The 70,280-nt window shown below is 40.9% G+C and overlaps 3 protein-coding genes across 8 annotated transcripts in view; 2 read left to right on the forward strand and 1 right to left on the reverse strand.

The window, feature by feature from the left end:
- Positions 1-13,160, reverse strand: part of LOC109462629 (centrosomal protein of 131 kDa-like) — a 16,080-nt gene extending 2,920 nt beyond the window's left edge. The window contains exons 1-19 of the mRNA XM_019759191.1: positions 12,912-13,160; positions 12,258-12,451; positions 11,734-11,851; positions 11,039-11,246; positions 10,242-10,449; positions 9,246-9,447; positions 8,619-8,897; positions 8,039-8,213; positions 7,545-7,665; positions 7,021-7,117; positions 6,327-6,524; positions 5,263-5,388; positions 4,773-4,879; positions 4,157-4,253; positions 3,520-3,737; positions 2,970-3,023; positions 2,345-2,516; positions 875-1,035; positions 446-508 (exon numbers count right to left, since the gene is read on the reverse strand). Of these exons, the coding sequence (XP_019614750.1) occupies positions 446-508; positions 875-1,035; positions 2,345-2,516; positions 2,970-3,023; positions 3,520-3,737; positions 4,157-4,253; positions 4,773-4,879; positions 5,263-5,388; positions 6,327-6,524; positions 7,021-7,117; positions 7,545-7,665; positions 8,039-8,213; positions 8,619-8,897; positions 9,246-9,447; positions 10,242-10,449; positions 11,039-11,246; positions 11,734-11,851; positions 12,258-12,451; positions 12,912-13,160 (3,047 nt within the window). The remainder of the gene's footprint in view (positions 1-445; positions 509-874; positions 1,036-2,344; positions 2,517-2,969; positions 3,024-3,519; positions 3,738-4,156; positions 4,254-4,772; positions 4,880-5,262; positions 5,389-6,326; positions 6,525-7,020; positions 7,118-7,544; positions 7,666-8,038; positions 8,214-8,618; positions 8,898-9,245; positions 9,448-10,241; positions 10,450-11,038; positions 11,247-11,733; positions 11,852-12,257; positions 12,452-12,911) is intronic.
- A 2,564-nt stretch (positions 13,161-15,724) lies between these two features.
- On the forward strand, positions 15,725-52,761 carry LOC109462742 (CCR4-NOT transcription complex subunit 3-like). 6 transcript variants are annotated; one of them, XM_019759309.1, is made up of 23 exons: positions 15,725-15,847; positions 16,054-16,127; positions 21,691-21,758; positions 27,767-27,841; positions 29,141-29,230; positions 31,607-31,735; positions 32,135-32,230; positions 32,706-32,867; positions 33,547-33,634; positions 35,080-35,174; positions 35,561-35,665; positions 36,031-36,128; positions 36,627-36,715; positions 40,863-40,934; positions 42,205-42,291; positions 42,952-43,096; positions 44,193-44,331; positions 45,773-45,932; positions 47,631-47,696; positions 48,214-48,424; positions 50,448-50,616; positions 51,114-51,239; positions 52,182-52,761. In XM_019759309.1, exons 2-23 carry the CDS (start codon positions 16,103-16,105, stop codon positions 52,278-52,280), a joined length of 2,394 nt encoding a protein of 797 aa, XP_019614868.1. In that variant the 5' UTR covers positions 15,725-15,847; positions 16,054-16,102; the 3' UTR covers positions 52,281-52,761. The 6 variants fall into 6 exon arrangements, with proteins under 6 accessions (XP_019614868.1, XP_019614871.1, XP_019614872.1 ...); XM_019759312.1 differs by having other exon boundaries at positions 50,484-50,616; XM_019759313.1 differs by having other exon boundaries at positions 45,815-45,932.
- Positions 52,762-53,775: 1,014 nt separating this feature from the next.
- Positions 53,776-59,868, forward strand: LOC109462751. The gene is made up of 6 exons (XM_019759327.1): positions 53,776-53,988; positions 55,208-55,327; positions 55,868-55,934; positions 57,406-57,550; positions 58,822-58,868; positions 59,262-59,868. The coding sequence occupies exons 1-6, from the start codon at positions 53,776-53,778 to the stop codon at positions 59,402-59,404; spliced, it is 735 nt and encodes a 244-aa protein (XP_019614886.1). The 3' UTR covers positions 59,405-59,868.
- The last annotated feature ends 10,412 nt before the right edge of the window (positions 59,869-70,280 follow it).

Below are 70,280 nucleotides of genomic sequence, written 5' to 3' on the forward strand. Positions count from 1 at the left end.
GTTAAACTTGTCCATCGCCGTCCGCTCTGAATGCTCTAACACTCTCATACGCTTGTAAGTACAAACAAACAAACAAACAAAGAAACACACATGTCAACAACATCACTGGGCCAAACAGACCTTTGGGGTGATTAAGCACAATCTGTGGGTATGGCCAATCATGTAGGGTAAAATCACTTGCATACATGTCAATTGTAAGAGCAAATTTAGAATATGCCATGACAGTATGGGATCCATATACAAAGAAAGACAAAGATAAACTGGAAAGGGTACAGAATCAAACTGCAAGATTCTGCACATGACAGACGAAAAAATGTCCCAACTATGCATGTATGATGTACAAAATGACTAATAAACTGGTAGAAGTACCAACCACTAAGTACCTGATACCAGCCCAGTAGGGAAGGTGAACATAACAAACAAACAAAAAAACAAGCGTCCTTACTTCATCCTGTTCTCTGCAGCTCTCTCCACCTCCTCCCTCTGTGACGAAGCGTCCTCGTCTAACCTGAAATGTGAGAAATACCTTGCTTGGTTGCCATCACAAAGAGGGGGTGTCCACAATAGAACACTCAGGAACAGCACGAAATTGACACAGTTTAAGTGCCGGACACAGCTATGCTAAACATTACCTTACTGTGTCCCCCTGCCGAAAGACAGTTAATGTTAGTCAATGTTATAACAGAATTTTAAGTCATGTTTAACTTAGTAGTGATTATCTAGGATTTGTGACTAGTTTTAATCCTTTTTTGTCATGTATAATGCTGATAAGTCTAAGATTTTGAATTACATGTACAGAAACCGCAATTCAGCACTCTATTCATGCTGCAATAGTTTTTTTATTGAATAACCCCCCCCCCTCTCTCTCTCTCACCTCTGTATGACCAGCTCAATCTCCTTGTCCCTGTCCCTCTTCACGGTCTCCTTCAGTTCTCTCTCCTTCTGTAGCAGCCATGTGTCCTGTTTCTTCATGTAGTTCTCTTCCCAGGCCTCCTTCTCAACCTTCAGCCTATCCTGTAGCTGCTTCACTTCAGCCTGGAGGAACAACAGGTCATTAACATGTAATAACCGACCACTTCTTCATATAGTTCTCTTCCCAGGCCTCCTTCTCAACCTTCAGTCTGTCCTGTAGCTGCTTCACTTCAGCCTGGAGGAACAACAGGTCATTAACATGTAATAACCGACCACTTCTTCATATAGTTCTCTTCCCAGGCCTCCTTCTCCACCTTCAGTCTGTCCTGTAGCTGCTTTACTTCAGCCTGGGGGAACAACAGGTCATTAACGTATAATAATTGACAACTTTCTAATCTAACGCTAACTCTCTCCTTCTGTAGAAGCCACGTGTCCTGTTTCTTCATGTAGTTCTCTTCCCAGGCCTCCTTCTCCACCTTCAGTCTGTCCTGTAGCTGCTTTACTTCAGCCTGGAGGAACAACAGGTCATTAACATGTAATAACCGACCACGTTATAACCCTAACTCAGCCATGTGTCCTGTTTCTTCATATAGTTCTCTTCCCAGGCTTCCTTTTCAACCTTCAGTCTGTCCTGTAGCTGCTTTACTTCAGCCTGGAGGAACAACAGGTCATTAACATGTAATAACCGACCACGTTATAACCCTAACTCAGCCATGTGTCCTGTTTCTTCATATAGTTCTCTTCCCAGGCTTCCTTTTCAACCTTCAGTCTGTCCTGTAGCTGCTTTACTTCAGCCTGGAGGAACAACAGGTCATTAACATGTAATAACCGACCACTTCTTCATATAGTTCTCTTCCCAGGCTTCCTTCTCCACCTTCAGTCTATCCTGTAGCTGCTTTACTTCAGCCTAGAGGAACAACAGGTCATTAACATGTAATAACCGACCACGTTCTAACCCTAACTCTCCCAGGCCTCCTTCTCAACCTTCAGTCTATCCTGTAGCTGCTTTACTTCAGCCTGAAGGAACAAAAGTCATGTACATGTAATTACAACGTTCTAACTCTAACTCTAACCCTAACCCCAACCCCAACCCCAACCTCAACCCTAACCGTAATCCTAACCAAAGCCCTACTCCTCTCATGCTTCCTTCTCCACCTTCAGTCAATCTGGTCTTCCTCAGTAGACTGACCCAGTGAGACTTGTCACGTGGCTTCTTTTAAGTGTGACGTCAACACTGGGTCATTCACTCTGGTCTTCTTCAGTTCCTCAGTAGACTGACCCAGTGTTGACGTCACACTTCAAAGAAGCCACGTGACAAGTCTCACTGGGTCAGTCTACTGAGGAAGACCAGAGTGACTGGTCGAAAGCTCTAGGTGAGAGAATTTTTTGTGTTGGATCTAAAGTTTGTAAATTAGTAAAATTTTAAACATACAGCATGTCTCCTCTCCTGTTCGTCCCGAGCCTTCTCGTACTCCCTCCTCATCGTCTCCACGGCCTTGGAGCTGGTGTCCTCCAGCTGTTCTTTCATTCTGTCGATCTCTCCGCGCTGTTTTGCCGCCTGCGTCGCGATTCTCTCCTTCTCCTCCTGAACTTCTGCGTACAATCTGGGAGGGTGACAAAGGAAACAAACAGCTGATCTTACTGTTAAATTGAATTCACAACAAGGCATTTTTCTTCTTGTAAATATTACAGCAATCAAACGCAAGCTGAGATGGTTTGGTCATGTCGCAAGATCATCAGAGCTTGCAAAACTGTACTACAAGGGACAGTGCCAGGGAGACAAAAAAGGGGGTAAGCAGAGAAAGAGGCGGGAAGACAACATGAAAGAGTGGACTGGGCTGAGCATAGCTGAAGCCATGAGAGCGGTGAAGGACAGCGTTAAATGGACGAGAACAGTTGACCAAGTCACGGTGCCACAACGACACTCAACGGGGTCAAGGGATACATTGTAGGAGAGGTGAAGTGAAACATTGCAACCAGAACATTGTATAAACACATACCAACAGCATGTAACTGAATAAGAGATTTATTCAACATATGAAGTAAAAATTAATCACCTTCTTCTCTGTTGCTGTAGCCCTTGCTCTTCCTGTTCAGCCTGTTTCTCATATCTGAAAAGGACATTTTAAAATGACATTGAATCAGCTGCTCCCCCTAGTGTCCAATACCAGTACTGCAAGGCTGAAGATGACACAGCATACATGTAGTCTTGGGCTGCACTAAAACATTACAAAGGCTTTTTCCCTGCCATTTCTTTGCCACAGAAAATACTTGGAAATATCATCATCTGGGCATATCTATCTAGGGCTCGAAATTCATTTTTTGGGAATAGGTGCACTGGAACGTTTTTTTGGGTGCACCATATAAGATGAAATACATGTACATGTGAGTAGAATGTCAGCAAAAGCTTATTATGTTTCATTTCTAAAGAAATGATTTTATTATTTTTCTAACACTTAGATGTTAAGAATATGCTGTATACTATTATACATTTAACATCTTTACATACGTAACCCTACGAAAACATTTGGGTGCACAGCTCCAAATTTGGGTGCACTAAGGTGCACATGCACCCAGTATTTCCAGCCCTGTTGTCTCAGGCCTCACCTCTGTTTAGCCAGTTCCCTCTCCCTGTTACACGCCGACTCAATCTCTCTGCCCATCTGTTCCTTTATCTCCTCTGTCTGGTGGATAAACCGACGACTGGCCCGCTCGTCTGCCTCTAACAGCTCAGCCTCGTGGATAGCCTTGATCTTCTTTACCTCCTGCTTGTGTTTGGCGATCAGTCTCTGGATTTCTGGCTCCAGGCCTTTTACTGTCATCTCCTGTAAGTTTAAAAAACAACAACAAATAAGTTACAAAACCTACAGAACTATGGTACTCTTGTCATCTATCCCTCAGCTTGTGTTTGGCGATCAGTCTCTGGATTTCTGGCTCCAGACCTTTAACTGTCATCTCCTGTATTTTGAAAACAATCACACGTGACTAACACATGACAGAATGCCCAGGTGGACGTTGAACACAATTATAATAAAATAAAGCATTACAAGGTACATGTATAGCTTACCCCAATAGTGGATGTTTCATTCTGACTTTTATTGTGTATGAAAAATTAGACAGAAATCTGATAACTAAAAGGTCACAAGAACAGAGGAAAAAAATTAGATAATTCTGACTAATTTAAGTAATTATCTTTTATCAAGCTACATTAATTTTGTGTATCAACTACTTTTCAGACTTTTACCTTGATCTTTTTTGTCTTTTCGTCTATCCACTTTTCCCTCCTGAGTTTCTCGGCGGCTGCATGCATGTCTTTGATTTTCTGTGTCTCTTCATTATGTCTGGAAGGAATAAGAAGGTTATAGTCACAATACCAATCTCACAATTTCTTGATAACACATTATAATGCTCAATGGTCATATCTATAAAGAGACTGAATATTGTTTGACACAGTGGTGTAAAAATACTTCAAACAGTAGACATTACAGTTACAATTACAAAACAAAACCTATTTTAAAGAGATCTGCCAGATAACTAGCGGCCCTGTGTATGAGAGAGCTCAAGGCATCAAAGCTCTGCACATAAAAAGAACCCAACACACTTACTGAGTTGTACAGTCGAAAATTTGGGTGAGTCCATTTTCTTGTGTTGGATATTACAGTTCAAACTTGTTTCATAATGACTTCTACCAACACAGATGAACTTTCAAGATGACACTTGTTTGTGTACTTGATTGAATATGCAAGCTGTGGTCAAGTTGCCTTGCACTACTAGCTACTTGAAAAAGCATCATGAGTTGAGGATGACAAAAGAAGAATGCAGGCAGACGAAAGATGTTACAGTACAGTAGCACTACCCACTTGTCTGACATGTCCTTGATCCTCTTGCTGTACTTGGCATCCATGTCCTTCAGTTCCTTCACCACACGCTCACACTTTTCTCCCAGGGCCTTCTTATCATCTATTAACTGGTGAAAATAAAAACAGATATCACAGACCATACGCCAGTAAAGGTTAGATACCAGATTTGCCAAAAACAGTTACTCAAGCAATATTATGATTTTGGAAATGGTCAGACATTTCAGATGGTATCCACTACCTTTCGTCAGTGACACTAGAGACACTCTAGAGACACTGACGAAAGGCAGTGGATGCTACCTGAAATGTCCAAAATCATATTCAGTGGATATGGTACCATTGATCATTTGTCTGATGGGTCCGGACCTTTTGGATTAGTCGTTAGTGCGCTGGTGTCGTGAGCTGGCTGCCCGGGTTCGATTCCTGGTGTCCCGGGATTCAGGGGTTTTCCTGTTTCTACATGTACTTGCTCCTGTTAGTTTCAAAGTCTTACCTGGTCGATGAAGCCCAGGTGTCTCTTGATGGTTGCTTCGTACTCCTCCTTCTGCACCTGGAGTCTGTGTTTCATCTCCTTCTCCCCCTCACGCGCATGCCGGATTGTCAGCTCTCTCTGCTGGTTCTGGGGAGATAGAAAAAACATAAATGAACTGGAAAGGTAACATTTGCAAAGCAAAGCCATAATGTTTACCTTCACCCATGGTCTCCCCTAACTACTGTTTTGTTTTCTCTGAGTCATCATCATCCATTGTATTCTGCATCTGTAGTCATGAGAAAACGTTCTTTGTCAAGACAATTAATGTCCCTTGTCAAGACATTAGTGTGGTAACCGTCAGCAGCCTCCAACTCTGTCCTGCCACTTGCTACATAATGTAACCAAACACCTCAGGGTATCGTCCTCAGCACCTGTTAACATGACTATGGATCAGCATCTTGCCCTAGTGTTCAGTATCGGTACTGCATATCAGCACCTCCCCCTAGTGTTCAGCATCAGTACTGCATGTACAACTCACCAGTTCCTTCTGCAGCATGGCTATGGATCAGCACCTCTCCCTAGTGTTCAGTATCAGTACTGCATGTATCTGCATCTGTATCTGTATCTGTATAGCCGGTATAACCGTTCTTCGGCGTAACACACCAGCTTTGCAGGCACGCGGCAAGGCGGCAGCTAGCTACCCCGAACGACTTGTTACACCTAACCCTTGAACATCAAACTCTAGACATTGTTTAAAGCTAGCTAATGATGATGCCCCTACTGTACTTGGTGACAGAGAGTTTCACTCTGCGATAGTTCTAGGAAAGAATGTAAAACTCACCAGTGCCTTCTGCAGCATGGCCACGGATCGTTGTTTCTCCTCCAGCTCGATTCGTTGTTTGAGCATCTCCCCCTAGAGTTCACTATCAGTACTGCATGTTTATGTTTATGTTTGTGTAGAGCTCACCAGTGCCTTCTGCAGCATGGCTATGGATCAGCACCTCCCCCTAGTGTTCACTATCAGTACTGCATGTAGAAACAAGGCTCTACTATTTCACAGTATTTTCTGGAGAACAATAACTTACCAGTGCCTTCTGCAGCATGGCCACGGACCGTTGTTTCTCCTCCAGCTCCAGTCGTTGTTTGAGCATCTCGCTGGCGACCTCGGATGCGGTTGCCGAGGCCTGCTCCATCTGGGCGATCTCCTCGGCCGAGGGGACCAGGAGGACCGGGGGCGGCGCGGCCGCTGATGCTGGGTCCTCACGGGGGGTGCTTTCCACGGACTGGGGAGGGGGAGATATACATGAAGGAACCTTTATTGCTGGACAATCATACATGGTAGAATGTGTGGCAGTAAGACCATCAATATATAATAGATTATATGAATTACAATATGGTCATGTATTGATGGTTTGGTCTTGCTTATGGAACTGTGTGCCAGATAGGGTGAACTTTGTCTTGGTAGTAATAGTCTGTAACAGTATGAATGGTTTATTTCAACAATGTCGCAAACATACCAGCCAGAATGGCTGAACAGTGTTCTGATAAGACAACAATTTGGGTAGAGACACATCCACATGCATGTATCGTAACATACTAAATAAGAGTAAAAACAATCTGTACAACATTTGCTGGGTTATCAGATACTAGTAAGAAGTAGAACAAGTTTAAAAAAACCTAATCAGCCCAACTGTCGGACATATGAGAAGAAAAAGAAGTACATATAGCCTAAAATTGAATGGAACTTTGGAAGAAAGTACTTTTATAAAACAATCTGACCTTAGTGACCTGGCTGGTGACCTGACTGATGACCTCATCATCTGCCTTCTCCACCTCATCCAGGAAAGACATGATGGACCTGTGGACAGGATTATTTCTTTAGAAGATAAAGAGTGTAAGTGCCAGATTTCAGGAAGACATGTCCATGAAAAACAAGACTAAGAAAGGTAAGAAAGAAAGGTAACATTTACAAAGAAAATGTATAATGTGTACCTTCACAATTGGTCTAGCCTAAGAAGCTACTGTTCTGTTTCTTCTCATTCAAACACATTCCTTTTATATGGTGACCAGCCCCTCCAGCTCTGTCCTACTACATAATGTAACCCAACACCACAGGGTATTGCTACCACACTGTACCATGGTGACAGACGTCTGGTTCAGGTCATTGAATTTATTTGTTTGGAGAAGAAGAAAAAGAAGAGGCACCAACAGAGAAAAAACAATACGCTTTCCTTCTGTGAACTTCAAGGTAAACATATTGTTCTGTGAAGGTAAACATAAACAGAACAACGAGCAGTTCTCACCTGAGTTTGTCCTCAGTGAGCATGACACCAGGTAACCCCCCTGCCGAGGTCCTGGGCGGATGGTTCAGCTTCTCAAGTTTCTCTGACGACAGGTAGCCATTGTCCTTCTCTTCATCACTACCTGCATGATGGTTTATATGGTTACAACAGTTGTTATATTGATACAACGATTTCTACATTGTTCAGTCTTGTGGTAAAATACTTCACACATAGCTGCAAGTCTTTACTTTGGACTCCACACACAAAGAGAAACACCAATCCACAGTTCTTAAAGGGCTGACTCACAACACTAAAGGAACTCATGGAGACAGAAACTGATTTAGGGCATGATTCTCTCAGCAAGGAAAGATGAACAGTTCTGGAAACTAAACTAAAGTTTGTTTGATAGGACAAATTATGATGATGATGGAATACAAGATACAACAGAAACTTTGCAAGTTGTGGTGTTAAAGCTTAGAAGTGATAGTAACATTAGTAACATCAGCCCTTCTCACCCCAGGCTCGACTCTTTCTTGGCGTGGGGAACTTCTCGGGCTCCTCCTCCAACATCTTAATGGTGTCCAGAAGGTCGTTCAAGGTCGTCTTGGTCTTGCTGTCCGTGAGGGTGGTGAGGTCATCCCGGTCAGTCTCAGCCTGGGTGTCGGGGGCTGCGGTTGCACCCTGGGGCTCCTAGGATTAGCAATCCATATATTAATCAACCAATCAATATATCAATCAATATATCAATCAATATATCAATCAATCTATCAAACATGTAAGTGTCATAACACATCCACATAGAGTCACATTTTGTTTCACTGGACACTGTAAGGATATTGGACAATGAACAAGACTATTTCCTGAGAGGGATGAAAGAGGCTATATACATCAGGGCTCATCACCCTTCACTTAACCGCGACGGGGGCCAACATCTTCTACCAGATACCTTTGACCCAGTGTTGACATCACACTTCAAAGAAGCCACGTGACAAGCCTCACTGGGTCAGTCTACTGAGGAAGACCAGAGTGACTGGTCCAAAGCTCTAGGTGAGAGAATTTTTTGTGTTGGATATAAATTTTGAACTTTAAACTTACATCAAACATCTCGTCCACCTTGCGTACGGTACTGGCCGTGCCGGGTCTCTGCTGCGGCGACCTCTGACCTCCCACCTCTGACTCCGTCATCTCGCTGTCGCTCTCTGACCCCGCCCTCTTCACAGGCGACGACCTTTTCTTGGTCCTGACCTTGGGTTTCGCTGAAGCAGGTCTGGAGACTTTCTTGGTGACTTTCCCGCTGGGCTGGAGAAAGGAGATCTCTCCTTCCGACTTCTGTTTGGGTTCTGCTCTCTTTTCTTCCCTTTTTCTTTGCAGCTCCTGAAGAATTTAAGTTAGGATCATAGAATCTCAAGAAGGGTTGAAAAGAGAGAGGTGATAGCATAAGGTGCTACTGCCATGTCCATTTGTCAAATATTTAACGTTTTCCAAAATCATATCCAGTAAACTGTTGCTTGAGTAACTGCTTTTAGGCATATCTTATTACCTGGATGTCTAACCTTCGCCGATGTATAAAATTATGATTATACTTCATTTTGCTGCATTTTGGATTGCATAGTTTTACACTAAACTGTGAGTTTAGTGCCAAGGGATATGGCAAAAATGTTAGGCAGCCAAATATACAACAAAGACTTTTTAATGCCATACTGGTTAGAGAACTTGTCAAACCTGTATGGCTGCTTGTCGAGCTTGTCTCTCCTTCTCCTCCCTCCTCCTTCTCTTCTCTTCCTCCTGTTTCCTTCTGTCCTCCATCTCTGCCATTCTCCTGTTCTGTTCTTTCCTCATCATGTCCTCTCTCTCCTCTCTCTTCTGTGCCAGCAGTCGTTTTACTGTCTCCTCACTCTCTCTCTGCTCCTTCTCTTTGCACGCTCTAAAAAGATACAGTACACACTTTAGAATGCTGAAGTATAGGCAGATAGGCACTCAAAGCCCTGTAAACAGGCATATATCTGTAGCATTTTTGTTAATATAAAGCCTTAAGTGGTAAAGCTCCATACAAAAACAAAATGATGCCATTATTGACTTGTTCTACTGTTTTGACAAGAGTCAGGTGGGAAGATAGGTAAAAGAATGTTGTTCAAGAAGTAAGGACACTAAGGCCATGTTGATTTGATTATATGGATGACATCCTCCGGGAGCCCCAAAACTGATGCGCGCGTGAGAATAAAAAAAAAGTTTTGCAAAAAATAAAAAGTTGTTTTCATTATGAAATCTACGTGGTCATGAGGGTTGAACAAATGGGACAGAATATGGTTTGGCGAATAATCTAATCTTCAAGTTCATTTCCTTACAATTTCGTCTTTTTTCATTTGATTTTGGCATTCTACGACATTGGTATAGTTTTTACTTATTTTTTTGTAACTTACGGTATATTTTTGCTCATTTTGCAACTGTTTTGTACGATTTACAGTATGGTTGAAAACTTTTTTTTTTTGGAAACGGCCGAAAATTCATGTGCGCGCGGATGTCATCCATATAATCAAATCAACATGGCCTAAGTTATATTATGTAGAAGAAGTTTTAATGATCAGTTAGTTGGACAACCCTCCAGCTGCAGTGTCACTGACAAAAGCTAGTGGATGCTACCTGAAACGTCTGACCGTTTTCAAAATCATATCCAGTTGCTTGAGTAATGTTTTTGATGTAGTCTTCAGACTTCCCCACCTGTACCATCTCTGTATCCTAGTCGCTGCCTTGTTGACCCTGTTGATGTACAGCTCTGCCTCGGCCTTGCTGATCGTCTTGGGAACGCCGCGCCGGCCTGGCGGACTACCCTGCTTTGGGCGCGGCAACGACAAGTCCTGATTGGCTGATGGGCTGGTCGGACTTGCCCCCGACGATGCACCGATGTTTCTCAACACATGGGCTTCAGCTGGGTCAAAAATGATAAAATATCAACACAGGATGCTCTGCTGCAGTATAAAAGAAAGCTGCTAGGAGGCACATAATTGAACTTGAACTGGCAACCACCCAGATACCAAATAGCAATCTACATTAAGATCCAACTACATTACACATCTTGACATGTTATGCTGTTTTTCCGTCATTTGGCCTGTGCATATAGGCAGGCAGGCAGGATAGAATTTTGCTGCTCACGACAGACAACAATTGGCATGTAAAGAGATGGCATTTCAGAGGTTTATAATTTTGAAATTTTCCTGGGCGCAGGCTCCTTGTGCCATCGGCATGATGTTACTCACATGTGCATCAAACAAAATTGAGTTGATGGAAAAAAATTTAGACTGGCTAGAACACTGGTAAAGTACAGACAACAAGCTCACCAGATAAAAATGCAGGAAAATAATGTTTTAGATCAAGATTTCAAAATTTTCATGGGGTAGCATGTCCCTAGATTGTTGCTGGCACTCGAAATGATGTTATGTAAAACAAAATTGAGATGACAGAAAATTTCAGGCTGGACAGAACACTGGTACAGTAGAGACTACTACAGACAAGCTCACCTGGTGCTCCCCTTGTAACAGTAGCATTGTTGGGCAGGTTCAGCTGCTTAGCTGGAGGGGACCGTTCACTGTTCAGCAGGTTGGGAGGAGGGGACCGCTCACTGTTGAGAACGTTTGCAGGGGGGGACCGTTCACTGTTGAGGGGGGAGGAGGGCATAGTGCTGTCTGTTCTGTCTGTCAGGGGGATCTTGAACGGGCTGCCTTCAGGCTGGAAAAGAGAGGAAAGAACTTTTTTCTATAATGTGCTAACACAATAGCTTGGATTGTAACATAACAATGACACTCCTGGCTTATCAACTGTTTTACAGAAACTGCAAGGTTCTAGCTACATGTAGGAGTCCTGATGAACTTCTTTCAAAAGATGACAGAGACATTAAAAGATTGTACATTCAGGTTTAGAAAACCGCAAATTCAGACTTTTCTTTCTCCAACAGAACAGCAGGGCTAACCATTTATGGCAAGTAATTTATTCTTGACCCTGTGCCATTTTACTTTTAGCTTGCAAAACTGCAAATTGTTCATACTTCTTTCTGGAATTGTGTCTGCAAATTGTAGGTGTTTTTTTAAATCAAAAGTACAAGTAAGTAAATATTTTAAACCCTGCCCTGAAAAAGACACTGTTTAAACAGAAGTAACACATATAAGCATTACTCTATCTACAGATTAGATGATTGTACATGTATGCCGGTACTCACCATGCCAGGCGGCAGAACTCTGACTGCCCCCACTGATGGAGGTCTGTCCCTGTTCAGTTGTTTCTTGACTTTGGGAGTGTCAAACAACGACAGGAAGTCATCACCTGCTTCGTTGGTCCTGGAAAAAACAGTAAGGCAAAGAAAATTACTGTAGATTCATTTTTTTTGTGGAAGGAGCGCAGCAGTGGTCTTTGCTGTGTTTTAACAGTTGAAACAATTCCAAAGTACAGTAGAAATATAAAAGACATATTTGCAGTGTTATGGTTTCACATTAAGACTGAGTTAGATTAGAAGCAACCGTAAATATGTACCACAAACATTTTAACACTAGTCATGTGTTACGTGTCTTCGTCTTTCTGCATTGCAGTTTCTGTATGTCCTGCAAGAGGGGTGAAGTCTGCTATCTCTGTGTGCCTTGTTGATACAAGTCTGACTCTGACCATGACAAATTACTCTTTGCAGCAGTTTGTAAACATGTGTGATGATGACAAATTACTATGTTAGCAGTTAGTCCATGTCCTCACCTAGGGTTGGAATGTGTGAGTTTGCTGGCTGAAGCTGGTCGCCGGAGGTTTTGTGCCCCCCTCCCCACAGGCGTGAGTCCTGTGCTGCCACTACTCTCGCTGGTGTTGCTCCTCTGTGTGTCTGCTGGGTTGTGACTTCCCGCTCTCCTGTGCTTCCTCTGGGCACCGCTGGAGTAGCCGTTCACGGTCTGACTCTGGAATAAATTTCACAAGAAAAATGACATAATATAGTTCTAATTAAGGATCAACATTCAGTTGCTGCTCTCGCTGGTGTTACTCCTCTGTGTGTCTGCTGGGTTGTGACTTCCCGCTCTCCTGTGTTCCCACTCTCCTGTGTTCCCATCCAGTTGGGGTTTACTGTACAATGAAACAGTAATTATACATTTCTCAACAATAAAGGCCACATGCGTTTGTTTTCTTTTGAACTTCATGAATCTGTCATGAATTTATCATTATCACTAAATGTTTATGTATTTGTAAGAACTTCAATCATGACATGAAAAACTCTATCACATGGGTAACACTCTTAACAGTTGAGTTGGTAAAATACATAGAGAGAATTAAACTGTTCTCCAACACAGGAAAATTCCTGGTGAGTCATTTTTCTTTGAGTTGGAGAGCAGTTTAATTCTTTATAAGAAAATTGTGTTTTACCAACGTCCCCCTGCCCCTCCTGGAGTCTGCAGTAGAAGGTCTGCCAGCGGACCCAGGTCTGTGAGCCGAGGCCGACCCTGGCCGCTGGGACGCCGACCCGGGGCGCTGGGACGCTGACCCGGGCCTCTGGGTCGCTGATGACCCCACACGTTTGTTCCCCGACACCATGGACAGCTGTGACCCAGTCAGGCTCAGGTCAAGGTCGCTCCCTCGCGGAGTCTCCGCGTTCGCCTTCTTTGGAGTCGGCATCTCCGAGAACTGTGGGAGAAAATACAGTAGGGGCGTTATCATTAGATAGCTTTAAACAATGTCTAGAGTTAGATGTTCAAGGGTTAGGTGTAACAAGTTGATCGGTGTAATGTAGCCAGCTGCCGCCATGCCGCGTGCCTGCAAAGCTGGTGTGTTACGCCGAAAGGGAGTTATACCGGCTATACAGATACAGAAGCTGGTGTGTTACGCCGAAAGGGAGTTATACCGGCTATACAGATACAGAAGCTGGTGTGTTACGCCGAAAGGGAGTTATACTGGCTATACAGATACAGAAGCTGGTGTGTTACGCCGAAAGGGAGTTATACTGGCTATACAGATACAGAAGCTGGTGTGTTACGCCGAAAGGGCGGTTATACTGGCTATACAGATACAGAAGCTGGTGTGTTACGCCAAAGGGTGGTTATACCGGCTATACAGATACAGAAGCTGGTGTGTTACGCCGAAGGGCGGTTATACTGGCTATACAGATACAGAAAATCAAGACACTACTAGTCTGGTAAATACGGGCGATTTTGTTTACATCATAGGTCATATACTAGTACATGCAAATTATTTGAAGACGTATGCAAATTATTGGTAGGCAAGTCAGCCAACCGTTACCCACTTTTTGCCTATGTCATGGTGATCGCTCGTATGTGTGTATTACATGGTGCAAATTATTTATACACAAATCATTTATGACGTGAACTCATTGTGATCAAAGGCAGTTAGTTCACCTGGTACACAATATTATTTACTCACTGTAACACACTGCATATGGGTGTGGTAGAATTTTGTTGTTGTTGTCCTTGTTTAACGTCTAATATATCGCTAGACGTGGTCTCTTGGTGCTGGTTTACGCTAGAATTTCAGATTTCAAAATCCGATGTTGACAGGTGTTCGTTAGCTGTCATATTTTTTTACTCCAAACGTCCGTGCAAAAATATTATACACACGCCTGTACAAATCTCATTAACTCTTGGCTTGAAGCTTCTGGTATTTTGTAGCCTGTGCTGGTCAGTATAGCTGTTTAGAACAAACTCTACGCCCTGTTGAAGCGTTAGAATCTTTAGTTTGCGTATCGAACCTGGAAACCCAAGTGCCCCCCTCCCCACCATAACACACACTCGGCTCACAACAAAAACACTGACCGTTTCTATCGTTTCCAGTATCGACAGTGCCCTTAAATGACTCCCCTACACACACAAACACACGCCTTACCTTTCTGTACAGCCGTTTTACCGCAGAACCCTTATTTGGTAGAAGAAAACTGAAATCATCAACAAATTTACTGAACAAAACGCGCGACAAACAAATTTTGTGTACAGTATCCCGGGCCTGCGCACTGCCGCGTTACCCATCATGCACCTGACGTAAGGCGATACTCTGTCAATTTCCTGTTTTTCATCAAACATAAAAGACTCTTTTTAGAAAACGTTTTCAAAGTTAGAAAAATGATTATGCTTAAGTCTAAATGAAATTAGAAATCACAGGAACATGTTACACTCCTTATGATCTAGGTAATTGGAATAAATTCAAAATAAAAATTAATTGCGATCATGAGGATAGGTTTGTCAATGTTTGCAGTTTTGAATTTATGGTATTGTAAAGCCTCAAAGCGTTGTTAGTATATCTTTAGTACATGCAAGTCTCCTAGTATATCTATTTTGCATTTTCACAAAATCAAAATTGTCCCGTCAGAAATGGCCTCCTTGGCTTAATTAACAAAACCTCAGGCACTTTTCTATGTCTAATGAAATATCGCCTTGTTAATGAGTTTTCAATGGTGATATCATTTTAAACATTTACTAAAAGTGAGTGATTTACTAAAAAATAGGTAGGTATTAATTGTCTTTTGTTGAAGATTAATGAAATAATGATTCATTGATCATTTGGATCATATATTATATGGATTCTAAGGCAATAAACTTAACATTAAGTTTACATTATGTGACAAATGTTCGTGCCAATCATTCTGTAAAATTATTATATTTCAACTGTTAAAGTTAGAAATCAAAACTACATTTGCAAATGTCAACAATATTTCACAAAGATGATTTTTCAAAATCCTAAGTTAACCTTAATTATTAAAATGAAATTTAAACATATAATACAGTAACCTGTGAAGAGCACACCTTGTGTATTGTGTAGGTATTGGTCAGGTGCAGGTGCAATATTCTCACTCAAATGTTGCACACAATTAGATCACTCTATTATCACTTCGCCATTTGATATAGACTCCGTTTGATTATCACGTCAAACTGACGCCCGTTTTCCTGGGTATTTTTAGGAATATCTCGGTTTTCCATTGATAAAAGCGTCCTCCATTATATACAGCTAACGTTAGGTATGGTGTCAGCATCGCATTTCATACACCTTCAGCCGCGGAGCGATATCTATACTGCGTCACTCCGAGCAAAAGTAGTTCTACACCTTACCTTGCGGCCGATTTGTATTTCTCACCAATATTTCGACCATTGTTATCATATTAATGATATAGATAAATGTAGTTTTAAAATGCGTGCGTTATAAATTTATTTCTGAGGCATTTATGTGCAATATTCTTTTCCTTGTCTGGCGGATGGTTGTTGCCTCATGTAGACGCACAGCGGTCGCGTAGAAAGAAGGCAGCCATCTTGAATCGGGAGCTAGTGGCCGAGCCATTGCACGAATATCTCCTTAAAAATGTACTTATCCCTATGTTGGTTCCATTTGAGGCTCTAAAATTGTTCTGTAGTCTTTGTTCTGTTCATTCGTTCCACGTTTGTGGCTCTAAGATGTTCCTGTGGGCCAATATTTGCCCGAACGCGAGGGCTTTCGGTGGTCTAAGTTTGTTATTGTTCGTGGGGCCCGTCGGCGAAAATAATCCTAGTTTCTTCTTTTTCCACCCCAGACTGCGCCTTGTAGTATGGTACTGAGAGTCCTGAGGAGAAAGGTGTAGGATGGCGGACAAAAGAAAATTGCAAGGTAAGTCCTTATCCTTACCAGGGCGTTCAAATTTGCCAACGGATTGGTCGATTTTTGAGGGGCCCGCGCGGGATTTTGTCGCCTTCCACACGGTCTCCATTGCCGGACGGTTGGTACCTTATCAGTTTGGCTGTCATTTGCAGATTGTGCATTTCTCGTAGCATGTTTTTCGGACTGCAGGCGAAACATTCGGACCTACCACGCACGGGATTATTATTTTTTTCCCGAAAGAAAGCGGTTGCGTCGCACATCATTTGAGCGTGTATGTTGTTTGACATGAAGCTTTGAAATGGTCCGGTGCTTACAGAAATGAACTTCATTTGTCTGAGTGCCCCCCCCCCCCCACAAGTATACAGGTGATTACAAATATACTGTGATTTTATTGTCGACAAAACTGAGTTTCTTCAAAGCATCACACACCATATAATGTAAAACAGTCCCTCCAAAATCCAGTTACACACTGGCAGAATAGCTATATAGGTTCATATCACTGATAGCTTTATGATACAGTATTACTCAATAGTGAAAGCAGAAGTGGTTGAAATGTTTTAGATTGCTTGGCTTCTGAACAATGGGTTTCCTGCTAGAAAATATATTCAAATGCTTGAAAACTCAAGTCTTGCACATTGTTAGACAGTACAGTTTGCTGGATAGGGTACTCTAAAGGGTAAACAAGGTGTTTGTTTCCTCTGTTTTGACTGCAAGGATACTATTTCCTTTTGGAGTGGAGGGGGGGGGAGTTGGAAACGAAATGTGATACCACTGATGTCATATATATTTATTTTAATATAGTAACAATCTGTAGGCGTGTCAAAGTAATGATTAGGGGTCATCTTTTTGAATGGCTTTAGACAATTGTGGAGATGCAAGAACGTTAGAGAACAAAAGGCTGTGTGTTACAGTCCCTACAGTGTGTGAAACACTTTCTATTGTTATTCCAGATTTTCACAACAGTAGCAAAAGTTGAAAATGCAAGGGTAATACAAAATTATGCATGCTTGTCCCTTGGCTCTGCTAATTTTCTCATATTTCACAAGTTTTACCCAAATTTCCTTGTAAAATCTAACCATAGTTGGTACCAATTGTGATAGCTTCTTTGTATGGATCTGAGTCAGAAGCAAGACCTCTTCAAAATACTATTTCTTGAACTAGAAGTACTAGAATAGGCCTGTGTCAGCACTTCAGCGTTGAAATCCATCCCTTGGGAAAAATAATAAGAGAATCTTAAAACCATTGATTCTTTGATTTATTGTATAGAATTTCTGATAATACAAGATTTTAGGAAAGTAATCAAGTAGAAAAGCTTTCTCCATGTGGTAATTTATTGTAGGAATATGTATCATTTCACATGTTCTAGTGCAGGAGTAGGAATGACCACACAAGCAGACAGATAAGGTTCAGAGTGGTGATTATTGCATTATTCACCTCTATTCTAACCTAGGCCAACAGGGACATTGTACTTGCAGGTTTAGCTTGATAGTACCTTACTGTAGTTGATACTGGTTTTGTAGTACAATGTAATAATATTCGAGTCATCAGGGGAGTCAAGATTTGATCCAGGCCCAAGAATTTAACAAGCTGTCTTAAAGTCTTATTCTGCCTTATTCACCTGTAACCTAGGCCAGCAGGTACATTGCACATTGCAAGTGTAGTGTAATCTGATTGTACCTTACTGTAGTTGATGCTGGTTTTGTAGCAACAATATTTGAGTCATCAGGGGAGTCAAGATTTGGTCCAGGCCCAAGAATTTAACAAGTTGTCTTATTCTGCCTTATTCACATGTAACCTAGGCCAACGGGTATATTGTACAAGCTGCAAGTTAAGCTAATGCTTGCTTGTACCTTACTGTAGTTGATGCTGTTTTTGTAGCAACAATATTCGAGTCATCATCAAGGGAGTCAAGATTTGGTCCAGGCCCAAGAATTTAACAAGTTGTCTTATTCTGCCTTATTCACATGTAACCTAGGCCAACGGTTACACTGTACATTGCAAGTGTATCTTGATTGTACCTTACTGTAGTTGATGCTGGTTTTGTAGCAATATTCAAGTCATCAGGGGAGTCAAGATTTGGTCCAGGCTAGTCAAGAATTTAACAAGCTGTCTTAAAGTCTTATTCTGCCTTATTCACCTGTAACCTAGGCCAATGGGTACACTGTACAATGCAGGTTTAGCTTGATTGTACCGGACTGTACTGTAGTTGATGCTGGTTTTGCACGTAGCAACAATATTCGAGTCATCAGGGGAGTCAAGATTTGGTCCAGGCCCTGAATTTAAAAGCTGTCTTATTCTGCCTTATTCACCTGTAACCTAGGCCAACGGGTATATGGTACAAGCTGCAAGTTAAGCTAATGCTTGCTTGTACCTTACTGTAGTTGATGCTGTTTTTGTAGCAACAATATTCGAGTCATCAGGGGAGTCAAGATTTGGTCCAGGCCCAAGAATTTAAAAAGCTGTCTTATTCTGCCTTATTCACCTGTAACCTAGGCCAACGGGTACATTGTACATTGCAAGTGTACCTTGATTGTACCTTACTGTAGCTGGTGCTGGTTTTGTAACAATATTTGAGCCATCAGGGGAGTCAAGATTTGGTCCAGGCCCAAGAATTTAACAAGCAGTGTCCACAGTTGCCAATATCAATCTCTCAGTGTCACTTTCAGACTGTTTTGTGGTGTGCTAAAACTACAGGCCATTTCACTTTATAGTGTTCCCCCTAAGACTCGGACAAAAGGGAGAGAGATATACAGTAGTTAGTGTCTAGGATTCATATATCTCCTTGTCACCATCCAAGCACCTAATGGCTTAATGACTCTTATAAGATGAAGTCAGCAAAACTCAAGGGTCTAACACTGCAGCATTGGGATGCACACCTGTCTGATTGTGATGTGGTCAGTTCTCTTGTGCAGGGCTCGAAATTCATTTTTGGGAATAGGTGCACTGGTGCAGCCAACCTAAAAAATTAGGTGCACAAAAAATTTTTGGTGCACCATATGAAACAAAACCTAATTACAGATCTTACTGCTCCTCTTCTGATCTTGAATGTAAGATGAGAGCTAACTTCAAAATCTTAAACGAGTACTACAACAAAGATTTTATTATTTTTCTGATACTTAGAGACCAAGAATATCCGGTATACTATTATACATTTCTAATGTTAAAAATTCCTACAAAAATATTTGGGGGCACCTGTGGACCCACAGAAAAAAATTGGGTGCACAACTCCAATTTTGGATGCACTAAGGTGCACATGCACCCAGTATTTCCAGCCCTGTCTGTTCCCTTGCAAAATTCAATACCAGCTCTTGGGAACCAGCTGAACAAAAGCGTACTTCACTTACAGAAAATGCAAGCATCTTTCATAATCATAGTCCCAAGTGTCTTGAACTGAAGCATCTGGAAGTCTAAGAATAACTACCATACACAATTGGATGCGCTATCTTTGTCAGTGAAGTCAAGCCAAGAGAGGATGTGGTAAGGTTTACCACAGAACAAAAGCGTCGAACAATGCTCAAAAGCCTGGTGAATCCTAGAATTCAGGACAATTTACTGGTTCTAAAGTAAGTCTAGCTCTTGCATTTTCTGCCCTGTTCAGTGTGAAATGTCTAGGGACTATCCAGATCCATATACGTAGGAGTACAGTCTAGTATGTCAGAATGTTGCTTCTAAATGGTGACAATGTAATTGGTTTTCTTGCACAAGATCAGGTAGAGATGAAAATGGCATTACGTCTGTCAATACACATTCGGGAAAGATACTCAAAATTAAATGATCCAGCTAGTTCACAGATTTAACTGTGTAGAAAAAAGAACACCAACAATTTCATTCCTCTTACTTCTTATGTGATGGACTATTTAGTATTTACTAAGTATCTGTTTGTATCTAGTATATTGTACCTAATTATCTATTGCTACTTCTAGACAATGAAAAATCATGGTGCAAAAAGCTTATGTAAATCTTTGTCCAGATATGTAGAACTGAGAAATGACAAAATTATTTGTAATATGTAGAAAGGGCAAAATCATAAAATATCCTTAATAAAAGCAAATGAAAAAATTGTGCAAAATATTACTGACATTATGAACACACCTGTATAAATTATATTACCAGTATGCATCAATGTAAGATATCATGTGGTCATGTAGATGGCGATATATTGGTTTGTGATATAATTATAAATCATGGAAATGGCTGGTATTTAGATTTCTGAGATGAGGTTTTCATATGGTTCTTACCTCTCTGTGCATTTATGTATGAGTAGTTAAATGTTCTTTAAGTTAAACACAAGATGCTGAAGAAATTTGTGAGCTGAATTCTGAAGAGCAATTAAAGGCTTGAAATAACCACCTGTAAATTTGCAGACTAAAAATAAGCCACAATTAGCCAAAACAAAGAAGTACAGTATTTTAATTAAGGCATGCTATTAATAGAAGCCCAGTGTTTTCAAAATTATTGTCTTCATTCCAGAGTGTTAATTATTTCTACAAAGGAACCTCTCCCTTGACTGGCACCTGTCTTTTCTAATCTTAGTCTTGCAGCTCTTGGGCAAAATTAGTGTAATTTATGTCAAATTAGTGTAATTAAGTATAATCTAAGTTAATTATGCGTGCTGTCTTGAATAGCACACATAAAATTTTATAATAAATGGAAAGTAAATGATGAAAAATGATAAGTTTAACTGAGCAATGTGATTAGAAAGGGTTGTTTATGCCATGCATAAATGAATTAGCATATGGCACTGTTTGACAATTGATGCAAAAGTGATGTTACGTTACGTTCTGTTCTTGGCTGGTTTTAGCCAGAATCAGAGATTTTTTTTATTCACAATATTCTCAAAGATTATAGTTTAGTACAATGTACCAGTGTTCAGTATGCATAGCACCCAGACCTGAGTTACTTGAAGATTTTATATGTCGTCTTTCATTAAGAATTTTTAGTGGGAATCACACATGTACATGTGGCATGTCTCTCTGGGGGACAGTTGTGCATAATCAATTCCAACGCAGGGATGAAATTCTGTATATCCATAACCTTACCCAGGGCTCCAGATTTCCACCGGAAACCTGCAATTTGGAATTTCCAGAAATTAATGTCATACAGAAAAAATATTAGCTTGCAACTTTGCAGGAGAAAAAAATAATAATTCAGGCATGGTGTTCTGAATTCTGAATTACATATTGTTGTTGCCATAAATTTGTATATTATATTGTTTGGTAACTTTATCTTCTTTACATTACATGGTGTTCAAGAATAAGAGCTTTTGTGGATACTATTTACTCTATCATCAATTCATCATAGTTATATGCAAGTAATTTTCAAAATTACTTTACATGTAAAATGTTTGCAGACATGCAATTTTGTATATGCTATGGGTTTATACCCAGACTTTCAAGTTTGTATTCACAGAAAATTTTTATGAATTGCAGAACAAAATTTTGACATTCTGCAATATTGCAGCACACTGAAAAAAAGTATTTCTACCACTGAAATATATTTTATCTTGAAGGTACATGTAAAGATTTCCATTGACGTGTTTTGATTGACATGTTTTCTTGTCCCTTGTGTCCAGGTGAGATCGAGAGATGCCTGAAGAAGGTCAGTGAAGGTGTAGAAACCTTTGAAGACATCTGGCAAAAGGTGAGTCTTGGGAGTTCCTTACGCAGGTTACTTCGCAGGTAGACGTGCGCTGCTACACAACTATGTTCCAACACAAAATTTTCTTTTTTGTGTGTCATATGATAGAGAAAATGTTAGTAAAAACTCTACATATTTCATGGAGGAGTGAGGTCTCCGATTTCTTGTTTGTCTTGAAGTAAAACCTTTGATTTGAAGACACAGTCTTGGGAATGGGAGTTCCTTACGCTGGTTACTTGGCAGGTAGACGTGCTCTGCAGTTAGACCAGGGTTCTTGACAACTTTTCCATCATCTACAGTTTTCGAAATACCCATCTGCATTTTGCAGAGAGACTTACAATATTGCAGCAGAAAAATGCTACAATATGCAATTTTGCATTATTAAATTGAGAAGGTTGTAGTATGGAGGCTTGTGTACTAGTATTTGCAGAAATTGTTTCTAATAGCATTAAAAAAAATTTGAAAAAAAGTATTTCAACCACTGGTCTCAATTTCTACAGCAAAACTACACCCATGCTCTGGTGTGATTTAGTCAAATTTTGGGTATTTTCCCTGTTCCTAAACACCAATTCCTTTTTTTCTGTCATATGATGAAAAATGGATGCTGTAAAGAACCCTGGTTAAGAACACTGCAAAGCAACGTCTGAGTTATCCTTACATGTTAAGTGGAAATGTGTCCAAATGTGCAAAGTATATACTATAGTACTGTTTTTAGATCTTCTTGGTAGAAAAATTTTGCATTAACTGTCATTTTGCCATGCTTTAGGGATGTTTCTCCAAAATTGCAAAGTGTATGACTATCTTTAAATCTTGGTGGTTGGAAAATTTTGCATCAACTGCCGTATTGCAATGTATAATTTATACAGACATTATAAATGATGCACTAACCGTGTGCAAGGATTGAGTGGCGACACAGTTTGAAGTTATTCCCAATCATAGGAGCCGGCAATCATTAAACATCCCCGGAGATTTGATGTTGTTGGGTGGTACATTATCATTTGCAGAATATCTGTCTGTTTCTGATGAGGCTTAGGAAAAAATGTTCTGTTTCCTGTTTCAGTCTTGAAAAAATTAGGGTCGGTAGGTAGGGATTATCTTTTTTCTTCTTTCTTTTTTATTAGACTTTAGTGATCTTTAGTGATGGAACTAATACAAACAGTTTAACTTACAAAACTTGAGTGAGGATGCTTATTTTTTCAATGTCAGTGTTCAATGTTGGAAAACCGATTGTACAACGTTTCATCACTCAGGTGTCAGATCATGGAGCTAGAAAAGGTCGATCAGATTGAACAGTTTATTTCCGTTGCAGGGGTCCACACACAAAAAAAGGCTTGGGTCGGCAGGTTTTTCTAGGGTCAGTCGGGAAACAGGAAACACAATTTTTTTTCCTAGGCCTGGATGGCACATTATCATTCGCAAAATATCTGTCTGCTTCTGATGACTGTGACGGTGTAGGGGTTTGTGCTGGCCAATCAGAAAGCGGTTTTGGTGTTCCAAACTGTCACGTCGCAAAGATTGGATTAAATTCCATCAGCTGGAAACAGCTGTGATTTTCCTGGAATCGAGGCTTGGGCCTAGGAAAAAAAATGTTGTGTTTCCTGTTTCTTGACCGACACTAGCAAAACCTGCTGACCCTAGACTTTTTTTGGGTGGGTGGACCCCTGCAAGAGACAATTTTTCGAGCTGATCAACTTTTCTAGCTCTATGATCTGACAATTGAGTGATAAAACGTTATACAATCGGTGTCCAACATTGACATTGAAAATAAAAGTGTCCTCATGCAAGTTTTACTTTATTAAACTGTATTGTATAAGTTGGACCCCTATATAGATATCACTGATGTCTAAAAAAAAGATAATCCCTACCTACCGACCCTAATTTTTCAGCACCGAAACAGGAAACACAACATTTTTTTTTTCCTAGGCCTCGTGCAAATGACGGTTTCAGTTTCTCCAGCAAATACAACTACTTAATCATGGACAGATTTGGTCCATCTTATGTCATTTTACATAATGCCTTGATTACCATGCTGCAACAAAATGACGTTTCAAATTTGTAGTAATGAGAAGGTGTATGTTACCACCATTTTAAGGCTTCCATGAATACCGTGGTAATGCTGTCTCAGGTGTTTTTACTTCAATTTTATTTATTTTTTAATCTTTGACCTATGTTTGATCTAGTATATGTTGAGCTGTAATAAAAATCTCTTAGAACTGCATTTCAGGGCTTGAAATACTTACATGTATTTCTGCATACCTGCACTGGTTTAAATAAACCTGAACCAGAGAAATTTTACATGCAGCACCACAATTTAGGGAATTTGGATCAGACTAAATTCTGTTCAAAAACCATTATTTCTTCTACACTTTTATAATATACATGTAGGTGGTGACAGTCAATGCAGCTAATAAAAATCTACATACACCAAAATTTTAGAGTACAGTACAAGGACTGGTGCAGGTTAGGTGCAGGTAGACATCAGAAATACCTGCACAGCTCCAATTTTACCTGCACTAACCTGCATACGGCATATACCCAGTACATGAACCAGTACAGGTTAGGTACAGGTAGACATCAGAAATACCTGCACAGCTCCAATTTTACCTGCATTAGCCTGCATATGCAGGTGGTATTTCCAGCCCTGCATTTGTTACCCAGTGAGTGAGTGAGTGAAGGTCCAGTCCTTCCACTTGTGGTTGCAGAGTTGTCAGTTTTGTGCTAGTCCTTTGTTAGGCAGATTATGGGTCTGTAATTGCAACGTCACGTAGCTTTTGTATCCCAGCTCTTACTTACCCTTCATGCCTCGGAGGCAGTTCAGTTCAATCAAAAGGACAGTTTCTGTTGCCATTTTCTCAACCAATGGAGTAGCTATGGTAGAGAGCTTTTGTGCATTTTAGCCAGAATGTATGGAGTTTTAGAGATAGGCAATACATTAGTTTTTGGGACAGTTGCCAATTGTATAATCTTCAATAAGTTTTTGGCAAGGATGATAAGGACTCTAAAAGAAGCACTTCTGATAGATTTATGTCCCTTGCAGGGGTCCATCAAAAAAAAAAGGCTAGGGTTGGCAGTTTTTTCTAGGGTTGGTCAGGAAACACAACATTTTTTTCCTAGGCGGAAAAACTGTAACAACTCTGAAGAGAAGGGACTTCCATCAACTGTTGGGGGCAATATGACTGTATAATGAGCATTTTGGAGTTGATTCAGTGGCTGAAATGTTTTTTTTGAAAGTCAGAAAAAATGAAGCGGGTGAATCCGTGAACCTGAACAAATGAAATCGGTGAGGCCTGACAGTGAGAAAGAAATCTTTCCCACAAATCTGGCTGAAGCATGCAGGGCTGGCTGGTCCCACCCTGATCCATCTGTGGCCCTCCTGCCCACCAACCATCAATTCAGGGCTCAAAGTTTGAGAATAGGTGCACTACTGGTGCCCCAACTTAAAAAATTGGGTGCACAAAAATTTTTTGAGTGCACCATATGAAACAAAACCTAATTGCAGTTCTTACTGCTCCTCTTCTAAGCTTAAATATGAAATGGGCAATCTTACAGAACTACTACAGCAAGATTTTATTATTTTTCTGACAGATTCCAAGATTCCTTTATACTATTATTCATTTAGTATGTAAAAAATACGTACAATTGAAAAATATTTGGGTGCACCAGTGAACCCACAGAAAAAAAATGGGTGCACAGCTCCAATTGTGAGTGCACTAAGGTGCACATGCACCCAGTATTTCCAGCCCTGCCTCCCTTATTCATCTGTGGCCCACCAACCATCAATTGCAGCTTGATTTACTCCCAATAGCCATGCGCAGTAATACTGATAGAGCTAATACTTTGTTTTCAGTTCCTGCAATATTGTAGAATGTCAAAATTTTGTTCTGCAATTAGGAAATACTGAAATACACACTAAAAGTTTGGATCTAAACCCAATACATGTACAAAATTGAAATTATGTTAGTACAAAATACATGCAAAATTACTTGCATATTATAGAGTGAGAGGTAGACACAAAAGCTCTTAAAGTTAAACACCATTGAACACCATGTCTGATTTTTTCAGTCTGAAAAATTGCAGGTTACTTAATTTTTCTTCTGCTATATTGAAAATGTCTCTGCAAAATGCAGACTGCAGATGGGTATTTCTAACACTGCTCTCCTGCCCACCAACCATCAATTGCAGCTTGATTTACTCCCCATCCGTGCACAGTGATACTAACACAGCCAATCATAATTTATCTCTCTCAGAGGCAAAATGCCACCAACTGCAGCGAAAGAGCAGGCCAAGAATAATTATGCGGCCAACCGATTCATATTTAAGTGGCAGGAAGATTCCATTTCGGGCTATTAACTTTTTATAACAATATGGTATTGTAGAAATAAATTTACAGACACTGGCATGCAATAATGTCCTATTGTCTGTGAAGAATTATAGATGTATTTAGGATGTGACATTGTGTGTGTTTTCCATAACATATATCATCAAACGTTTTCTAAAATAGAAATATTTTTGTAGCTAAGTTTTCCATAACTACAGCCTAGCACATATATTAAGTGCCATAGCTTTTAGTTAAGTTAATAACCATTAACAAAAAATCAATTCAAGATGGTTTGCTTATACAATGACAGCTATAATTTATAAAAGTCAGTAGCTGAAACACGTGGTGAGAAATTTTATTCAGAATCAAAATCATGGATTATCTACAAAATCCCCATAGATCCATAGAAATCACTTATCGTTTTAAGAATCTGGTCAGAATAGGTCCAATACAGGTAGCCTTTGTAGCAGGCTTATAGAACTGGGGGTTTGGTGGTCTTCGGCTGTTTTCTGATTAGCCTCCGTAGCAGGCTTATAGAACTGGGGGTTTGGTGATCTTCGGCTGTTTTCTGATAAGCAAAAAACGGGGGTAATTCAACCAGGCTGGCTATGTTGTCTAGTATATGCAATCAGAAAATAGCACATAAAAGCTCCCAAAGACCCTGAAGACCCCCAATTTTTGGCATGCTATGGAGGCTACAATGCAGGTATTATCAATGTAGTTTTGCTAGTACACGTGCAACTGTGCACGTAGGCAAAGGCAGTTGCCCCCAAGGAGTTAAGAAAAATACATGAAAAAGCCAGGCTCTAATAGTCTAAAGGGTAAAATCATTCAAAACCTTCAAATCATAGCAGCTAAGTAGAATCTGGCCTTTGATACGCTTCACACCCATTGAGCCATTAAAGCAGAATAAAAATAGCTGTGGCAACAATTTCTGGAAGTTGAGTTAATGTCGCTATGTATTTATGTGGTATGCATGTCTTTGTTGTTAAAAACCTTGTCATCTGTACAATCTGGTCAGTGGATTGTTAGGACCTAAGTGGACAGTTTGAGCAGTGAAGATAAAAGAATAATTTGAGTCAAAATTACTAAATTATACACATGTAATTGTATTCTTGGTAAATAGCTGGTCAATTATGTAAAGATTTTTTATGATAGCTGTGATTTACTAAAATTAGGCTAACATCAGAGAACTGAATTTCTCAGAAAAAAAACATGTTATTGTTACATACACAGTGCAAGCCTTTTGCCTTGCAGATATTCGAATGTATGGGTTCAGAATCTGATTTTGCCAGTATTCTTTGTCTATTCAAAACATTATTACATTATTTTACGCCATGTAGAAAAAGATAGTTGCAGTGTGCTTGTAATAGTACTAAGCTGCAAAGGTCCCTGTACAATGTATCCTTGTTATCACATACGTACTTAAATCATAGACAATATTTGAACATGTATGCACACTGGGTATGATGTTAGCAATGCTTACATTGTCATTTGCGTCTTGCATATTGTAGATGGATGTCAATATTTGCCTTTTTGACTGATGGTCTCACTTTTAGACATGGATACATGTGTATGTGTGTATCAGATTTACTTTAATCATGTACAAATGTTGCTTTTAATTGCTAGAATGATATCTGTCCAACTTTAAGGTGTAGCAAGTTTAATGGATGGAATTACAATGTTTTTCCAGGTGAACAATGCAACCAACTCCAACCAGAAGGAGAAATATGAGAACGACCTTAAGAAAGAAATCAAGAAACTGCAGGTGAGAATTTCAAATTTGTAAAATTGTCAGACATTTTCAAAACAGTTATTTTTGTTATGTAAATTAATGCAAAATGGGAGAGGCTTGATTATTTTTTTGCAATACAAAATAACACAAAGAAACAACAAAGATATGATCACTGCTTTTGAATCTGCAGGAGCTATACATACATGTATGGCTTTGTACTACTGTTAATTCACTTTATGTTCACGGTAGCAAAATGTCAAGGTCTGAGAAAATGGACATGTTTGTGGAATAATATATATACACTGTGCAGGTGCAGGAAAAAGAAAGTCCAGGAACTATTTGTTAACTGTAATGATAAGTTCATGGTACAGAAGTGACAGTGAAAACTGTGAACATAACAGTACACTGAAAAAAAAAGGAATTACAGTAATATAAACCCCTGGGTACAAGATTCTTCTTTTCATGGAGACCTTTTCTCCCGCTTTGCAACAAGGGAGTTGGGTCTTTGTGTAAAAAGTCCTCTGAATCTGCATTGTGCATTGTTGTACATATATGCATTATGTATAACTGTATGTACTATTGTGGATGGCTGATAAAACATGGTGATGCCTTGGGGCTGGATTATCGGCAATTACCGACCATCAAAAACAGTCACATTTTGGAGACGTGTGCGCATGTTTTGGCATGCCTACACAACAAAAAGAACCTGTCAGGGAAATTGTATGTGTAAGCAGTTGGTAAAGGTTAACGTTAGTAATGTTTTAAAAATAAAAAATTCAAATGTGTGCTCTTTTCAAAATCATTATTAGGTATAATATATAATCAGTATCTTGTGTTTGCTTCATGTATGTCATTGTATTTACAGGTCCATTTGTGACTGACTGTTTGGATTTTAATTAACTGAACTTAGCTTTAGGCTTATCATTGTCATTCTCCCAATGCTACAAAATGATTATCTTTAGGCAAAAATCATGATTTACCCCTGTGCAAAGTGTATATATTTTATTACAGAAATTTGTTTTACATATAAAAATTATGAAAAATGTGTAAAATATTGTAGAGAAAAGCTGATTGATATTGATGAGGATGACAGGTGATGTTGATGATAGGATGATGATGATTTTGATAGGATGATGATTGTGTTGATAGTGATGATAGGATGATGGTAAGGATAGAGTTGAAGATGATGATGATGATGAAGATAACAGTTAGGATGATGATAAAGATGACGATGGGTGAATGATGGTGTGGATGATAATTTTCAAGATGAAGGATGATGAGAATGAAGATGATAATTAGGATGATGATAAAGATGCTTATTGTGTATTTCAGCGGTTGAGAGACCAGATCAAAACATGGGTAGCATCAAACGACATCAAGGACAAAAGGCAGCTGCTGGAGAACAGAAAACTCATTGAAACAGTAAGTAGTGGGTTTTTTTCTGTTAGGCCACACCAATTTAATTTGTTGGTTAACGGATTCGCCCGCTTCATTTTTTTCTGATTTGCAAATAGAAATAAAAATTCAGAATCAACTGCAAAATGCTCATATTTTGCCCTGAACAGTTGAAAACAGTCCTTTTCATCCTAGTTGTTACAGTTATTTCATCTTTCAATGCAATGGTATCATTAAAAGTTCAAAATTCATTGTTTAAATTTTGAACCAGCCTTGTGTGTTGACTTCATGGCTCCTATCGTACCATTTAGGGCCATAATAGGATGCCTAGGCCTGCTTTTTTTTTTCACCTGCCTGCTCCATTATTTTTCTAGAAAAATCCGTTATCCAAGAAATTAAATTGGTGTGGCCTTAGGTGGAGCATTAGTTTGAGTTCTAACGTCAATGTGCAGAGTGGAGTGTGAACTTGGATAGCACTTGCACACTCGGACATGCCGGAGTCATCAATAAATTTATGTTGGGCATCAACGAGAAGAAAAAGACTGTTTTATTCAGTTAAACAAGCTGGCTATTGTGGTGACTTAGACAGTTACCCTGATACTAAGACTAGTGATAGGAACAATTACATACACAGAAAATATCATCAACAAGACCGTAAGAAATATAAATCGTCCAAATGGAACCAAATTGATATCTAACAGCAAACAGAACTATCAAAATCAAAACTATCCTTATGAGTACATGTAACCTGCCATGTTGTAACAAGTACATGTTATGCCACGTGTGTCTGATTTGTGATTGAGAAGGTGAAGCCACAAGCTGGTTACGGCTATTACGACTCACAGAAAATAGCTTTTCTTGGAAGGGTCTCTTCATAAACCACCCTAACATCTGGTTTTGGCTATTACGACTCACAGAAAATAGCTCTTCTTGGAAGGGTTTCTTCAGGAGCTACCCCAACATCTGTCCAAATTTGGTCAGACCACCGAAGCACCCCCGCGGTTTGAAGCGATAATCGTGTTTGCATGGGCGGCTTGAAAGAAGTTTTCTTCCTCATTATCTGTGCAGTCTATTTCTGGCAGGGCTGTCCATGGTACTGAAGGGTGGGCACCATGTTTGGTTATCTAAGCGTAGGAAAAAAATGTTGTGTTTCTTATTTCAGTCTTGAAAAGGATAGGGTCGGTAGGTAGGGATTATCTTTTTTTTCCTTCTTTTTATTAGAATTTGGTGATCTCTATTGATCTAACTTATACAAAACAGTTAAATAAATCAAGATTTTCATGAGGACACTTATACTTTCAATGTCAATGTTGGAAAACCGATTGTGCAACGTTTTATCACTCAAGTGTCAGATCAAGGAGATAGAAAAGGGCGATAGCTAAAAAAATTCATGTCCCTTGCAGGGGTCCACAGGGTCGGCAGTTTTTTTTTAGGGTCGGTCAGGAAACATAGATGTCTGTTTGAGAAAGCCATGGGTTCATACAGCTGTTTCCATATGGATGTAAACTATAACAGGAACATGGATACTCTGTTTTAATGAATTTACTCTATGGTAGAAAATTTTTATGGGTCTTTATTTGGTCAAACTGAAAGAAAAGTCTTAGGTAACAGTTACTCAAGCAAGACTAGTGGATAATTTTACAAGGCAAACGATTTGATAGGCAAATCTTTCACTTATGGTCAATCACCATTAAATACTTGACTTACTTGACAAAAGTCGGGTGCCACTCCTCTGCCACCCGAACCACAATGGCTGCCCAGTAGTCTCTGTCCTCCATCACCTTCCCCATGTCTTCGGCCCGAAGGCCAACGTCCCTTCGCAGCACGTCTGGGTAAGTGAGGGGTGGTCTTCCCGGCCTCCTTCCCCCGTGTGCTGGGGACCACAGGACAAGGTGCGAGGCTATCTCCCTGCAGTTCCTTAGTGTATGGCCAGCAAACCGCAGTCGCCTAGCTCGTATTTTTGTCGTCAGTTTAGGGAGTCCAGCATAGAGCTCTTTGTTTGTCAGATGTTGTTCCCAATGTACATTATGGACACGCCTCAGCATCCTTGTGTAGCAGCCATCCAGTTGCTTTTCCAGTTTGGGAGTCACCGTCCACGCTTCACAGCCGTACAGGAGTACCGACTCCACCGTTGAGAGGAAGAGGCGTGTCTTGAGCTTGCTTGCTACCATTAAATAGGTCTGATTAATTGTGTGTGAATTCTCCTAAGTCTTTTCTACAAGTACAATCAGCATTAGATCGACATGGCTTAATGCCTTGTTGCAAGGACTGAAGTACTCTCTATAACACACAAACTATGTGAGTGAGAAAAGTGTGGAATCCAGTTTTTGCCACCAGCTCGTCACTAGGTACCACTAGTCACTAGCACACCGATGTTTATGACTTTTTTTCCCTGTTTTTCAGCAAATGGAAAGATTTAAGGTGGTGGAAAGGGAGACCAAAACAAAAGCGTACTCGAAGGAAGGTTTGGGGCTGGCGCAGAAAGTAGACCCAGCGCAGAAAGAGAGAGACGACACAATACAGTGGTTAACGGTGAGTCAATGTTCAATGTTAGAAATACCCACCTGCAGTCTGCATTTTGCAGAGAAATTTGCAATGTTGCAGAAGAAAAATGAAGCAACCTGCAATTCTGCAGACTAAAAAGGATTGGACTTCAATTGCATCTGTATATATATTGTTTAGCAGCTTTTTGCTTACTACTGACTTAATGTTCTCTAGGTATGAATGTATTTTTCGAATTGCATGTAACATGTCAATATGCAATTTTGTATGGGATCGAAACTTTGAATCCAGCAAGATAAAGAACCCACTACACTTAGTGAAAATGTAGGAGTGAGTGGTTCAAACCGTCAACCTATTTTACCAACCACCTGTTATGTCCATCCTTCCACATACGTGGTAATTATAGATAAATATTGTTTGTTTTTGCAGGATTCCATCGAGAGACTAACACTGCAGGTGGACCAGTTCGAGAGTGAAGTCGAGGCTGTCCAAGCGTCGTCCAAGAAAAAGAAACTTGATAAGGATGTATGTAGACACGACATTCATTATTGTCACTCATTGTTTCATTTTGTTCTTGAAAATTCAGAGAAGAATCCCACTTTGCGGCCCAGCCTCATTCGTCATAGATTGTTGTAATCTCAGATAGGATTTTCCATGTACCAAGACAACTGCATTTGCAAGGCACATGCACAGCTGTTACAAGAATGCCGTTGGTTTGCGATCGTATGATGTACATGTAGTTGATGAAGGTCCCATGCCAAGGTTCATGATTGGACCTGGGGGGAGAGTGCTTGAAATCTAGGGGGGTCTGGGGACAAATTTTGGATTTCCAAGCGTTTAAAAATGCAATTTCCCACATTTTGAGAGTCAAATCATGGGATTGAAAGTGTTTGTTGGTGGTCTTTTCGATGTCTTTATATTCCTACCCAAGAATTTTGCCAATTGTGTCCATGAAGGTTGACGGATTGGTTTGAAAATTTGCGTTGTGTTTCCCCTATAGAAACAGGGAAGAGTAGATGAGTTGAAAAACCTGTTGGAGAGGCATAGGTACCACATCAAGCAGTTGGAAACACTCTTAAGAATGTTGGACAACAGCGCGGTGGAGGTCGAACAAATAAAAAACATCAAGGACGAGGTTGAGTACTACATCGAAGCATCGCAGGTAAGAAGTCTGCTTTCTGAAACCTTTAACATTCTTTGTGTAAGTAGTTGTATCTGTAGCAGTGACACCTGTGCTGCAGTGCAATGTGAACCAGTCAGAATTGCCCTGAGGAAGGTGACAGACGGTCACCGAAACGCCAGCTGAATAAAAGACTTGGTTGTGTAAAAAAGAGTCTCTTTACTCTGTATCTCTTCTACTTTGAGAACTAAAATTATTACATGTAAAACATATCTTGTACAGCCAAAAATTGAATGAACATAAACATGGTAGTTAATTTTCTGAAGCATTGCTGTTGTACAATGCACCTAATTTTCATCTTCATCTGCAAATTGAATGCGTCCATTCACTGATATTCTTGTTGTCACCGACATATTTTCATATTTCATATTTTCTGATGTGTTTTCATATTATGATATGCCACATATATGTAAGAAGTTTGCTAGGATAACAAGAAAAAAGTTCCCTCTCAAACCTTGCAATGAGATTCCAATTCCAATTTCTCCTCTGGTCTCTCAGTCACTGACGAAGCTAGTGGATACTAGCTGAAACATCTGACGTTTCCAAAATCATATCCAGTATCTTGAGTAACTGCTTTTTGGCATATCTTATTACCTGGATATCTAATCTTCATCGACGTATTTCAATCAGAGCCTTATGAAACTATCTTTTTTATCCCCAGGATCCTGACTTTGAGGAAAATGAGTACCTATATGATGATTTTGATATGGAAGAAATGGGTAGGTATAACCATGGACTAGAAGACCCTGGTAGGTATATTGTGGGGTTGTGTGGATAGCCATGTGGATAGTCGTGGGTGTTACTTGTGTGCAGTGCAAGCAGCAGCGGTTCTCAGTAGGCATACATGTAGCTGGGCTGCATGGGTAGATACATGTACTTGTATGCAGCTGGTAGGGACAGGGTGCTATACAGTACATGTGTTATAATGTATGGTAGTGTGTTGGTAGAATGTACTGCGCCTGTGTGCAACCTGTAATGTATTGTGCATAGCACTTCGGCAGAACTTCTCATATAAGGTCATATTAAATGTGTATGTAAGGTTAACATCCTGTCTGTAGTTTCTAAATGTTGTGTTGGTCTGCAACTGACAAAATTCTGATGCAACGTTCACCAAACATCCAACGGAAACCGTGTAAAATGCAGGTTTTGCACAGGCGCATGACATGCTGCCAATGTACCATGCCTGCGCAAAACCCGCATTTTTCTGTTTTCATCAGATTTTTGGGCATTGTAGATGATATCTTTTTTGACACAACATTTTAAAACTATGGAGGAGATATCACCTTGGATACGCAAACACAACCTTAAAAGATATTAAACATTCTGCCAAAGTGCTGTGTAAAATACATCACAGGTTTTGCTCAGGTGCAGTACATTCTGCTGACAAGCTATATACGGGGGAGAAGCTGTGTTGGCCAGTAGTCAATTGCAAGCTGCTTTGTTTCGACCACAAAAAGCACAAGCTCACAGCACACTGTTTTTAGAAAGGCGATGTTTCACTAAGACATGCATGAATTTGCTGTGTTACCAACACACCACACCAGTGTGAACTCTCACTTCAGTTTAGTCTACAATTTTTTCTTTGAATATTAAGCAGAAATGGGCTACAAAAATATGTTTATTTTTAGGTTTATGCTTTGATAACCTTGCCGCTTATGGCAGACTAATTTTAAAGTTTTTCGCAACCTTCTTCTAAAATTAGAAAAAAAATTGCTGCTTTGATCAGTCTGCATGGTGAAATAGCTTACATTACAGGTAGAAACCTCTGGGCTATATAAGAACATAGCAGCTGCACACCTAGTTCTTAAAAGTAGCTTTGAAATTTTGTAAGTCGATGCCAAGCTTACCTGGTATTGTCTTCAAATGTCTACAGTCAAAACTGTACTTATTTTCTTTCTGTCATTATGGAACAGAGAGTATGTAGAGTATCTGTATCTGTATAGCCGGTATAACCGCCTTTCGGCGTAACACACCAGCAGAGTAGGTTGTTGAAACAAATAAATGAGTTATGAAGAAATCTTACGATCGTGCATTTTGGGGTTCAAATGATTTGCTTAGTATTCATATCCTTGTGTTCTTCGAAGTTAATTTTTGTCTTGCATGGAATTTATTCATTTTCCCCACATTTTTACAAAGAAACAACAGACGAGCGGAGACCTTAACTCTCGCCCTGTTGATGTTTGTTTCCTCACAGAGAAGAACCTAGGCACAATCATCGCGACGTCGCCGTCGGAGATCGGTCTCATGTCGGACGAGGTTTTCGACAAGGAAAAGGCGAACGCAGAGCAGGTCAGTATTACAATGAAACACACGATGAACTAGCACATCCCTAGTAAGATAACATCAAGCAGATACAACTTGCCTTGGTTCAACAGAAACCTAAGGAGGCACTGTCGTAAGAAGCAGCACCTCTATTTTGAGCATCTGTAAAGGAAAGACTTAGTAGCTGCTAGATGTTCTTGGCTTTTGCAGTTCACAATTATTCCTTGTAGCAGATCTTGTGTTGGTTAGATACTAGCTGTACATGTAGTTTACTGTAAAGTGTTGTCGGTTGCTTATAGAAAAGCAACTTGTGAAAGGTATCTGATAGACACCAAAACATAAGCAAGGTAAATTTCTTGGTTGTGTAAAAGTAAACTCCTGTATCCTGAAAAAAAGTATTTTTGCCACTTTAGGCGGTGGAGCTGTCCAACTCGAGTTCCCCAACGCCCAACAGTCCCAGCACCAACCATTCCAAGGAGAAGGACGACAAGAAGGAGAGAAGCAAGTCTACGGACGAGGTAAGGTCTCTGGTAGGAATGGCAGGTCAGAAATGTATTTGCAACTTTCTACAACAAGCAGGTCTTGCCATTTGTTTTTATGTTTACTGAAGGAAAACTGTTTTTGCTCTGTTTCTTCTTCCGTTCTAAACACTGACCTGGTCAATGACCTGAACCAGACCGTCTGTCACCATGGTAACTGGTGTTGGGTTACATAATGTTGCAATTTTATAGTAGGAGGGACTTAGACTCCTGTCAAGAAGTATTTGAATGTGTTTGAGTAAGAGTTAAAAGAGCAGACCATATTCGAAGGTAAACGTTATGCATTTCCTTTGCAAATGTTAAGTTTCTAGTTGAGTTATGTTTTTTATTTTTCCCTCCCTCAGCCGGTGAAACCTGTAGCTACAAGATCATCCTCGTTGCCAAGTTCCTCTTCAACAACAACAACTGCAAACGGCAGCAAGACTCCCAGCAAATCTGCAAGGTGGGCTTTCTGCTCTGTCGACTGTAGTAGTAGTAGCAGTAGTAGTAGCAGTACTGTAGTAGTAGCAGTTCTGTAGTAGTAGTAGTAGTAGTAGAAGTAGTAGTAGCAGACGTAGTAGGCTCTCAAGAAATCTGCAAGGTGGGGGTTTCTGCTCTGTCAGTCCACTAACAGCACATAGTAGTAGTTGTAGTAGTAGTTGTAGTAGTAGTTGTAGTAGTAGTAGTTATTCCTAGTCTTTGATCTTGTATTTGAAATTACAGCTAAAAAAAGTCATTGCCAAGCAAGGCTGCCTGTCGATTTATTTGTTCTCAGGTTTGCAGGAAAATAGTTGAGTGGGCAAGCAAAATAAAAGTGAACAATTGCCCCATGATGGACCCAAATGCAGTTACAGGAGCCTCAAAGTAAGCTGGATATAGCCGGTATAACTGCTCTTTGGCATAACACATCAGCCATAGACTTATTAATGTTTTAAACAAAACTTTTGCCTCCTGTTTGCAGCATTTCGTCCTCAGCAAGCAATCACATTGTAGCGACGCCCCCTGCTGGGCCGGCGTATGCTGCAGCTGCGGCAGGACAGACCAGTACAGGTGAGTCTTCTGCTGTTCAGGCTTCTGTTGTACATCCTGAAAGTACATGTACATGATGCTTCTCACATTCTAGCCTGGTCCGCTGTACTGCACATAGGTTTGCTTAGGCCTAGGAAATGTTGTGCTTCCCGTTTCAGTCCTGAAAAAATAAGGGTTGTTGTACCTCCTGAAAGTACATGTACAAGCTTCTCACATTCTAGTCTAGTCTGCTGTACTGCACATGGTTGCTTAAGCATGTCGGCAGAACGTACTGCAGAAACTTGCAATGTATTGGGCATAGCACTTCGGCAGAAATTCACTTATAAGGTTGTATTCGTGTATATAAGGTTAACATCCCGTCTGTAGTTTCTAAATGTTGTGTTGGAAAAGATATCCTCTGCAACAGGCAAAACTCTCATGATGCAATGGTGACCAAACATCCAACGAAAACCGTGAAAAATTAGGGTTTCGCGCAAGTGCAGTATTTTCTGCCGACGTGCACAGCAGCTACTACATGTACATGTAGGTGCAGAGCATACAAAGACTTTTTGTTTCCCTAATCTTGCCTTTTGATTGTAGTTGAAATTATTTTATGATAAAAGTGTTGTGAGCAGCACAGGTACTGTGCTTTTATTTTCAGGATTACAGTAAGTTATGTAGGGCAAGAGTACCTTAATACATGTAGCTGTAAGGATTATACAAATAATGGTACATTTTACCGGATAATGCTGTGTGTACAAGGTAAATCTAGTTTTGATTTTCGGCTGTGTTGCATGTGTGTGAAGACATGTCTCGCAAATTTGTTGTTTCTTGCCGTGTGTGTTGCACTGAAATTTTGTACGCGTATAAAGTGTATAAATGTAGTGTACACAAATGATTGTCATTGCTTGTGAGGTTCTGTGTTTGCCCAGAAAGCATGATTGTTCTCTTTTGCCATATTGAATACATGTAGGTGTCTATTGTACGTAAGCCATGGTTCTTTCTGTGTTCTGTTTTTGCACCAACTCCTGTAGCATGTTTTCTTCACGTCTGTCTGTCCTCTACTTCTCTGGTCACAACTGTAATGTTTTTCCTCTCTCGTGAAATTTCCACCGTAATGTTCTCTGTGCATGTGTTATTATCTTCTATGTATACCATCCACAAAATGTGTTCTTTGGCGTCAATGGTCAGATTTTGAAAGGCTGGGGTAAAATCTTGCGTTAGTATTCAAAGTATTCAAAATATCAAGAGACGTAATTTGGGAGATGCATGACTTTGTAAAACCTGAGTTTTGAGTGATGCATTGTTTTTGAAAACAGAAAAGGAGGATGCTGAAACTGTAGTCATCATTTTTTTTATCAGTCCTGCTTTTTTCCAAAGATACGGTATCGCCATAAGCGAAGCTTTCTGATAGTCAGTTAGTGAAAATATCTATCCCTAGCTAAAGCTATTTACGTCACGTATTCACAGCAGTGAAAATACTGCACATTCAAAGAAATTAGAATCCCTTTTATATCTCTAAGAGATAGACTGCTATCTGTAAAAATATCAATGTTTTTTATTTCGTACTGGTAGTGATACTAACAGGAAAGGACCAGATGTAGACCCCTTAAAATACCCACAACCCTCACCAACCCCTCTGTAGCTGTTCTGTAGTGGTTACTAGTAACTGTGTAGCCTCCACCAGGCCTTCTTACGGGGGTACAGATCCTAGAATTCGGTAAAAAAAGTAAAGGGAAACAGTTGGCTAGGAGAGTCAGTCCGCAAGAGGGTTAATGTGTGGGCAAATGAACTCTACGCTGGCTAAACTCCCCTAGTCATTTATTCCCCCTATTCCAAAAAGAACAGTTCCTCAAGCAACTGGATATGATTTTGGAAAGGGTCCAATCATTGAAATTATATCCAGTTGCTTGAGGAACTGTTTTTGGCGTTTCTTAACTACATGTACTACCTGGATGTCTGAACTTCACCAACATATTCTCCCTAAGGCTACACCAATTTAATTTCTTGGTTAACGGATTCGCCCGCTTCATATTTTTCTGATTTGCAAATAAAAATAAAAATTCAGAATCAACTGCAAAATGCTCATATTTTGCCCTGAACAGTTGAAAACAGTCCTTTTCATCCCAGTTGTTACAGTTATTCCATCTTTCAATGCAATTGTATCATTAAAAGTTCAAAATTCATTGTTTAAATTTTGAACCAGCCTGGTGTGTTGACTTCATGGCTCCTATCGTACCATTTCGGCCATAATAGGATACCCAAGCCTGTTTTTATTTTTATTTATTTTTCGCCCGCCCGCTCCATTATTTTTCTAGAAAAATCCGTTAACCAAGATATTAAATTGGTGTGGCCTAATGGCAAAATTTGCCTTTTTTTGAACCCTCGTTGTTAGTCTGGTGGAAACTTAATAAGTAACTGTGCATAGTATTACATATTTTGTGGTGCGTGTACCTAGAAGACTGACCTATGGTGTTTTCTCTGTGTTTGTCTCTCTGTGTGTTTGTGTGTCCGTCCGTCTGCCGCGTGTACTGTAGGGAGCAGTAGTCAGTTCCCCCATCCCCCCTCCCCCCTCTGGTTCTGCCTACGCTGCTGCCGCCGCCGCCACCCCCACACACAGTAGTGCCGCCTCTCTCATCTCAGGTACTGCACACGCTATACCTCCTTCTCTTCTCTAGCCTCCGTAGCAGGCTTATAGAACTGGGGGTTTGGTGGTCTTCGGCTGTTTTCTGATTAGCCTCCGTAGCAGGCTTATAGAACTGGGGGTTTGGTGGTCTTCGGCTGTTTTCTGATTAGCCCAGTTCTAAAAAGTGATCTCGAACCAGTTTAGCTCATTGACAGACGCTATATACAGTATTCACAGGTTCATTGTACCAGGGAATTTTTTTTTTAAAATGGGGGTAATTCAACCAGGCCGGCTATGTTGTCTATATGCAATCAGAAAATAGCACATAAAAGCTCCCAAAGACCCTGAAGACCCCCAAAACCCCCAGTTTTTGGAATGCTATGTAGGCTTTCTCTTCTCTATCTTCTTGTCGTTGCAACTAGTTCTCAGATCTGGGGTTTGTGAAACAATCACACACATGTGCAATATCTTTTACTGCAGTCCAGTTTCTTACTTACTGTAAGCCTTAAGCAATACATTGTCCATGATTATTATTTGTCCAACCTGAAATTACTTTTCTTTGTTAACATTGTTAATCAAACTCTACTACTGACTACTAACTTAGGGTTAACTGTAAATATTAATATTATGTTTTACTTTGTTCGGAAAATTTTGATCTCCATCAGTAAATATAGATTAAACTCTTCCAATACTTAACTATAATCTATATTTAACAGAATTACTTTCACTCCTTTATACTCCTAGCATTAGAATAGAATGTTAATCTGCTAACTGACAATATTGAATTGTCATACATGTCAGACCTGAGTGTCCAGTATTTTCAACAAATTTACTGTCCAGCATTTGTATCCCTCCTTGCAACACACCCCCTTTCTCAACATGGTTCCATCCAACTATCTGGCTTGAACCAGTACAATGCAGGGTGGTACCATTGTAGAAACAGGGGTGCTATAGACACTATTGTGTAATGTTGAAGGCACTTCTTGCTTGTTAACAGATCAGGGGTAGAAATACTGCCTGCATTTTTATGCAGTTTACTGCAGGTAAAATTAGATTTTACAAAATTATAACAGCACATAGTAAGTTAAAAATGCTTTAAAATGCGTTAAAAACCTTTTTTGTGAATTGAAATTGGCATAAGAAACTGGAGTGGCAGTAAAACCTGTCTGGTGCAGCTGATTTTGACTGTTGCCTGCACCAGTGCAGGTGTGCTGAATAACAGTATTTCTAGCCCTGCAGAACTGATGCATTGTCCACCTAGTGTTGTGTACCGGATTCAAGTCCAGAGGTTTATGTTCACAGTCTGAACCTAAATCCATGGCATATACAGAATACGGAAGGCAATTTTCCTTTATTTTGCAGCACAATGTTTCGACTATTGAAGATTTCAGGTGGTTTAGAATAAAAAGGGGAATGTGACATGACATTTTTTGTAAGTCTGGAAGTAGTTCCAGCGAACCGGTACACAGCACTCTGTCCACCCCCTCTACTGTCTGCACCCCCCTCCCCCCTGTAAACCCCAGTGTGTCCAACGTTGTGTTCCCTCTGCCGTCTCCTCTGTAGAGAACAGTAACCACGCGTCAGGCCCGGCATGGTCCGCAGTCACTGCACACCATAATGAGACATCACCATCAGGTAACCAGACAAAACTCACACACTAACTTTTTCTCTCCTTTTTTTTCCTTTCTCACATTCAAGGTATTTTGTTTCCTTTTCCAGGTGTTTTATCTTGTTTTGTGGCATTATAATATACATGTAGTTAACCAAACTACAAGCAAAACTGACACACACCCAAACTTTTCATTTGCTTTCTCTCCTTTTTTTCCTTTCTCACATTCAAGGTCTTTTGTTTCCCTTTCCAGGTGTTTTGCTCCGTTTTGTGGCATTGTTAACCATACTCCAACCAATTTAACTGACCCACCCCCAACTTTTCTTCTTTCTTCTCTTCAAGGTCTTTTGTCTCCTTTTCCAGGTTTTTCATTTCGTTTCGTGGCCACTAAGGTGTTGCCTGTTCTGAGTTTTACAGTCGTACTGGTTTCTACCATCTTGCACAGTGTTGAGCTATATTTTGTTGAAAGTTTGTCTCTTCTTCATTTCTGTTTTCAATACAACTCAGTTCCATGTGGAGTTTAAAATTAAAGTTGTTTTTTTATCCTTTTCCTGAAAGTCCTCTGGTGTGGCTTCTTGATGTTAGATGTTTTACCTATTGTGATGAAAACTAACACTCCTGACACAGTTATTTTCTGTTCACAGGCTCTTTTTTTGTGTAACAGCATTGTCTTTGTAATATTCATTGCCTCACATTCTTACAAGATTCCATCTTACAGATGGAAATTTTGACAACTTAATTGTACTGGTACAGTTTAGTGATTACTACTAGTAGGCATTCCTACAACCATCAGTGCTATTTTTAGGAACATATCTTGTTCAACCAATCTAAACTGACAGCACAAGCTGTTCCAAAGCAGCACAGTTGACAGGCACTTCTTACAAAGTGCCCCAAGAGCTACAGTGTGCACTTGACAATGTGTTATGTTCGCCATTTTACTTGTTTTAAAAATAAGAACCTGTCAAAAACACTGTAGCTCTGTCGACTGCAGGATGGCTTGTAGAATCATGATAATAATTATAGTAACTGGTTGTACATGAACAGTGTAGATATAAACTGCAATTGACAAGCAAGCTAAATCAGTCGCTGTAAAGTCTGATCCATCTTTGTTCCTTTGTCTGTAGAAATATCTTAAGAGACAAAACATCACATATATTAGTCTTAAAACGTACCCAGAGAGAGCTCCTACACCTTTCCAGTGTTGCAGCTCTGTATGCGTGTGTTATTTCTTTGTCAGTATGCAGTGAGATCCTGCACCTTTCCAGTGCATTTCTAACCTGTTTATGTCCTGTTTAGGTACAGCACAGCAGCCTAGGCCACCCGTCACACCGCCAACAGCCATCTCCAAACCGCAGCAGAGAATAACAGATGGGCAGCTATCAGGTAAGAAAACAAACTTCAGACTCAGTTCAGTTTTCTTTTTTCAAATACCTTTATGCTCTTACAAGCTAAGCACAGGTCATGGCAATAAAGTAGTAAGCAGCAGAGAATACCAGATGGGCATCAGGTACTATAACAGGATTCAGTTTTCTTTCTGCTTTTTCTTATCAGACTGAAATACCTCAAATTTTTTATTGTACATTTATGCTCTTACAAGCTAAGTACAGGTTATGGTGATAAAGCAGTAGTAGTACAATTACTGTCACAGTGTGGTATCTTACATATAAAATGGCTGATGTATAAACAGGTTCAACTTCTTGCTTCTTATTGTCCACTCGTAATCTGGTGAGGAATTTGTTTGGTTTCTGGCATAGTTGTTGACTTTTGGTGATGCACATTAGTAATACTATACTGTATGTTCATTGGCGATGTGCCTTCTTATGAAGGAAGTTTAAAAGGTCTAAACCTTCTTGTTCTAACTGTCCCATCCGTTAGAGCAAGGGTGGGACAGTTATTAGAGTTTTTTTTTTTTGCGCAGTAAAGTCATAGTCTATGAGACTGACTGACAGTAGTAGCTCTTGTTACGTACTGACTAAAAATTTGATAAACATGCAGCATTAAAATTTATCTGTAACGGTCTTATTTTTGTTGTTGTAACCCCAGAAGCGACAGCAAACAGCTTGAACCACACTGTGGGCTCTGTCCCGAGTAGTGTTGCCCCGACGCCACCCGTCAACTCTGCGCCTGGTCCCATCGTCAGCCAAACGCCCACACCGATGACCATTGCTGCTAACAGTGTTACCTCAACGTACGTACAGTTATAAGTTTTTGGCGTGTGTGTGTGTGTGTGTCTGTATGTGTGTGTGTGTGTGTGTGTGTCTGGTCCCATCGTCAGCCAAACGCCCACACCGATGACCATTGCTGCTAACAGTGTTACCTCAACGTACGTTACAGTTATAAGTTTTTGGCGTGTGTGTGTGTGTGTGTGTGTGTGTCTGTGTGTGTGTGTGTGTGTGTGTGTCTGGTCCCATCGTCAGCCAAACACCCACACCGATGACCATTGCTGCTAACAGTGTTACCTCAACGTACGTTACAATCAAATATTTTTCACTATCGAAAAACGGATAATGTCACAGTAAAGACTTTATTGCAGCTGTACACATACATTTGTAGTCCTAGTTTTCATTTACGTCGGTCCAGTGTTTCTTAGAGCTTCAGTCCTTGCTTTCTTTACTTTGATATAATGGAACTCGGATAGAACTTACATGTTAAAGATCGGATAGAACGCATGTTAAAGAACCCACCACACTTACCGAAAAGAGTAGGGGACCTCCTAGTGTGAGTTGTTCAAACGTTTTTTACAGTCCTATTGCTGCACGTGGGGTTGTATTGAGGTCACCTGAGTTAGCGCCGAATGGCAGCCACTCCAGACCCTTGCGATTTAGCCCCAATAGTTTGTAAGCTCCTCACAATTCAACTCTTAGCTGCGAAGAGAGAGTAGCCAGCCTACCCAATACAAATACGATAAATACTAAGTCTTAACATTGCCTGTTTTGTCCTCCAGCAAAGACCTTGCATTGCTAGGGCTGGCCAACATGTCGTCAGCTGCCAGCATGTCTGCTCCCTCCTCCCAACATACCTCTAACTCAATAGAACCATTCCCAGAACTACCAATAGGAGCTCAGGATTGTCTGTCACGATTGGACCCAATGAAATATTTTTTGCTCTTTCTGCCCCAACAAATCACTTAGAAATGTAATCTCAGGAGAGTTACACTTACAGACACAAGACTTTATAATCCTAATGTGTTGGAATAGAGTTCAACAACATTTACCATGATTACTACCAACGCAGATGAACTTTCATAATAAATATTTTTTTCAAATTTTTGTTTTCTCGTGCAGCAAAGACCTTGCATCGCTAGGGCTGGCCAACATGTCGTCAGCTGCCACCACGTCGGCCACCATGTCTGCTCCATCCACACCCGGCAAGTCTGAGCCCCTCATGAACGGGCCATCATCGCTCAACGCTGCCGAGTACAAGGTGAACTCACCCAGAACCAGAAAACTCTATCCTCACGGGCCATTTGCACAGATTGAAAACACGTGAAATCGGACTTGCAAATTGTTCTATCATCATCCTCACCAAAAACTCTCTCAATCCTCACGTTTTTCACAGATTTTTCATCGCTGTTTCTCAAAAAAAAAAACAGACTTTGTTTTTTCCTGTGAATGTGAATATCAGAATACTAATTGTTTTGTCATGAACACAGACCCAGAAAAGTCTCCCAATCCTAAAACCAACCTCTTTTGAAGAACAGTTCAGATCAGAAGTGCAAATTTATCTTTCAATCTTTTCCATTCTGAATGAACGAATCCTTTTCGATATCTTTGTAGATCATCATGTTACAAATCTCAAAGCAGATCTCTCATTTGATTACCTTTCTTGCATTGTGAATGAATGGCATCAAATAAATTCTTCTCCTGCATACACGTAATATTTCCCGCACAACGCAAATAATCAAGTCTATTTCTGATGATTTCATGATTCTTTGGAGTCAAGTGTCTGTTTAAAAGTAGGAAATTTGCTGCTGATCTGCAAACTTTCATCCAAATGTTGGCATGAAGGTATAGAAGAAAGTATAATGGTGTAGTTTCAAAGAGAAAGAAACTGCTTTTTTTCCTGTCAGACACTTTTCTTGTAGAAGGAAAAAAATTTAAATTTTTGTATAAAGAAAAACATCAAAATTGTCTGCCAAAATGAAATCAACTTGTGCTGCTGGTGTTCTTTAGCCTGGGTAAGGGCCTCTTGTGCAGTCACTTTTCACGCCCACCTTGCCTACACACCAATCTAAAGTTCTAGACTACCAAAAAACATTTTCCACTACAAGGCTACTTTGCTAATAGAATTCACTTCAAAGTACTCTGTACATTATTCCTAAAAATTTGCCAAATATTTCTGGCAGGTAGAAGCTTGTTGTATCCTTCCTTCTACCTGATCCTTTCTGCACACCTTAGTTCCTGATTTGGGCTGAGAGAATTCAAAAGCTGTTCACCAGGCTATAGGAACTCCAATTCTACCTTAAGAGCACGTCAGCAGAACGTACTGCGCCTGCGCGAAACGCTGAGTTTTCACGGTCTTTGTTGGATGTTTGGTCAACCTTACATCAGAATTTTGCCTGTTGCAGACGACATCTTTTCCGACACAACATTTGGAATCTACAGACAGGATGTTAACCTTATATTTGAGAACAGGACCTTATACAATGTATGAGACGTTCTGCCGAAGTGCTATGCACAATCCATTACGGGTTTCGCGCAGGTGCAGTACATTCTGCCGACGTGCTCACTCTACCTGAAGTGCCTTATTTGACCACCCTACTTACTGTCTTTCTGTTTTTTTGCACCTACAGTAGATGGCTATGCTCAGCTGCTCCTCCTGCCTGCAGTACAGTACTGTACATAACCCTTCCTGTATCTTTCAGTTTTCACAGATAACCACCAATTTGCTGTTCCTTTTCGGACAGGACCAGCAGTCTTCAGAATCGCTGACGTCGTTGAAAAGCATGGCGGAGAAGGCGGTGGTAAACGCAGGGTTGGAGGAGCACTTACAGACACAGCAGTTCAGTACTGACGACACAGGAGGTGGGGCTTCAGACTGACTCTCGATCCGTTGGCTGGCGTAACACAACCAGCATTCACCACAATCAGTATAGTTGGCCTCTCCCCAAGCAATGAAGGGTGCTCCCTTTCTCCCCAAAATCCTAGTACCTCTCCCTAAAAATGTTCAAATCTAAGGGTTTTCTCCAAGACTTTTTAAAAAGTATTTCCACAAAAGTTTGCTTATTTTTCATCAACCGATTATGGATCATTTTTCCCCTAAGAATTTCTGGGGAGACCCCAGCCACTGGTCCAGTTGTCTTTTGGCCTTGCATTGAGCAAACTAATGCTAAAAAAAAGAGGAGCACTTACAGACACAGCAGTTCAGTACTGACGACACAGGAGGTTCGTGGGATCAATCGATCGACCAACGTAACACAACTGAAGTTCACCACTGTTTCCTAGCATAGTTACCCACTCGCTATCACTACTCACTCACTATCCAGTTATCGTCTGTTGCTCCCGGTCTTCCAAGGGTTACACAGGCTTCTTGCACGGGAAAACTGAAGCTTGATGGCAGCCTGCCACTTGCCTCTATCCTTTAGGTTGATACCCATTGTTACTCATACTTACCACAAACTTAGTTCAGTGGTCTTTTGGCCTTGCATCAAGCAAACTAATGTTTAAAAAAAAAAAGAGGAGCACTTACAGACACAGCAGTTCAGTACTGACGACACAGGAGGTTCGTACGTGGGACTTCAGAGTGATTCTCGATTGACCGATCGACTGACGTGACACAACTGACATTCACCACAATCAGTATAGTAGCCTGTCCATACCACCAACTTAGTTCAGTTGTCTTCTGGCCTTGCATTGAGCAAACTGTAGGCCATGTTTCGTGTAACACAACCAACAGTTGACAGACTTTTCTCACAAGTGATGTTTGCTCTCCGTTTTTGGACTGACTTCAGTTGGTAGATAATAAAAATCAAGCATGGAAAGGTTACCTGAAATATCACATGCACCACAAGGTGTCAACAAAATGCCTTTTTCCTCCAATGTTCTACAAAGCTCAAGTACTGTTAACCTTTGTGTCCTGAAACCCTGACATTATTCTACATTTACCTTACTTGATAGTATTTTTAAATGTGACCAGAAATAGCTGAAGACTGTGCCCCCTACTGGGGCTAGTTTCGTTTAAAGTAGGTACCAAAGAAAACGGTTCGAAATGGAGTTTACCCTAGGATTTAGAGAAGCGAATCAAGTGTAAGAGCACCAAAACTTCAGATCTACAAACCCACTGGTTGTTGAATGAAGATACTTCTGACTAATAAAGTTTCTTGCCAGCCCCCCCCCCCCATCAGAAGTAGAACATGTAGCTAGAACTTTGCAATTGCTGTAAACCAATGATTAGCCAGGAGTTAGTGTTATTGTAATGTCACAACCCAGGCTATTGTTTACGTTACCACATAATAGACTAATGAGTAAAGAGACTTTTTTTACACAACCAAGTCTTTTATTTAGACGACGTTTCGGTGACCGTCTGTCACCTTCATCAGGGCAATTCTGACTGGTTCACCAGTTCCAACGGTTGCCCTGAGGAAGGTGACAGATGGTCACCAAAACTTCTGCTCAATAAAAAGACTTGGTTGTGTAAAAAGTCTCTTTACTCAGTGTCTTACCAACCTGATGAAACTATAATTCACAGATCCCCATACTAATATTTCGTGTTTCTTTTTCCAGCCTTCAGCAGCGGTAGTGCAGTACCCACAACACCAACCCTCTCAGACTCTGGCAGGCTAGCGAAAAGTAAGTCAGCAAACATGATGCAAACTTTAAAGCCATGCCAGCTTAATCTGTTGGTTCTTGGACATATTTGTGTTTACCGGGAACTGTATCTACAATGCTGTATCTGTATCTAGTATCTATTGTTTAATAACTGACCACAGTTTTGTGTATATCCAACAGTATGTTTGGGACCGCATTGTAGATGCATTTCCCTGTAACCACGCATATGTGTAGATATGTAAACATTGTATGTTTGGGAATGCACCTGTAGCAGCGACACCTGTGCTGCAGTGCAATGTGAACCAGTCAGAATTGCCCTGAGGAAGGTGACAGACGGTCACCAAAACGTCGGCTGAATAAACGACTCGGTTGTGTAAAAAGAGTCTCTTTACTCTGTGACTTACCAACCCGATGAAACTACATGTATTGAGGGATTATTTGTGCTTGTATTTGAACCCTGTAAGACTAGCCCTAAGGCTACATTTTTTGCAAATGGTACCAGAATAAAGCGCTGAATCTCTTCCTCTCTCTCCCCCAGTCTCATCCCTGTTCAGCAGCACAACGACAACAACGACAGACTCGCAGGCCAGCGTCGTGCCGCCGCCCACCACAGAAGCCCACCTTCAGCCCATCCTGGGTGTGGCGCCTCTCGGCCCCGTGCCACTCAGTAAGGACAACGTGTACGGCCTGGGCATGCTAGAGGCCTCCTACCACCACATGCCTCACCCGTCCGACTCCGAGAAGCTAAGGTAACTACTGCACTTCTGACTTACGGTCGCACGTTCGTGCACGGAACAGTGTTGGTGTGATCTACATGTGTACAAGCTCGGGAAACCGAAAGAAAGGTTCCAGAGCCAAAAATAGAAGGCAGGTTTCACAGCCAAAAATGTTTCCTAGCCAAAAACAAAACAAAGGTTTCAGAGCCAAAAACAAAAGGAAAGTTTCACAGTCAAAAACAAAAAAGTTTTCACGGCCAAGAACAAAAGAAAGGTTTCACATCCAAAAACAGTCATGACTTTTTGACTGGGTGTTTGCAATGTTTGGTTTTGACAGCTGAGAAAACAAAACTCGTGTCTTGTTCTAGTTCCCAGAATTAACATGAACAAGAACTTTACCTTCTTGATAGACTGAAATCTTTCTAAACAAGAAGTCAGATGTTGGCAGCAACTTCACATCCAAAATTCCTTTTTCAAAACTTGTAGATATCTGATTGAGCAAGCAAACCAGAGCTATGAAATTTTGAATACAAAATGTAACTTCATCACATCCAACACTGGCAAAGATTACAGTTCCAAAGGCATGTTGGGTGTTGTGTGGTCATCATTACTGTACTGTTGTAGTTGTTGTTTTACCTGCCTTGTTGTCAGTGGTGATGCCGGAGCGTCCCCCGTTTGTGCACTACCTTTTTTTTTCCTTGTGTGTGGGCCTGAGACTTTATTTTTAGTTGGCTGTGGTCGGGGCTGGCTCCTGTACGTGGTGTGTGATTGGCTCTCCCGACCGTACGCGCCCCCCCACTCTTGTGACCATGCAACGTCTCTCGTGGTGGAGTGTCCTATCCTTGCATGCAGGCCGAGCAGACTGCATGTGGTACCTCCTCCTAAAGCCGGTGTTGTACATAAACTGTTCTCTAGAGGAGCACCTACCTGTATGTTATAAAGGGAGTACTTTTTAGATTGTTTTTATTTTTTTTTATTTTTTAAGTTCTAGCGTACACTGCATCACTCAGCATGACTTTGATGTATAATTGATGTTGAGGTGTAATGCACTCAAGACTACAGTCTCTGGCTCAAAGTTTCTCTCGTCTCAAAGGCATCACGGTTCCTCAAGATCAGAAAAAAGAAAGTGGGGGCCCATATCAACTCAGAATGTTATTTAGAGTGAAAACTTTTGGTCCAACACAAATTAGTTCTCTCACCTAGAGCTTTCGACCAGTCACTCTGGTCTTCCTCAGTAGACTGACCCAGTGAGGCTTGTCACGTGGCTTCTTTGAAGTGTGACGTCAACACTGGGTCAAACATGTAACTACCAACACAGATGAACTTTCATGATAACTCAGAATGATCACTGTCTTTGCAAAGACAGGATTTGACTGAAGCTGTATTTGGGAATAACGCAAAGAAATTGCTTCAGTGCTTTATATGTTTAGTCGAGCAAACTTTGTTCGTTAAAATTCTGTGTGTTCATTTCTGTTCAATGAAGAAAATCTTACAAAAGTACGAAAAATTTCTTCTGCTACTTTAAAAAAAATTTCTACTTCCCTTGGGGCCAAAATCAGATTTGTTCAACCATTAATTTATGATAGGAATATGATGCAAGATATAAAAACAGGATTTAAAAGACAGCATAAAAAATGAAATTTGTTCATTGAAATGTCCAATGTTTGGTTACTCAGTATTGGCAGAAAAAGGGGGTGTAGCTTGTAAGGACAGCTGAGTTGGTGACATACAATGCAGGACCCTACGGACTATGAACATGTTGATGCCAGTTGAGACAGAGCACTCTGAACCAGACTGTAGCGAAGCATACACATCCATGTGCATGTGTGAAGCACACATACTACTATGTGCATGTGTATGTAGTTCTTGCACATGCCACTACTACAACTTTTCGTGTTTTCTTTCTTATTCCTTTCCACGCTGTTGTGGCGAGTTGTTAAATCCCAACAACGACACTACAACACTTACCTACCCTCCCAATCATTATCAATGAAAACAACAACTGAACTTCCACCTGATGTGTAGCTTCACAACATGTACTCTCATTGTTCAACAGAAAGTCAAGAGGATTATTGGTCTCTGTTGTTTCCAGACAATACCTGCCCAGAAACCCGTGCCCCACACCGCCTTACTACCCCCAGCACCCGCTGCCTCACTCGGACAGCCTGGAGTTCTTCACCAGACTATCCACAGAAACTCTCTTCTTTATTTTCTACTACTTAGAGGTGAGTTGTTAGGTAGTATACTAGCTGTAGTAGTATTAGTTGTAGTAGTAGTAGTAGTAGTAGTAGTAGTAGCAGTAGTTACTGTAGCTGTGGTGGTAGTAGTAGACTCTCCACAGAAACTATCTTTATTTTCTACAACTTAGAGGTGAGTTGGTGGCTAGTAGTAGTAGTAGCTGTAGCAGAAGCCTTAGTAGTAGTAGTAGTACTGAAGTAGTAGTAAAAGTAGTAGTAATAGTAATAGTAGTAGCAGTAGCAGTAGCAGTAGTTGTAGCAGCAGAAGTAGTAGTAGTACTGATAGTAATAGTAATAGTAGAAGAAGCAGCAGTAGCAGTAACAGGAGTAGTACTAGATATATTTAATCTTCAATTTGTTGACTTGCAAGGGGGCATTTTTGACTGTATTTGGATAACTGCTCTGTCCATACTCTGATCTTATTTTTGTAAAATAAATTTCTGTTGTTGCGTCTGAAGTAAAGAAAATGTCTCCTTGTGTTTCAGGGTACGAAGGCTCAGTACCTAGCAGCTAAGGCGTTGAAGAAGCAATCGTGGAGGTTCCACACCAAGTACATGATGTGGTTCCAGAGGCACGAGGAGCCCAAAACAATCACGGATGAGTATGAACAGGTGGGGAGGATACAGGGCAAATACAGGAGTAGTTTTTACAAATAACAACAAACAAAACAAAACATAAACAATCACGGATGAGTATGAACAGGTGGGGAGGGAAAAAACACAGTAGTTTTTTACAGAAAAAAAACACAGTAGTTTTTACAAGTACATGTTACATAACAACAACAAAACAAGAAAAAAAAATGGGGTGGGGTAATGATGATGATCAATGGTTTATTCGTATATAAATCACTTGCAGCCCGGAGGCTATATTCAGTGCAATACAGTCTTACTCAAAACTTGTTCTGAAATAAAACATAAACATTTGGTATCATCATATTACAATAAGAGGTGGTAATAAACACATACATGTACATTCCTAAGATCCCAAGTTAACTACTTTAAAACTATAAAAGCTTGGTATATACATAATACCATCACAGAAAAACTTCAAGACAAATCATCGTGGTGGGACAACTGTTACCAAGAATACAAGAGAAACACAGCACACTTACAAAAAACAATCTCAGATGAGTATGAACAGGTGGGGAGAAAAAGAGGCTGAACACTCGGGGCTTTGCTGTTATCCCTAACCATCATCGTATGTCTGTGTAACACTTTGTATGGATTGCTATAGTTTCATGCATGCATGTATGTAATGTCCCACGTGGATGCCTAATAGACTGACCCAGTAGCCCCACCCTTCTCCATTTAAATGTAGAAATGCGAACTAAAAGCATTTTAAAATTTGACGGCCATTCAGCCACTCCCTCATTGCACCACTAATTGCCATCATGGTCATCATTTATTTATTTATTTAATTCAGACCCCTAGCCAATATGCATACAAGAACAGATTAACAGGAGATTGAAACATGGCAACAAACACAAAGAAAATCAAACAGTACCTTTTATACCTGGTAAGCTAACCTGTGTTGTCTGTACTCCCGTTTCCCAGGGCACGTACATCTATTTTGACTACGAGAAGTGGGGCCAACGGAAGAAGGAGGGGTTCACCTTTGAGTACCGGTACTTGGAGGACAGGGACTTGCAATGATGGCTGGCGTTTTGGTCTCGCTGGCACGGACTCTCACTTAACTCTCATCTGTCGTGTGCTACGACTTGTTTACTACTACGGTGTGCAGAGAGAAACACCACACGATCATTGTACACATCTGTTTTCTAGATTTTCAAGGCCCTGAGAGTTTATGTACTGTACAAAATATGAGGTTGAATAATATTATTAGATAACAATTCTTCTTATGAAGATGAATAATTATGATGAAGAAGAAGAATGATGATTTTTCAGAAAAAGGAAAAACTTCTTAAAACTTGGACAGAGAGAGAGAGAGAGAAAAAACGACAGTTGTTTTGTTTTACTTGTACACATGACGAACTGCACATCTTATTTTTGTACAGCATGGACAGACAGACAGACAGATGTGCCAGTTACTAAGGTAACCGTTACCATGGTAACAACCTCCAGCTGTACGGATTGCTACTGAATGGATGATGACAATAAAACATGGTCCTTCCTGCTTATTGGTAGTCGACTCCGATACAGTCTCTCACAAATATGGTGTAATACTACATGTACATGTTATAGCCTAGTCAGTAGTGGCTTTGCATTTGGAGGTCTCAAGTTCCAACACTGGTCAGAAGGTACTAGTAATCTCAAAGCAGATCAGCCAACAGTGGCTAATGGATACTCCAATGGCCTATGGAAACTGCCTTGCCACCGTATGATCTGCTTGGAGATTAGGCAGATCATGAAAAGACGCATCACCAAACAGTAGGGGTACTAGTAATGGTTTATGACCTTTCAGCTATCAGTGAATTTAGATTTGCCTATTCCATAACAGGGCTGTGTATTATAGAAGTCGTCCCTACTCAAAATGCTAAGTAAACGACAATCATTGCACAGCTTTGGACATAGCGCCGTGCCCATGCAGTGCCGTTGTGTCGACCACTAGTTAAAAGCAGCACCTTGCGGTTTAGGTAGGAACTGCAGGGTCATGGCCAAGTAGTAACTGTAGGTTGCATGCCATGTCAAACTATGTTTAATTTTGCTATTTAGTTAAGAGAATTTGGCGTGTTATGATTAAGTCCAAAGGGAGCAGACGCGTTGATTCCTGTCAGGTAAAGCTGTTTGGCTTGGCTTACGACATTAGGGGTACGTCACGAGAAAGGTATTCACCTTCATTGAAGCGTGCATAATGTGCCAAACCCTTTATCATGGCCATTTCCTTGTCGGTGTCATGCTGAAAAAGTCACGTCACTTGAAAAACGATTTCCTGCGTAGTTTTCCTGATCATACCCACTCCAAGAAGATTTTAAAGTTTCGGCTTATTTTGGACGTTTTTCAGGGTAAAATTTATCCGGATTTTTGTACCAGTAGTTACTTTTTGTCAGTCAAACTGTGACGTATTGGAAGCTGCCCAGTGCTGAATACTGTCTTGCCAATGTCTAATATTTGCCAGTTGGATAAGGTGTTGTAGCCAAAAGATCTGCTTGGAGATTACACATCACTTGAGAAGTTACTCGCGACGACGATGTCGGCAGGAAAGTTGTGTGGGCTCTTAGCCGTCCTCCTGGTGGCCTGGTGCTGCGGATGTGCGGGCCAGCCGACGCTTAGCCCCGGCGTACCGGGCGCGTTCGACCTGCACGCGAAGTACGAGCAGACGGGCCGGTGTTCGTACGTGCTGGTGGTCCCGGGGGCCGGGGAGGGAACCTGTTCGGGAGCGCCCGACGGCCAGATCCGAGAGGTACGTGCATCTGTTATAGCCTAAGCCCTGAAGTTAAGTAAAACGAAGTATTCATCGTCTATATATATTGAAGTGACTATGATGATTGTTGAATACAGGTTGTTTCGCTACATTGTCGGTAGGCTAACTAACTAGCCTAGATGCCAGACTGTTTTGCCCACAGAACATTTTGGTGGCCCGACCCCGCTTACCCTGGCTACCAAACTAGTATCGGGCCTTAGCCCTTTTCCTTCGGTCCCGCCTATCTAAATTAACGCCATTTTGTCCGGCCCTAGAACTCCTGGGTTCAACTCCTCCGTGGCGGTAATTTAGACAGGCGGGGGAAGGGCTCTTGACCCCGCTAGAGTCTGGCACCCAGTAGTTTACCAAGGAGCTAACGAGTCGACTTCTGAAGTTCTGCCAAGTAGGGAAACGTACTGTTCGGGCATAGATGTAGCGAACTGACAATGTCGCCTTTTTTATCGGTTGATTTTAACCACGACTTGCTTCTGCTAAGCAGACCAGACACGTCGCGTCACCCCCACTCTTGTTGACTGCACTGTATTATAACGCGGGCCTGTCTAAGCTCTCTTTCCAATATTAGCAATACACGTGGCTGACGGCGTTACATGTAAAGTCATACGTAACCTACATAGACTAAGGACCATTTCACATTGTTTTCCTGGTGTCTACATGTAAATGTTCATCATGACCACAGCTACAAAAGTGGCGTAAAAGTAGAACATTAAAATGGTCTTCAGGAGCGTTCGCTTGAGTGGCAGTGAGTTATGACATGTAAACAAGTTGAGACTTGTCGGACAGGTATGGATGTTGCGTCGGTGAATGCGCAATGAGGCATGTCATTGCTACGTGCCAAATGGCACTGCCGGGGTGCAACCAGGCGGAATTGATCGAGTAAAGTAAGTCACGTACGTTGACACAACAGCACCAATTGCAACCTGTTGTTAAGCTAAAAAAAAAAGCAGTTAATTAATAGAATTAAGATCATTTGTATCATGAAAATTCCTGCTAACGATATCGTTTTTCTTTATGCCGGATCATACCAAAAAAAGGACACGAAATACATGTGTTTGTACATGTATCTGCAAATCTAATGGACTCGGACGTAAGATATCGCCTTCTATTTTTGCCGAAAGATGCGCGTGTGTCCTTTAGAATAGAAAATATCTGAAGAAAACACAGTGCGTACACCAATATACATGTGTATTTTTATTGACAGGACCTTGAGGCTCTAGACGCCAGATGTAGGAACACCAGTGCCGAGCTGACGGAGGTCAAAGTTCAGCTGTTACGCGAAACAGTTCGCAACAGAGAGTTGGAGAACACAGTACTGGTGCAGGTATTTTCTGGGTTTATACTATATACAGAAGAACTTTATTGCACGACAATTGTACAGGGTATATTGTATGGCAAATAGGTAACAATAAGTAGCAAAGTAAAATAGATAGGTATAGAATAAAACTTAACAACTTATATATAGGATGCGAAACCACGACACGTGCATATACAGGGAAGATGTCTTATGGCCGACTGGTCAGCGGAAATGAGACCGAGAGCTCGATTCCTTTTGTAAGACGTTGTGTCCTTGGGAGAGGCACTCCGCCCAGGATAGGCCCCGCCCTCGCCCATTGTGCCCTAAACACAGTGACCCAATGTCTCTGTCCTGAATTGAACTTGAAATACTATGGGACCTCTACCTTTTTTACTGTTTAAACATGCCAACATGCCGCTTCAGTGTAGTAAAAAAAATGTTATTTAACGTTTTCATAAAAGCTACCTTTCATGAAGTCTATTGGAAAAATCAGGCAATGGTTTTCCATTCTGTAGATGTTTTTCTCTGTATTGACTTACTGATTTGTGGTGTATTTTGTCCGTACAGGGTCAGAAATTGGAACAACTGGAGCGGCTGGTGCAGACTCTTGTGGACAACCAACAGTCTGTTGAAGGTAAGACATTTCCCTCCGACACAAAGTGCAATGTAAATTTTTAGTAGAAATAAAGATAATACATCTTTAGACTGCATTATAAATACACAGACATATTGTAGGTAGCTGTAGACTGTATAAGTGGTCGAGTGGGTGCGCAGCCACCAAGCTCACTTGTCAGCATGTATGATAAAATGCATATTTACAGATCTTTTCCCAAGCAGGGGTCAAATTGCAGTATGTACCTTTACAAACTCGACATAATGGCGCCCTATGTATTAGCTATATCAGCCGGCAGCTTTATACAACTGTGTTAATTCAGCAATCTAGATGAGTTAACCCTTTCGTTGGTTTCAACAATTACACTGTTTTACTAATGGAACATTGTCAGTGTCCTATGCATTTTGATGGCACCCCACTTATTAATTATAATTTATAACGTATAATTATAAAGTTATATTTTGTTGTTGTTTTATTACGTTTTACCAGCTCAGTGGACGGAGTGGGGACCGTGTAACGTGTCCTGTGACGGAGGGCTGCGCACGCGCTCACGTACGACGTGCTCGTCCCCAGGACAGTGTGCGGAGGAGACGGCATATCGCCACTGTGGCCTCCACCCCTGCCCGGGTACGTACAGTTTTATAGCCTCTACCAGGCTTCGGGAGGTGGTTGGAAAGAGTAGAAATCGGCCAAATAGTGATATAGCTCCCGGAAGCGGCAAACTGTTCTCTCCAGCAGACCTTGGCATGCTATCTCTCTATTTGGCCGATTTCTACTCTTTCCAGCCGCCTCCCGAAGCCTGGTACAGGCTAACACTCTGACACAAAAAATAAAGCATGCCACTTAATTGATGAGAATAAGATTAAAGGAAGAGAATAATGGAGGTAGAAAAAATAAAATGATAAAGGGTAAGATCAGGAAATTGCAATGTAATGAGGAAGAAAAACAGGAAAAGAAAAAAAACAGAAGGAAAGTAGAGAACAGCTTTGGAACCACTCTCACCATGATACAGCAAATATTTTCATACAGATTTCTCTTTTCTCCGGTCAACTTAACTTTGCATGGCCGAAGATCGTTCTGTAAGATATACAACCATAGTCTTTGCATTTCCTATATAATTATACAATTGCGTCTGGTCCTTTCCTCAGTTTTCAAAGCTTGCGGAAGCAACAACTATTGTTACGGGATCACGAGCTCCTTCACGCGATCGGAATGCCGGGACGGACTGTGCGTCTGTACAGCCGAGAACTACAATCTGTACACGTGCGAAGGTACAACCATTGGCTTTATAGCTTTTCGGCTGCAATGCAAAACAACGAGAAATATGATTTCAGCAGCACTCTTGTACATTCATAATATAGAAGTTGGTCACTTCTGTGTTGTAGTTCTCAATGATATGTTCTCAGTTCCTTTTGTATGTTTAACTTCATCTCTACAAGCAGCAAATATTACCATGGTCCATATGCATTATACTGAGACATTCCATTTCCAGTTGAAGTTGGGAACTGCACGATATTTCGCGGCACGGAATCTGTCGGGCTGGGGGTGGCCGCTCCAGGTACCTACCGCCTGGGACCGAGAAACAGCTGCGTCACGGACGATAACAGGGAACGAGAGGTCCACGTCATAGGTGAGCGGCACAGGGAGACTTTTTAGAACTTTTATAAACTTTTTTTGTATATATTTCCACAAGACGTGGTGACGACACACTTAATTTTTTTCAACTTATATTAATGCCGCCACCAACACAGGAGACAATACAATACTCATTTTCACCTGAGCGAAGTGAGGAAACGTTTGAGAAGGGCACTTTACGCGACTTTCCTCACTTCTCCCAGGCATAAAGTGTAACTGACTTCGGTTGGCGAGGTAAAAGGCGGTGGAAGGAGAGGGATGGCCTCCACCTTCCAATACCATGTCCTAAACACAGTGGACTGCCCCTATAGCATCAAAAGGGCTATGAAACTACTGTTACCCTTTACCATATCACGTTACAACACTGAGTAACCTACTCAGGTTCAATAAAGCTATCGCAAACAGTGTCACATGAGCCTCAACCTCTATTTTTTAAATTGTTAATATCGATTTGTGTCTTCAATGTATTTATGTCTTTTTAAATGTATTCACTGTTTTTCCATGTATGTGATTACTAGTATGTAATTTTAATGTTTGAGCCTTGGAAGACTTCCTCAGGAACCTACGGCAACGCGACCTACAACTCGTACCGGACCCCGGACCGACTCGTGCCCAAAGACTGGTTTAACGTAAAGCTGGTGCAGAGAGGTCCGCTCACCAAGCCGCTCGTACTGGTCATGGCGTCTTACTACCCCATGGCCTGGGCCCTCGATATACCGGAGGGCGTTACTAATATCGATACAGTTCACATGGTACGTTACAGGTTACATTTCTCGTTCGTTCGTTCGTTCATTCATTCATCCGATCATTCACTCACTCAGACTCTTTCCTTTCTTTATATCTCTATCTTGGGAGAGGCCCATAAAATAGAATATGTACAAATATAATGTACAATTACTTTCAGTCATTCTTTGCAATCCATCCAATGGTATTTCTGTTTTCAATCACAAATAGTTGTTGATTAAAACACAATGTTCATGGTTTTATTTCTGTGATATCATTCTCTATGTTGAATCTCCTTCTTTACTTCCTATGGCCATTTTCTCCGCTTGTGTTTTCTCTTCTTGTGTTCATCCTTGGCCTTTTTACGCCAAAAAACAGTTACTCAAGCAACTGGATATGATTTTGGAAACGGCCAGACGGCCTTTTTAGTGTAGTCCTATCAGAACTTGTGTAACGTGTTTAAACCCCCGTGAATTTTGCAGAGTGGACAGACGTCTCCCAGTTTCGCAGCGAACTCCCAAGTTTCCGCACCTTCCGGCGTCGTGTCCAGAACTGTCATCGACTGGATCCATTACGGCTACGGATACGACCACACAGGTACCTTATTAACAAGTAGAAAAACAATATCACCTTAGGCCACACTAATTTAACTTGTTGGTTCTCGGATTTTTTAAAGAAAAAATTGAAGCGACTGGATGAAAAAAAATAAAAATACTAGTAGTCTAGGCATCCTATTATAGCTCCAAATGCTACGATAGGAGCCATGAAGTCAACACAATGAATTTTGAACTTTTAACCAAACCACTGCATTGATAGATGGAAAAACTGAAACAACTAGGAAGTGCAACAACTGCATTACATATTGCAGTGGATCCGGAAATCTTACAAACCACACAAATATGTCCCCGTTAAAAGTTGATGTATCAAGCTTTTCAGTACGTATCAAGCTTGCATTTCAGCACCACTGTTTATTATTTTCTCCATATATAGGTGGTTCCACCGCCCTTTTTCTGAAGAAGGTCAATGAACTCTACGGCCCAGTGACGTCATTCACGGGCTACCAGCACTTCAAGTCCGTCATCTTGCAGGTTGGAGGGGATCCGCTAGAGGTCGTGGATGACCCAACTTCGTAGTCAAGGCATTACAAATGCCGTATGGAGGCCAGTACACATATCTGGTTAAACATACCATTTTTGGAAAGGTTGAATTTTTGCTTTTGAGTTATTTGTACCTTCCCGTTACTGTTATTTGTACGTTCCTCTTACAGTTATTAGAAAGTTCATTGCAAATACTTGCCCGAGGGCTAATTGCAGTTACAAACAACATAAGAAAGAAAATACAATGGTATGTGAGACCATATCTACGTCTAGCATTATACTATATTCTACAACATACATGGTACTAGTTTTACTGGGTTTGTACGTTCCTGTTACAGTTATTTGTACGCTCCTGTTTATTTTGTTGTAGTACGTGGTAGGTTCTGTGTGTCCTGAAAATTTCATCCTCTGCGACATTGGGAAGGCATCAGGGATACCTGAAAAGCAGATCAATGGATCTGAGGTATTTCCTGGTGAAATAAATAAACTTGAAACTTGAACTTGAAACTTGGCAGAAAATTCTGTCGTCAAGCAAATGCTTCTCGAGGCACTTTACCCAATACTTCAGCCCAATAAATCATATTAAAATGACATGTTAATGCAATTATGCATGGATAACTTAAAAGTCATATAACATTATCGTTATCATATAACATTATAAGTACATAAAACAATTTGTCTGTAGTTGTACATAAGGTAAGTATACATATATATGTATATAACAGGCGAATCGTTGGTTGGATGCAGAAATTTTTAAAAGCAATGACTACATCTACAAGAAAAATGCGGTTGGGTAACGGCGTATGAACCCCCACATTTCGGCGTGTCGTCATGGTGGTATAATAGGCAAGGCCGGTCGATAGAGACGCTGCCATCAAGTTCTCCTGCAGGAACCGCTGGTATGAATGGGTCTATAAACCGGCAGAATGGCAGGAATCCGTCTTGGGCTGGATAGAATTGTTGACCGTAGTTCATTGTGTGGTTCTAGTAGGAATCTAGCCTCTAGCTACAGCTTCGTGAGTGGCACTCCTTTTGCAGCCCAACTCCCCCGGCATGTTATCTGTCTATTTGGCCAATTTTTACTTTTTCCAGCCGCCTCATGAAAAATTGTAGCCTGGGTTCCATCCGATTTGTGCGTGACAACCCCGAAAAATCGTCGGGATTTTTCGGCATTGCCGTTACAAATCGGATGGAACCCAGGCTAGAAAAATGGTAGAGGCTAGTAAGAAGTGGGAATTTTGTGATTTAGCTATTGAGTCAGGAGTGCTTCAAGCTTTAATAGGAGAAAGCTTTTACGGTGAATTTTTGTCTTTATGCTCAATGCATAAAGCTTGCTGGGGTACACAACTTTAGACTTTGCATTTTTTTATAATGTGCTATAGTGAGCTATACCCACTTGATTGTACATACACTTGGTTAGAAAGAATTAAGCGGGCAATCAATGGCTCACAGCGCTGCCAAGTGTTCTCAATTACAATGAAGGAGATGTGCATCTATTAGTCATTTCTTATCATAAACCTGAGGACATGTACAAGTTTCAGGGACACGTTCAAGGCCAGAGCTCGGCGATGAGGATTAACCATCCGTTGAGAACTGCGATAACACAGCAGAAAACACAAAAAATCGATTTTTCAGATTGGATCCTTTGTGGGGATACCCTCCGTAGCAGGCTTATAGAATTGGGGGTTTGGTGGTCTTCGGCTGTTTTCTGATTAGCCTCCGTAGCAGGCTTATAGAACTGTGGGTTTGGTGGTCTTCGGCTGTTTTCTGATTAGCCTCCGTAGCAGGCTTATAGAACTGGGGGTTTGGTGGTCTTCGGCTGTTTTCTGATTAGCACAGTTCTTAAAAAACCTGGGTAATTCAACCAGGCCGGCTATGTTGTCTATATGCAATCAGAAAATAGCACATAAAAGCTCCCAAAGGCCATGAAGACCCCCCAAACCCCCAGTTTTTGGCATGCTGTGAAGGCCAGATGCCTGCTGTGATGAAGGTTAGACAGACCGTCCGGTGAGAACTGCGATAACACTGGAGAAAACAGAAGAAAATCGATTTTTCAGGTTGGATCCCTTGTGGGATACTTGCTGTGATGAAGGTTAGAAAGCCAGGGAGGGTCATTGTAGCAGTGACGCAGAATTCGAGAGATGGATGCCACTTGTAACGTTCGCTAGTAACCTCCTACGCAATGCCTCCAGAATTACAATGAGATCAGTTATAGCGTTTCTTCAACAATGCACATAGACATTGATAAATGTTAGACAATAGTCACAGGTAATTCAAACTCTGCTACTGGATAAATTACGGAGATAATTTTTTCAACACAATTTCAACAGTTTATTTTTAAAAAACAGCCTCGCAGCCTGTTCAAAAACATGCTGAATAACTCTGATTTTTTTTTTACAGTTGATTGTCTGGCACATACAAATTAACATTACAATACATGTTAAAACAAACGAACAAAAACATTACAAAAAGCCTCACATGGGCACTAAAGTAAAGACCTGACCGTCCTAAGAGTCTTACTGCGAAGACTTGTTGTACAGGCATATTGCCTGTTTACTGCAATTTCCGGACGTTTCGAGTGACATCCACCACTCTAGATCTTCTTCAGCGTCACTAATGAACTAACTCCTTTACATATCAATGACTATGTGAACCTTTGTCATGTTTAACCGGTTTTTCCAGTTGCTCATATACATGTGTTAACGAGTTCTGTTAGTTCATTAGTGACGTTGAAGATCAAGTGATGGATATCACTTGTAACGTCCGCTAGTAACCTACGCTAGTAATGCCTCCAGGAATAGGATTTAAATTGCCAATGAGATCTGGTATGGCGTTTCTTTAACAATGCACATGTACTTAAGACAGGCACTTCAACTACCGCCCAAGGACAAGGCAGTACTTACGCTAAGTTAAGGCCGATTGGCTGTGGCTGTCTGCACCATTGGCCATCGTACAATATTGATGTAATAGGACTTTCACGCAGACTATCATGCATCTGCATTCTGTACAGCATATATGCAAAACTATGCTTACATGTTTGATGGAGTTTGTATGCTCATATAGATCCAACGTTTCCGTCATGAATGTTCTTTAAGTAAAGACGCGTAAATACTATTTTACAGCTACTTACTTTACTTCAGTACATGTCTGTCTGTCTGACAGAGAGAGACCCGTCTGGGGTTTGGAAATGTATCTGCTGAAATGGGTTGGGTTAGCAAGGATTTGGGAATCAGAGACACCAAAGGTGGATGATTTTTAAAAAAATGTTTCAATCCTTGCACTAAAGTGAATATACCAATCAACATAACACATAAAACCTTTACAGTTACTAGAATATTCCTCAATCAGTGACGGTTGTAGAAAGGTAAAAAAAACACGTACCTCGAAATTGTCGATGACTACTGTACATCTCACGAGAACACGAGACTAGGTCAACATGTACAGTAGACATTAAAAAAATGGAGGTACATTGTACGTGTTTTCACCTTAGACTTAGTTTATAACAACGTCACTGATCGAGGAATATTCTACTAACTGTGATTTACACTTGGCGGATGAATCTCTTGAACGATGACCTCTACATGTGTGAAGGTCAGACACCCATGGCGCCACGATGAGTCTTCTGTTTTCTTCGCGGCGATCTGAACACGCCGCGTTACAATAACCGTGTGAGAAATGGCGGCCATTCCGGGAAGCGCAAACTGCTAATGGTCGCGTTCCAGGAACGTTTTCCGGTAACGTTTTCCGCGAAACTGCTTCAGTTGACGAATGGGAGATTCCGGTTGTGAGCCAAATCCTTGAGTTGCCATATACGTGAGAACTCAGGTGTTTAGGGCTGGGGTTAGGGTAAGGGTTAGTATTAGAGTTTGGGTTAAGGTTATACGTTAGAGTTGGGATCATTGTTCAGGGCTAGGGTTACACTTACGATTCGGATTAGGTTAGGTTACTAATAGGTTATTGGTTTATTAAGATGCTCTTTAGGCCCACGAGGGGCTAATCTTCCAGGGCTCATTCAACGGACAACACAATACAATACATAAAACAGATATACAACAACAACAAAACAACATATTACATACAATTACAAATTAAGAATTGAGGTCAAGAATGGAAGTTAGGTTTAGTCTCCCACATCACGACTAAACCCCCACCACCTCTTGTTTCAGGTACTATATATTGGTGCACGGTACCTGATTGGCAGGATCATGTATTTGGCTTGACATCAATCGGAAACATCCATTCTTCGCCAGATGACCCTATTGAAGGTCCTTGGTGATAAACCGAGACCCATTTAAAACTAAAACCCATCTAAGATGGCGATTAACGGCCTTGATGGCAAATAACGCTCTTCAGGTCTTACAACGAGATGCTCAATACTTTAGAAGTACTTAAATGGGCTTACGGTGATGGGAGGCTTAAAGCAGTCGCCTCCAACACCTCCTCATCATGCATCATCAGGGGGACCTGCATGCCCTTTTTTCGTAAGGCGTAATCAGGCCTTTTAGTCTTCATTATCCGTAGGCAGCTGCCCAACAAATCATCGTAATTCGTAATAGAACATTAACTGCAAAGCATAAAAAGTCGTAATCAGCTCTGAAACTTTAACGTAATTCGTAATTGGTGACGAAAATTTTGCTTAAGTCGTAAACACTACCTCCCTCCATGCATGCCCCCCATCAGATCTGCTGCCGTTGCCTCATCAGGCGTTCTCATAGTCCCCTTCATTAGCTACATGATAGATAGTTCCATGCCATGTCATCAATGAAGTATGTAAGTATATTTCGAAATGTTTAAAAAAAAGAGAGAAGAAACCATTAGAACTTAGATCGATATCACTTTATATAGTTTTATACCTTAGACCTGATGTTAGCCTTTCTTATATTATTGTTATAATTTCTTTCTAGTACACTGTACTTTGTACATCCATGCATTTATCCCCCGGGAATGAACATGCAATAAAGTATCATACTATAATCTGCATGGATCACACCAAGGTAGTCTCCACAGACTCATAGCACAGGTTATGGGTCTGTAGTAACACAATTTACACAGTAGTAAAATTTAGCCACATAGAGAGAATAATATTGGCCAGGGGAATTTGGGTTCATTTACCCTTCATTTACCGTTCGGATTGGGAAATTATCCCTTTCGCGGACTGACTCTCCTGCCTTCTTGCCGAACTGTACGATCCGTACCCCCGTAGGAAGGCCTGGTGGAGGCTGGGATCCGTACCCCCGTAGGAAGGCCTGGTGGAGGCTAGGATCCGTACCCCCGTAGGAAGGCCTGGTGGAGGCTAGGATCCGTACCCCCGTAGGAAGGCCTGGTGGAGGCTACGATCCGTACCCCCGTAGGAAGGCCTGGTGGAGGCTACGATCCGTACCCCCGTAGGAAGGCCTGGTGGAGGCTAATGCCAAGAATTGATGGTAGTACTTTGCCACAAAGTCTTGTGTACCACCATCCACAGTCCTTATTGAGGCATTTCCTTCTAAAGTTCTCCAAACCTCTGAAGTAACCCCCCACACTTTACAAGCTCACCCTCCTGTAATGATTCCCATAAGAGTTGACTCATCGACGGTGCAAGTGTTAAGTAATTAGATGGTAGTCAACATACAACACTTTGCACCTGTTACGATTGCTTTGCAATAAACTTTAACTAGACTTGACTGTAAGATCGTTTTTATGGTAATGTAGCATGTTATGACCGTCTGGGGTAGAAAGAACGTACCCCCCCCCCCATTAGGCCTGTACTGAAGGGCCTAGATAAACGTTAACGTTTTATTGTAACCAAGGAGGTTACAGGTTGCCTATAACCCTCTTGTTGTAACTAGTTCCTGTAAAAATAAAATAAGCTTATAAACCTTATTTTCTATCAAGTCTACAGTGTCACTAATGAAAGGTAGTAGATGCTACCTGAAACGTCTGACCGTTTCCAAAATCATACCCAGTTGCTTGAGTAACTGTTTTTGGCGTAACTTATTACCTGGATGTCTAACCTTCATCGACAGTTCTTGTAAAACCTTATGAAAATCTCGGTGCCTCATTTCATAGCTTCAGGTATTTGAGTTTGTTCGTAACTAGTTTCTTTCCGACCTCTCTGGACTTTGAGTAAGGAATTATACTTGTTCATTTTGATGTCAAATCAAACTGGCCTGCCCTCTGATCTGATGTCGGTAAATTCCTCGTTTGGTCACAAACACGCACGTTAACGTTAAACTTAGGCGGAATTCTATCTAAGCGAATGGCGCAAATACAATGGAAGAGATCGACTAGTGCTGCGTATTTTCCGTATGTGATAAACGTTACTGCACAGACTTTGCGAGCTGCGTTCTCCCACCGGTGATGAAAGCGTGTTATACGCGCACCTTGCAGACGGTTTACGGCAAAACTTACCGCCCCAGCTTCATGATTCAATTTAGTTCAATCATCCGAGCGTGATTCGGACCAAATTAGAATCCACTGACTAGCTCATTTGGTCTCACTAACGGACCAGACTGGATTTTAATGATATCATTTACTGGGTGGTTCCTGCTTGTTTAGGCCCCCCTCCGGGAATGTAAACCAGATGTCTCAGCAGGCAGCCGGTCTGCACCCTTCGTTTGGGGAGTCTTAAATAAACGTACTTTACACAGAACCCTCTGTAATGAGCAGTCGGGGTATCTGAAGTTGCTGACGAATCTTGGCATTGTTACAAGTTGATGGAAGTCTCTGAGTATGCTTCTTGAACACATGCCATGTCTGTTATGTATCTGTATCTGTATAGCCGGTATAACCACTCTTCGGCGTAACACACCAGCTTCGCAGGCACGCGGCGCGGCGGCAGCTGGCTACATTACAAATTATTGAGTATGCTTCTTGAACACATGTCATGTCTCTTGAGTGTGCTTCTTGAACACATGCCATGTCTCTGAGTATGTTTCTTGTATCTTGAACACATGCCATGTCTCTGAGTATGCGTCTTGAACACGCGCCACGCAATGTTGGGGAAAAGACTTAACAATTGGGCTCACAGAGCAGTCTCCGCAATGAGTAGCTTGAGTACCACAAGCTGCTGACGAATTCCTGCATTGTTACAAGTTCATGGAAGTCTCTGAGTATGCTTCGTGAACATATGTTTCAAGTTTCAAATTTCAAGTTTATTTTTTTACCAGGGTGTTTTTCAGATCCGAGGATCTGTTTTTCAGATATCCCTGGGCACATGTACATATGCATAACTTTATTTTTAGTGTTTGGTAAAATATTTCTTGCAATCTCGGGGAAAAGACGTAAAAAGTGGGCTCACAGAGCAGCCTCCGCAATGAGTAGCTTGAGTACCACAAGCTGCTGACGAATTCCTGCATTGTTAGCAGTTGATGGAAGTCTCTGCATGGTGTACCGGTTCCCTGGATTGGGATGGTCGATTTTAAGCGCTTAAGCCGCCGCACTAACAGCTTTTTAAAAGGGCGACGACTCCAGTAGGCCAGGGAAACCAGTTATGTAACAGGAAACTCATACTGGGGTGGTGAAAATGCCAAATTAACCAGTGGAAATGACATCAATCACTAGCGAGCCAGTTAAGAGTAGAAATTGGTCCATGTTGTGATGCATGTGAATCCGTATATGATACAGAATAATATTTCCTCAAATTCCTGCATAAGGACGTCTACCAACACAGATGAACTTTCAAGACAATATGAACCCGTGTGTTTTTTTAAAACCTCCTTCACACAATGTCATAAAGAAATGCACTACATCGTGTCTCATAGTCCAGAACCGTTGACTGCACAGGCAGGTTTTACCAAACTGCTGAGCAAACGTTTGCAATGACGTCAATTTTGTCAACCCAATATGTGAGTTTGTCGTAATAAACCACGATATATGCATGGTTTTGTTTCGCTATGATCCATCTGGCATAAGAGTAAATTTCACCTAATGAAACCATAGTGAAAGCAAGAAATCTCAGTTCACGACAAAAGTGCATCACACACATTTGGGAATGCAAAAAAAATCTGGTGTATAATAATAAGAGTCAGCTCTCAGTAAGATCTGAACCCTCAAGAGTCTGAAACAATTTCCCGGTAGAATTGACTTGACGGAATGATAAATTTCATCCGGTAGAATCATAGTGAAAGCACGAAATCTCATTTCTGTTACCAATATCATCATAGACAAGAGGAAATGTAAGATAGGTAGACTGTAAAATGCACCTCTGTGTATAATCTGCCCCTGAAAGTTTGTAGCCAATCGTGGTTTGGAACCTGCTTGATGGATCATACATCTGATGAGCATCGACTGGAAAAAATTCATGTTGAGTTCCTTTCTTACGTTGTGCTGGAACAAAGCTTAACTCTACAACTATAGGTACTGTAATTCCTGATTTTTTTTTCACTGTACTGTTATGTTCACTGTTTTCACTGTCACTTCTGTACCGTAAACTTATTATTACAGTTTACAAATAATTCCTGGACTTTCTTTTTCCTGCACCTGTCACCACCGTGAATACATAGTTCCGTGAACATGTCCATTTTTCTCAGACCGTGAACTTTTGCTACAGTGAACATAATGTAATTGCTAGTATCTACCATTTTCCATTTCTATTATATGTGCACACACTATAAGGCCATGTTGATTTGATTATATGGATGACATAGTTTTCAACCATAATGTAAATCGTACAAAACAGTTGCAAAATGAGCAAAAATACACCATAAGTTACAAAAAAAATTAATAAAAACTATACCAATGTCGTAGAATGCCAAAATCAAACGAAAAAAGACGAAATTGTAAAGAAATGAACTTGAAGACTAGATTATTCGCCAAACCATATTCTGTGCCATTTGCTCAACCCTCATGACCACGTAGATTTCATAATGAAAAGAACTTTTTTTTGGCAAAACTTTTTTTTATTCGCACGCGCGCATCAGTTTTGGGGCTCCCGGAGGATGTCATCCATATAATCAAATCAACATGGCCTAACGCACCTCTGAAAGATCTGACCCTGAAAAGTTTCTCGTGGTTCAGAACCTGCCAGATTTGATGGATGTGTTCCATCCCTTACACCGAGAACTAACGGAGCGGAACAAATGGTCGGCATTACTCACCGTGTAACCAAATCAATGGTGTACACATCTCTGACTTCCGTATTACCAACATGCTGCCTTTATACTCGATCTGACCTATTTAGGGCGGTTCACACAATTCTGTAAAATCAATGATGTACACATCTCTGACTTATGAAATAAATACTAAGCTTTAACTTCCAACACTTAGATTGCAGAAATGGTACTTACCCCAAATTTTCCGTTGACTCCGTCTTTAGTCTTTATTTCATGATGACTTGTACCAACACAGATGAACTTTCATGCTACGACATCTCTGACTTATTTACATAATCCTTGTCTTGACTTGTCTAACTTTTGCTTCCTTTTGGACTCTCAAGAAAATTGCATCTCAATCAGTCCGTACTTATACACCTGCTTTTCTGACGAGTCTCTAGTATCACTGACGAAAGGTAGTGGATGCTACCTGAAACGTTTGACCGTTTCCAAAATCATATCCAGTTGCTTGAGTAACTGTTTTTGGTGTATCTTATTACCTGGATGTCTAACCTTCATTGACGTATCTCTGCCTTCGGTAATACCAACAACAAACGCCCTGACCTATTTAGGACGTTTCACTCAAGTCTGTGAAATCAATGGTGAACACATCTCTGGCTTATTTGCATAATCCTTGTCTCGACATGTCTAGCTTTTGTTTCGTTTTGGACCCTCAAAAAATTGCATCTCAATCAATAGTCCGTACTTATAAACCTGCTTTTCTGACAACTCTCTAGTAACACTGACGAAAGCTAGTGGATACTAGCTGAAACGTTTGACCGTTTCCAAAATCATATCCAGTTGCTTGAGTAACTGTTATTTGTGTATCTTATTACCTGGATGTCTAACCTTCATCGACGCATCCCTGCCTTCGGTAATACCACAGGACTGCCTTTATATTCGCCCTGACCTATTTACGACGGTTCACTCAAGTCTGTGAAATCAATTGTGTACACATCTCTGGCTTATCAGCATAATCCTTGTCTTGACTGGTCTAACTTTTGTTTCCTTTTGGACTCTCCAAACAATTTGTCTTAAAAATTTGCATCTCAATCAATAGTCCGTACTTATAAACCTGCTTTTCTGACAACTCTCGAGTGGCACTGACGAAAGGTAGTGGATGCTACCTGAAACGTCTGACCGTTTCCAAAATCATGTCCAGTTGCTTGAGTAACTGCTTTTTGGCGTATCTTATTACCTGGATGTCTAACCTTCATCGACGTATCTCTGCCTTCGGTAATACCAACAACAAACTGCCATTATACTCGACTTGACCTATTTAGGACAGTTCAAACAAGTCTGTAAACTTTAGATTAAAGCCATTGACCCGCATGGCCATTTCAGAAGTCTGTAAACTTTAGATGAATAGAATTGACCCGCATGGCCAGGTCTGATGTCTGTAAACTTTAGATGAATAGAATTGACCCGCATGGCCAGGTCTGATGTTTGTAAACTTTAGATGAATAGAATTGACCCGCATGGCTAGGTCTGATGTTTGTAAACTTTAGATGAATAGAATTGACCCGCATGGCCAGGTCTGATGTGTGCGTTAAGATTAGAGCCTGACACAAATGGGTTAGGAGAAAGTGTGGGGTTTGATGGAGCTTCTTAGCTGACGGCAATCGAAAAATTGGCTTTGGCGAAGATTTATTTTAAGATAGCGGGAACAATGCGTGGATGGACATACTAGTATCCAGTTGCTTGAGTAACTGGTTTTGGGCGTATCTTATTACATGGCTGTCTAACCTTTACCGACGAAAGGAAATGATGTTCCAGAGGAAGGCTAGAAACAGCAACCTCAACAAGGAAATGGACATATTTGGTCTGCTTTCGGAAGAATC

The sequence above is a fragment of the Branchiostoma belcheri genome, unplaced genomic scaffold (genome assembly GCF_001625305.1).
Source record: "Branchiostoma belcheri isolate BF01 breed outbred unplaced genomic scaffold, Haploidv18h27 scaffold12, whole genome shotgun sequence".
In the NCBI taxonomy this organism is placed as follows: Eukaryota; Metazoa; Chordata; class Leptocardii; order Amphioxiformes; family Branchiostomatidae; genus Branchiostoma; species Branchiostoma belcheri.

Coding starts and splice junctions, on each gene's coding strand:
- LOC109462742 (XM_019759309.1), top strand. CDS start 16,103: ATGGCGGACAAAAGAAAATTGCAAG. Junction 35,175..35,560: donor AAAAGGCGAACGCAGAGCAG/GTCAGTATTACA, acceptor TTGCCACTTTAG/GCGGTGGAGCTGTCCAACTC. Junction 48,425..50,447: donor TCCGACTCCGAGAAGCTAAG/GTAACTACTGCA, acceptor ATTGTTCAACAG/AAAGTCAAGAGGATTATTGG.
- LOC109462751 (XM_019759327.1), top strand. CDS start 53,776: ATGTCGGCAGGAAAGTTGTGTGGGCTCTTAGCCGTCCTCCTGGTGGCC. Junction 55,935..57,405: donor CAACCAACAGTCTGTTGAAG/GTAAGACATTTC, acceptor TTCCATTTCCAG/TTGAAGTTGGGAACTGCACG. Junction 57,551..58,821: donor GTCCACGTCATAGGTGAGCG/GCACAGGGAGAC, acceptor CGTCGTGTCCAG/AACTGTCATCGACTGGATCC.